The 72,089-nt window shown below is 33.4% G+C and overlaps 4 protein-coding genes and 1 pseudogene across 6 annotated transcripts; 2 read left to right on the top strand and 3 right to left on the bottom strand.

Moving 5' to 3' along the window:
• The first annotated feature begins 27,303 nt into the window (after positions 1–27,303).
• On the top strand, positions 27,304–29,177 carry LOC107914471 (cytochrome P450 84A1). Its single transcript, XM_016843395.2, has one exon. The coding sequence runs from the start codon at positions 27,448–27,450 to the stop codon at positions 28,993–28,995; it is 1,548 nt and encodes a 515-aa protein (XP_016698884.1). The 5' UTR covers positions 27,304–27,447; the 3' UTR covers positions 28,996–29,177.
• An 11,708-nt stretch (positions 29,178–40,885) lies between these two features.
• LOC107914288 (zinc finger CCCH domain-containing protein 44) lies at positions 40,886–45,602 on the bottom strand. 2 transcript variants are annotated; one of them, XM_016843162.2, is made up of 4 exons: positions 45,019–45,602; positions 44,506–44,585; positions 43,819–44,006; positions 40,886–43,664 (listed from the first exon to the last, which is right to left on the bottom strand). In XM_016843162.2, the coding sequence occupies exons 1-4, from the start codon at positions 45,348–45,350 to the stop codon at positions 41,604–41,606; spliced, it is 2,661 nt and encodes an 886-aa protein (XP_016698651.1). In that variant the 5' UTR covers positions 45,351–45,602; the 3' UTR covers positions 40,886–41,603. The 2 variants fall into 2 exon arrangements, with proteins under 2 accessions (XP_016698651.1, XP_016698650.1); XM_016843161.2 differs by lacking the exon at positions 44,506–44,585 and having other exon boundaries at positions 45,019–45,564.
• Positions 45,603–62,771: 17,169 nt separating this feature from the next.
• On the top strand, positions 62,772–66,253 carry LOC107914290 (UPF0183 protein At3g51130-like; annotated as a pseudogene).
• A 1,335-nt stretch (positions 66,254–67,588) lies between these two features.
• LOC107915960 (B-box zinc finger protein 19) lies at positions 67,589–69,021 on the bottom strand. Of its 2 annotated transcripts, none has more exons than XM_041103118.1 (4): positions 68,694–69,021; positions 68,370–68,466; positions 68,175–68,290; positions 67,589–68,078 (listed from the first exon to the last, which is right to left on the bottom strand). In XM_041103118.1, the coding sequence occupies exons 1-4, from the start codon at positions 68,778–68,780 to the stop codon at positions 67,884–67,886; spliced, it is 495 nt and encodes a 164-aa protein (XP_040959052.1). In that variant the 5' UTR covers positions 68,781–69,021; the 3' UTR covers positions 67,589–67,883. The 2 variants fall into 2 exon arrangements, with proteins under 2 accessions (XP_040959052.1, XP_016700625.1); XM_016845136.2 differs by having other exon boundaries at positions 68,688–69,020.
• A 523-nt stretch (positions 69,022–69,544) lies between these two features.
• On the bottom strand, positions 69,545–70,923 carry LOC107914266 (metallothiol transferase FosB). The gene is made up of 3 exons (XM_016843131.2): positions 70,444–70,923; positions 70,249–70,363; positions 69,545–70,144 (listed from the first exon to the last, which is right to left on the bottom strand). Exons 1-3 carry the CDS (start codon positions 70,608–70,610, stop codon positions 69,854–69,856), a joined length of 573 nt encoding a protein of 190 aa, XP_016698620.1. The 5' UTR covers positions 70,611–70,923; the 3' UTR covers positions 69,545–69,853.
• Positions 70,924–72,089: the final 1,166 nt, after the last annotated feature.

Below are 72,089 nucleotides of genomic sequence, written 5' to 3'. Positions count from 1 at the left end.
GAGAAGCCGTCATCTCTTGTTGGTGTTTGTTCCACTCTTTTATTTTTTCCATACGAAGCTTCGTGTATTGTGTACACAATGTGTCTCCTATTATGCTTATGGATGGCTTTATAAATTGCTCAATGGACACCATTAAGACGTTTGATTTTTTGCACAAAGTCATCATTAAGTAGGGAAAGAAGATCCCGACTTTCTGGCTGCTAACGCATCGTTTCATATAGTGATATATCCATGTTCTAATGCATTCTTGTTTTTTCTACAAAATAGTATAAAGCAAGACTACTTGAAAATTATTGACATTAGAGACATTTAAAGCAGGAACAACTGTGTACATAAGAATTGTATCCTCATTTTGGCTACAGGAAACAGGATTGCCTGATTAAAGGACATATGGATATCAATACTTGGGCGACTTCCATTCACCCTTATCCTCTGTTAAGTAATTTATAACGTTATCCATATTTATGTTTTTAACGTGTTCCAAATCAGTTTCTTCCACAAAATCTTTTTCATAATATGGAGTGTTATAAAATTCACAAATAACTCAAGGGATGACTCACATTTCTTTCCCTCACATGGGTACTGTTTCCTACGTGGCACCCTCTATCTTTATAGACTCCTGGTTTCTTAAAAATGCATAAAATTTCTATACTACTGGAACCACGATTGACTCTTTAGGGATTACACAAAACTATCTAATCTATGATATTAGACCAGAGGTTATATTTCCTAACATAGAACCATCGATGGCTCAAGTCTCCATTCTTGAATAAACGTCTTTCCTTAAAGTTCTAAAAAGAATTTTTCAACGTTTGGGTTTGGAAAATTTGAAGGATTTGCAGCCACCGATGGTTCGGGTTCACTTATTCTTTTAGATTTTTTAGGAGGTACTTTCAATAATCTTTTAACTAGAAGACTAATCAAAATTTAAACAATATATTTCAAATTAATCAATGAATAATGCAATAGAACAGTAAAATTAGGAACCCTTAACCTCAGTTCAGAAATTCGTGATTCCTTATGAATGCTTGTTTGCAAATTCCTCATTAATGCGGAATATTTAACCTGCACTAAATAAAACACAAGGAAAAAAATTGCAACAAAATAGGAAGAAAAGAAGAATAGGGGTTTTGGGGATTCAGGAGATTTTTTAGAGAGTTTAAAGTTAGAGAAAGTTTAAAAACAACTTAAAAGTGTTTTAGGTTTAAAATTTTTGGTACTTTTAAGTTAAAAATCAGGTTAAACAAGGTTAAGAATCGACGGATCGCGTGATAGGTCGAGTCGACCCTACAGAAAATTGCAGCAATGTCGCGACATAATGGTTCCATGTCGCGACATCCCTGATAGGATACCGATGTTGTGACATCGGGGTTCGATGTCATGAATAGTTTTCTCAATTTCTTCGATTCTGAACGTGGTGTTACGACACAGAGATGTCATGTTGTGACACCGACTCTGTTTTAACCCAACTTTGTAATTTCCAAAGTGCCTCAAGTTCTGTTTAATAAAAAATTTAATAATATTTGAAGTCTAAACTAATCAGTTAGTTAAATATAAAATAATATACATAAAGTTAAAGTTTAAATAAAAGTATGCTAGGTCTTGCTGCCGGATTCATTCGTCAGCTCAATTAGCGTGCTCGTGGATGCTTTTCCTGTTTCGTTTCTATCAGTATTCGTCCAACATCCATCTTGCCATTCCACTTTCTTGCGCTTGTCCCGTTCTCGAAACTTGTTCTTCCAATCTGTACTAATCACAGAGAACACTTTTCTTGGCTCAAGGTAGTTAGACTTTTGGATAAATATTTCATAACACTGCTTTCCTACTTTTCCCTATCTCCCATACTCTGTTGGGGACCATATTTAAAAGTTTCTATTTCATCATTGATCTTCATTGTTAATTCATTTTTCTTTAGGTCAGACCTTAATGTAGCTAGAAAGGGTCTACCCAATAGAATGAGTATTTCACGGTCTTTTTCAAAATCTAATATTACAAAGTCTACCAGGATTATAAAGTTTCTTACTTTAACCAATACATCTTCAAGTACTTCATTAGGTTGTACTGAAGACCTAATGACTAATTGTAGTGTGATTTGTGTATTTTTGAGATCCCCTAACCCACGTTTTCCATAAATAGATAGGGGTATTAAATTAATGTTTGCTCCTAAATCATATAGAGCCTTACTAAAATGGATGTCCCCTATCTCTATAGGTATCGTAAAAATTCTCGGGTCTTTTAGTTTTGGGGGAATGTTTTTTAAAATAATCTTAGTACATGAGGCCATTATGTTAACTTGCTCTCATGTTTTTACTTTCCTATACCTAAACATAATTTCTTTTAAGTATTTGGCGTACTAAAGGACTTTTTCAATTAAGTCAATTAAAGGCAAGTTAACATTTAGGTATTTAAATAAGTTTAGAAAAGTTAGAAATTCCACCTCATCCTATCTTTGTGTTTCTTTCAGTCGTGAAGGGAATGGTAACCTTGTCAATGTAGATTCCTTTATGGATTTATCTTTTGGCTCAACTGCCGGCTTGGTTACCTCTTCAGGTTCTGGTTCAACATTAGCTCTTTGATAGTTTTCTTGAAGATCTTCGAAATCCTTTTCATTTTACTCTTGAGTGAGATTTTTTGGGCTTCTTAGTACTTTACTTGAACGGTGGGTTATTGCCTTCACATGCTCCTTCGCCTCTCTCTGATGATTATTTTCTGTGTTACTCAGGATTCCTGTGCCAATTTGCATTTTGATATCTCCATCATGCTCATTAATTGGCTCATCTGATCTTCGAGCTAAGTTAATTTTTTTATCGTACTGGTACACTCAGATTATACTTCTTTCACTTCTGTCCTCATTGACTGCATCTCACTCTCAATCCGATCCCGACATTGACCACATACAATATGATCGTTCGGGTTGGCCCTCCACTGAGACTTTTGTAAATAAGGAGGTTGCTAATTAGCATTTTTAACTTGGTTCGAATTATTACCTTCTCTCTAATTTTCGCCCCATCTCAGGTTTGGGTGATTTCTCCATTCAGGATTATAAGTATTTGAATAAGGGTTTCCACCCCTATTCTCAATGTAGTTCACGTCCTCGGTAGGACTATTGATGTAATGGAAGAGAGGAAACGATCCCAAGCTTTGTGAAAACTTTTTCCTTCTAATTATTTAAAAGTTATGATCTCCCTCCTTAGTTGGACTATTTTACTGATAGGGAAGAACTTTTGTAAGAATTTTCCTGCGAGTTCATCCCATGTTGAGATAGATCTTAGTGCCTGCGAATCTAACCAAGAGAAAGTGTTATCTATTTAGGAGAAGGGGAACAACCATAGACAAATAGCGTCATCAGTGAACCTGTTATATTTAAATGTGTCACAAAGTTGAAGAAATGGCTTTAGATGCTAATTCGGGTCCTTCATCATTATGCTTCTGAACTGTAAATTTTTTTGGATCATCGCTGGTTTGATTTCAAAATTATTAGTCGTGATTGCTGACCTTGTTATACTTCTTTTAACCATCTAAAGACTTGGTAGTGCGTAGTCCCTTAGAGCTCTTTCATTGCGCGCCATAGATTCATTTACGGGTAATTGTGGTGGTGGTAAGTCTTGTGGGATATTGTTGTTAATTTCATTAAACAACGGGTTATCTCGCGGTGCTAAATTGCCTATAGCAAGTGGTTGGTTCTACATCTGCTATTGTTGTCGATGATTCCTACGGATTATTCTTTCTGGATCAGTGGTTGGCTCTATAGGCCTTCCACTACTAGGAGTCATTCATTGAAACCGAAAAGCAAAAATAAAAACATTAGTAAAAATAAAGTAGAAATCGTATCTATATTTTAAAATTTTCTTAATTATTCTAATAAAAGTGAAAATTAAAATTAATCTAGTAACGTTGTCTCCCCGGCATACCAACGTCCAAAGTAAGAATACTACACAGAGAAATAGAATAAAATAGTGTCCGCAAGTATACGAGTTAGGTTGTAATATAGTTACAACGAAGTAGGTAAGTACTCCGAGGATCGTACTCAAGGGTGACTAGCCTTAAGTTAACTCTAACCTAAGCACAAATTGATCTAATTAGTAATTTACATACATTATAGTATGACAAAACAAAAAAAAAGGTTTTTTTTAGATTTTTATAAATAATAAAATAGAAATAACAAAAACCTATAAAAAACTTCGAAAAACTTAATTTATAAACTTAAATTAATTCTAGGCATGAGTGATTAGCTTGCTTTGGTAATCATAACTAATTCCTATGTTGGGTTTTTACTTAATCAACTAGTCATTACCCTAACAAGATCTCTCGATCTTCCATTAAACTAATGAGTTGGTAAGAACTACTTATCTCTCGACCTCACAGTCCAGACCAATTTGGGGATAAGTTGTTGATGAATAGGTCATACTAATTTTAGGTTAATTCCCACCTAAATGACTTTATAGGGTCGTCAAACTTAGGGTTTAAGTTCTTCCTCTCCCAAATAGTTAATCCGTTAAGAAAACCCTACATAAGAATCAATTAATCACACCACTACTTGCTAATCCCCCATAAGAGGATTGGTTCCTTATAGATCTCATGAACATAATAATCTTGAATATAAAAATAAACATAGATAACAAATCAAGAATAGAGTTTAGAGAATCTTATTTGTATTTAATAGATGAAGCATAGAAAATCCACTAGCGTTTGATCGTGTTCACGAACCACGTTCTCCGAAAAACACAAAAAGAACTAAAAATAAACCTAAAGTTTAAGAGTTGAAAACTGAAATTACAAAGAAATTCTTAAGTTTGAAAAACTGTCCATAACAAGTGCTAAATGAGACAATTTATAGAGTTAGGGTTGTCGTCTTCCTCAACCCTAGATCAACTGACGCTCTCATGTTAAATATTTGATTATGCAGACTAAAATGCCCTGGCTTGTAGATATCTCTCATATAGGACCAAAGTCGCAACACCCTAGTGCCTGTGTCGTGGCATCAAAAATAATATGCTCAGGTTCAAGGTTACTTTAGGGTTGGGTCGCGACACCGAAGGCAGTCTTGATATTCTTATATCTACTCTCTATGTTGTGACATCAAACTTCCCGTGTTGCAACACAACGACCAGTATTGAGTTTATACCCTCTTTGATGGTCTCTTGCATACTCACTAAGTATATTAGCTCACCATCCGGCCCCTAAGGTCAATAAAAGACTTATAATACACTTTTTATTGCATTTAAACTAAACTATGAAAACTTAATTAAAACATAATGAAAATGCTCGTATTCAAGCTCTTTAAGTGCGAAAACTAGTTTAATCTCTTACACCGAATTATGACAAATTAGTCGTCTTTGTTTTCTCGATAAAACAATTAAACACTAAACAAGCATAATATGCCTACTTCTATCTATAACCTCTCTCAACATTTAAATTAGAGAAAAATGTGTTTAAACGCATTCAAACTCATGTAATCTTGAATGTATAATAACTTTTTTTGTCTTTAAAAATTAATGATGTTATATTATTTAATTTATACTTAAAAACTAACTTTTTTTATAATCATTTTAAAAAATTATGTAAAATATATAATTTAAGTGGATAATTTTTTTTAAAAGGATAATACTTTTTTACAAAAGAGTAACCTATAAAGAGTTTTTTTTAAAAAAACCAAATTACATGACAAATATAAAAATACATAAATAACTGATCACATTAACTAGAAATTTATATTAAAAATGATTTTTTTCTATAAGTCTTTTAGTAAAAAAAATTATCTTCAATTGATTGTGGATGTTCCCTTTGGATCTCATTAGTAAGTAAATTTAACCATCATATTTCAGTATTTTCACAGGTTTTGTTCAAAAAAATTAATTATGAAAATGGTATTTGTGAAAATAGAATGTCGGTAATGACTATATCACAAAGAAAAGATAAATAAAAAAATAAAGAACACACAGCTTTTTACGTGGAAACCCTTTTGGGAAAAAAAAACCACGGGTAGAGGAGAAGAAAATTCACTATGTCGAATTTAAATAATTACAAGAAGAGTGGACTATGTCTATTTATAAGCTTGTAAAACCATATTCTAATAAGAGTGTAGTAAGATTGAAACACCTTATTCTAATCAATATCAAATAGATGGAGTTTAATAAGGTTTAAAAAACCTTATTCTAAAATAAAATAAAAGAAGTATAATTCTATAAGGATTTTACTTTTATTTTATTTTACCACTGTATTTGATTTAAATAAGGATTCGAGTCACTTAATTCTAACAATCTCCACCTTGACACGAATTCTTAATGAACAAATTCTTCAGTGCGAACTCTCAACGAACAAGTTCTCCTCCTCTTCCATAAAACCTCTCAAGGGTTTAACTTTAAAAATGAACACCAACCAAGTCTAAGCAATGCTCAAACTTGGTTATAGGAAGTGACTTAATCATCATATCTACAGGATTTTCATGAGTACTAATTTTGCTCACAACAATATCACCACGAGCAATAATATCTCGAACGAAATGATACCGAACATCAATGTGTTTTGTTCTCTCATGAAACATTTGATCTTTTACAAGGAAAATGACACTCTGATTGTCACAAAATACTATATTGATTTGACGGTCTTCATTGAGTTCACTAAAGAGTCTCTTCAATCAAATAGCTTCTTTACAAGCCTCAGTAATTTCTATGTACTCAGTTTCAGTGGTAGGCAAAACAACTGTAGTTTGCAAAGTGGCTTTCCTTCTGATTGCACAACCCCCGATTGTAAAGACATAACCTATGAGAGATCTTCTTCTAGCAAGGTCTCCAGCAAAATTAGCATCAACATACCCAATGACTCCATCTCTAGTTCTTCCAAACTGTAAGCAAACATCAGTAGTACCTCGTAAGTATCCTAAAATCCACTGAACTGCTTTCCAATGTTTTTTACCGGGATTCATCATGTATCTGCTAACTGCACTGACTGCATATAATAAATCTGGATATGAACAAACCATAGCATACATGAAAGATCCCACTGCATTAGAGTATGGAACATGTGACATGTATTCAATCTCATCATTTGATTGTGGAGACAAAGTCGATGAATGTCTGAAATGGGCTGCTAAAGGAGTACTAACAGGCTTAGCATTCTGCATATTGGATCTGCAAAAAACTTTCTCAATGTACCCTTTCTTACTTAGTTACGATTTACTTGCTTTTCTATCTCTGAGAATCTCCATACCAAGTATCTTCTTTGCTGGTCCCAAATCTTTCATCTCAAATTCCTCACTTAGTTGGGCTTTAACCTTTCTTATCTCTCATTTATCCTTCGCATCTATCAACACGTCATCAACATAAAGGAGTAGATACACAAAAGAACCATCACTGTTTTTCTTAAAGTAAACACCACTGTCAAAACTACTTTTTTTAAAATTATGAGAAGTCATAAAGGAATCAAACCTCTTATACCATTATCTTGGTGACTGTTTCAAACCGTATAGGGACTTTTTCAACAAGCAAACATAGTCCTCTTTTTCTGAGACTGTAAAGCCCTCTGGTTGTTGCGTGTAAATATCCTCCTTAAGTTCTCTATGCAAAAATATAATTTTTACATCTAACTGCTCAAGCTCCAAATCATGCATGACCATAATACCAAGCAAAGCTCGAATCGAACTATGCTTCACAACTGGGGAGAACACATCTGTGAAGCCCACTCTTGGAATTTGTCCCTTCTTTCTTTTTAAACACCCATTTACAACGAACAACTTTTTTACCTTTAGGAAGTTTCACAAGATCCCATGTTTTATTTTTGTGGAGTGATTTCATCTCCTTTTGCATAGCACACATCCACTTTTCTGAGTCTCCACAGCTAACAGCATCAGAATGATTAGATGGCTCTTGGTTTGCATCTATATCTTCAGCCACATTTCAAGCATAAGCAACTAGATCAACCTCAGCATACTTCTTTGGAGGTTCAATTTCTCTTCTAGTTCTGCTTTTAGTGATAGAGTATTATGGTGAAGAAGCAACTCTATTTTGAATTTTTGTACTGGCTTGAGGAGTCGACTCTGTTGTCGATTCTGGATTAATCTGATGCTCCACCTGCTTTTGATTTTCTTTATTGGAAGAGTCTTTAAGAGAAAAGTTAGGTAGCATAGCAGTTTCATCAAAAACAACATCTCTCCTAACCACAACTTTTCTATTTTCAGGAAACCATAACTTATACCCTTTTATAGCAACTTTCTAACCAAGAAAAACACATTTAATGGATTTAGGTTCAAATTTTCCATTATCAACATGAGCATACGTAGGACACCCAAAAATCTTTAAATCAGAATAGTCAGTAGGATTACTAGACCATACCTCTTGTGGAATCTTTTTCTCAATGGCAACGGATGGAGATCAATTGATCAAAAAACATGCAGTAGAAGTTGCTTTGGCCCAAAATGACTTTGGTAAGTTGGCATTTGACAACTTACATCGAACCTTCTCCATGATCATTATGTTCATTCGTTCTGCAACGCCGTTTTACTGTGGAGTATGACGAACTGTCAAGTGTCTCACGATCCCTTCTGACTTGCACAGTTTATTAAACTCATCAGAACAGAACTCTAAGCCATTATCTGTGCGAAGATATTTTATTTGTTTTCCCGTCTGTTTTTCAATCATAGTTTTCCAATACTTAAATGTGGAAAACACATTGCTTTTCTGATTCAGGAAGAACGCCCAAAATTTTCTGAAAAAATCATCAATAAAAGTTAGTATATAATTAGCTCCACCTCTCGAAGGCACTCTGGATGGCCACCATAGATCAGAATGAATACACTTTAACATTCACTTCATGTTATGGATTCCTCTAGTGAATCGAACTCTCTTTTGCTTCCCAAAAACGCAGTGCTCACAGAATTTCAGTTTGCAAATTCCTTACCTGTCAATAAGTCATTTTTTGCTCAATTTTATCATGCCATTCTCACTCATATGCCCTAAGCGCATATGCCAAAGTTTAGTAATATCATCATCTGACAAGTAAGAGGATGCGACAGCTGCATCACCAGTAACAGTAGAACCCTACAAAACATATAACTTGGCAGTCTTTCTCTGCCCTTTCATCACAACGAGAGGATATTTGGAAATCTTCAAAAACCCACTTTTAGCTGTGTATTTGTACCCTTTTGAATTAAGAGTACTCAACGAAATTAAATTTCTCTTTCATTCTGGAACATGTCGTACGTCACTAAGTGTTCTAACAACTCCATCAAGCATCTTAACTTTAATTGTTCCAATACCTGCGATTCTACATGAAGTATTATTTCCCATCAAAACAACACCTTCAGACACTATTTTGTAAGTTGTAAACTAATCCCGATTGGGACTCATGTGGAAGGTGCAACCCGAATCAAGGATCCACTCCTCGCTCACTTTAGAATTGTTGACAGAAGCAACTAGAAGTTCACCATCGCTATAGTCTTCTACAACATCAGCTTTACCGAAATTTTTTGGTTGTTTTCCATTTTAATTCGCAGCCTCCTTTTTGATCTTGTTCTATAGCTTATAACACTCATATTTAATGTGCCCTTTTTTCTTGCAGAAGTTACAAGTCTTACATCTGTTTGAAGACTTTGATCTATTCTTAGATTTACTGTGAGCATTCCGTTCCTGTGTCCTTCCACGATCATCATTAGCATTCTGTTCTTGTCTCTCACGAACAATGAGACCCTCTCCTTGAGAGTCAGTTTTAACCACAATATACTTCATCTTACCATACGAGGTTAAAAAATCATAAACCTCATCAAATGTGAGAGACTCGCGGTTATATAAAATCGTATCTCTAAAGGTTGAATAAGACGGCGGCAACGAACAAAGTAGAATCAACCCTAGATCTTCCTTATCATACTGAACCTCCATGGCCTCCAAGTTTGAGAGAATTTCTTTAAACACTGTTAAGGTTTTGTGCACAGATGCACCTTCCTCCAAATGATGAGTATAAAGACGTTGCTTCATATGTAACTTACTAGTTAGAGTTTTCGACATACATATTTGTTGCAACCTCTTCCATAATCCAGCGACGGTATTCTCCTTCATTACATCCTGTAAAATTTCGTTAGACAAATGCAGATGTAACTGTGTTAACGCCTTTCGATCCTTGCGCTTCTTCTCTTCCTCTGTCAATGTTGAAGGCATCTTATCTACCCCTAACAGGGCTTCCTCTAACTCCATCTGTGCAAGAACTGATTGCATCTTTATCTGCCACAACGCGAATCTGGTGTTGCGATCCAACAGCGAAATTTCATACTTTAAAGACGTCATTACCGTGATTGAGATGAACAACCCGGAAGCTCTGATACCAATTTGTAAAAATAAAATGTCAGTAATGACAATATATCACAAAGAAAAGAGAAATAAAAAATAAAAAACACACAAATTTTTACGTGGAAACCCTTTTGAGAAAAAAACCGCGGGCAGAGGAGAAGAAAACTCACTATGTCGAATTTGAATAATTACAAGAGGAGTAGACTATGTCTATTTATAGGCTTGTAAAACAATATTCTAATAGGAGTGTAGAAAGATTGAAACACCTTATTCTAATCAATATCAAATAGATGAAGTTTAATAAGGTTTAAAAAACCTTATTTAAAATAAAATAAAAGAAGTATAATTCTATAAGGATTTTACTTTTATTTTATTTTACCACTGTATTTGATTTAAATAAGGATTCGGGTCACTAAATTCTAACAGTATTGAATCTAGATTATTTACAAAAATGAGGTGCTTTCTATAGTAACATTGGCAATTGTTGCTACTTGACACATTAGTGGCACTACTCTAAATTCTTCCTCGTCATCAACCAATCATACCATCTGAAAAGAATATGAATTTTTTAAATGGCTACCTGACATATTGGTGGCACTGACATTTATTTCTAAAAAATACTCATATTTCCTCCTAAAAATAATATAGAAAATATACAAGTAAAAGAAATTTTTATGGTGCTGCCTAAGACATTGGAGCCACTGGTTTTATTTTTATTTAAAAAAAAGCTGATAGAAAAAAAGAGTTGAAAAAGTAGAAAAATATTTTTTATGGTATCACCTGACACATTGGCGGCACTGATGTGGTTTTTTTTTTATAAAAAAAGAAGGGTTGATAGGAAAAATGAAAAACTGAAACAAAAAACAACCAATAAGAACATACCTTAATATTTTCACAATTTCTCCCTAAAACTCTAGCACAAAACAACCAACTACAAAAAAAAATTTCACTCTACTTCACTCAAATCCCAAGTTGTGTGTGTATTGAAGAGGGGGACCAATATCATAAATAAGGGTATCGAACTGATGCCTATCGTCGACAAAACCAATCGGTCACGACTCCCAACCCTATAATGTACATCAACTTTTTTTACCACTATTTTTTCTATTTCAGGTTTTTTTCTCGGTTAACTTATATATATAAGATGAAAAAAATCATTTGAGAAATTGGGTTAAAATTCTAAAAATTTATCGATCTACGTTAATTTTAGAGAGAGAAAGGAAAACACATTATACAGAGTGCATTTTCACAGCCAAATCAGTGAAAATGTACCATGTAGGAAACGTTTTTAAGAGAGAGAATTTCCTTTCAACGGTCACTATTCCAACGGTAACTTTTCTAACGGCTACTAGGGCTCCAACAACTATAAAAATTCCTATATAAACCCCTCCAAACTTCATTCTTTTCAACCAAATACTCCACACTCATTCTTCCTTCCTAAATTCTCAATCCTCAATCTTCAATCCCCAATTTTGAATTTTATATTTTCAATCTTCAAATTTTCAATTTCAAATTTTTAATCCTTAATCCTCAATTTTTTTAAATTCTTTTATTTTTTAATTTTATTCTGTTCGATTTTATTCTCTTTTTATAATTTTTAAATAACAAATCAACTTATTCGTTTAGATGACAAGCATATCTCTAGCATTCAATTACAAATGGTAAGAAAATTTATTAAATTATTTATTTTTAAATATTTAATTATTACGCTATTTAGATTATTAATTTTTTATATTTATATACTCAGCCCAAAGATCAAATTTTGGAGACGTGCATAAATAATTTAACCAATGGTGCACCGTAGGTCATTCGTGGACACTTGCAAGATGCAGACCTTTTATACGAAGCTCGTATGCTACTACTATTTGCCGACTTGAAAAAATCGAGACAATTTAGTTTGGGATTAGCGACGTTGACGACATTGTACCGAGAAATGTGTTAAGCGGCGATACTAGATAAAGCTAAGATCAACGGTTGCATGCTCCTTCTTCAATCGTAGGCATGGTATTGACTACCATTTTTATGCCCACTAGTGGAACTCCCTTACGAATTCTCGCTCATCATATGGTAAAATTCATTTGACAATATCATTACTTTTATATTTTTCATTGTTGTAATTTTGAAATAACATATTGTTTAGATAGGTGGAACAACCCCGCAAGACACAGTGGTATACTGACCGAGCTCGAGGTTGTGGCACACATTCAGGACGCTGATGATTACGTTATTTTTTAATTTTGTAATTATTTATATACTTTTTTTACATCCGAAATGTATACTTATTTACAATGTATGAAACAAATTTATTAAATTGATTTGATTTTTACACAATCAAGTTGTGAGTTTAAAATTTACAATTATTTATGTTATTTTTTCATTTAATTTTTTCTCCGTTCATTTGTTAATTTTAAAAAGTCTCAAAATAAATTTCAAAAATTTAAAATAATTTTTAAATTCAAAATATTTATAAAATTGTCAAAAAAAACTCTAAAAAATATATAAAGAAAGTTGAAAAATTTAAAACTTTCTAGAATAATAATTTTGGTAACCTAACTAAATTAATTAACGATTCAAGTTTATCATACTAAAGTATTTTTTTATTTTGCTTTAAAAAAAATTCAAATATATATGGCATCAAATTTATATGCTCTAATATGGAATTAGTTATACTATAACAATATTTTAATTTGACATGTTTAATTTTTTAATTTAACTCAAACAATTTCACTCGATTCGACTCGACTCGAATTTCATTTCACTCGACTCGATTTGAAAATTTTCAAGTCAAGTTAGGATTATAAAATATGACTTGTCAACTCGATTAACTCAAATTTTTTTCACTCGATTCGATTTGATCGAATGCTCACCCCTACTTTACAGGAAAAATTAATGAATAAACGAATAAATTAGTATTTTCACTGCATGAGTTAGTGGTTTAATTAGTTCTTCTACACTTCAATAATTAATATTAACTTTGGTGTGCGAGTTCTACAGGTGTGAGTTTTACATTTTCCTCAATCAAGTTTATCCCGAGAACCCCGAGTTGCAAAGATTAGAAGCAATCAAGCTGGGGTAATTGAAATGGCCAGAGAGAAAATGCTCCTTACAGGGAGCATTTTCATCTGACATGGCAGTGAAAACGCTTCCTGCAGTACGCGTTTCCAAGCCACATGTCTAATATGCTAGTGGAAAACGCCTCAAGCAGAAGGTGTTTTCACTGCCATGTTAGATGAAAACGTTCCCTACAGGAAGCGTTTTCTCTCTGGTCATTTCAATCACTCCAGCTTGATTTCTTATAAGCCCTGCAACCCAAGATTCCCGACCAAAACTTTTTTCCCCTTTATACCCCACCCCATCCCCTATATAAATGCTCATTCTTCATCCCCTATTCACCAAACCTCAATCTCCTCTAAATTGTTTTTTTTCTTCTTACTTTTTGAAATTTTCAGGTTTAAAGATTTATTTCTCTCTAGCTTTGAGGGAGACATAGTCGTAGTTTTAATTTGTGTTTGGGTTCAAGGTGATGTCATGGAGCTCGGTAACCTACAAATTTCACCTGTCGTATGAGTATTGCGCCATCACTTGAGAAGGCAGGATCTCTTTGCAACTTGAGGTCTAAGTTAATGGTGATTATAATGTCTCGGATTGAAGTGTAACTGAGGCTTCAAGTTTACAAAGGTTATGTTGTCAAGGGATGAAGCATAAATATGATTGTAGTGACGGTGCTAATGCAGGCACGACAGTGAGTCTTCTCATCAGAAGAACATGTTTCATAAAACTCAAACATAGGTGCGAGGAAGGAAAACGCAAGGGGCCTTCCAATGTAATCAAGTTATTTGTGTTATTCATCTCTACCGAAGGCAGTGACCTTCTTAGTATAACCTATTACACTCCAATGTTGTCACAGGTTATAATAACGGGGTCACCACCTTCAGTGGTGGTGGATAAGGCGCATTACTTGATTATACAACAATGCCACTACATTTTTCTTCTTCATATTTATGTTTGAGTTTTATAAAGCATCCTCTTCGAATAAGAAACTCATTTTTGTTTCTGCACAACCATCGTCAACTACGACTCCATTTATGCTCCATCCCCTAACAGCATAAGCTTTGTAAACTTGAAGCCCTAGTTACACTTCAACCCTAGACCGTATAATCACCGCCAACTGGGACCTTGAGTTGCAATCGATCCAGCTTTCCGGGTGATGGGTCCATACTCACGTGACAAATGAAATTTGTAGGTTACCCAGCTCCACAACACCACCGTAAATTCAAAAATTCCTTAGAACTATAACGACATCTATCTCAAACACGGATAAAAATAACTCTACAAATTTCTAATTCCCAACCGCAAGAAAAAAAAAAGAAAAATAATAATTTTTAGCTAAGTGAAAACACGTCCCGTAAGACGCGTTTTCATGAGAGAGAATAAAAATGCATCCTATAGACGTATTTTCACTGATGTGGCAATGAAAATACACATTGCAGGACACGTTTTCCTTTTTCTCTCCAAAAATAGCGTAGGTCAGTAAATTTTTAGAATTTCAAGTTAGTTTCTCAAATGATTTTTTTCAGCGTATATATAAATTAACCCTTTTTCTTTGTTAAGCCTTTAAAAAAAACTAAATAATTTTTTTTGTATTCATATAGTTTATGTTTTGTATTTACAAAATACTTGTATTTTTTGGGTGTCGCCTAGCCACTTGGCGGCATCAGTTAAAAACTTATTTTTTTACTTCACCAAGATTGATGGTAGTAAGGAGAGAAAATCTAGAGTGGTGTCGCCTAACAGTATGGCAGCACTCAAGTTTATTGTAAAAAAGCATCCCATTTTCGTAAATAATCTAGGTGCAATACCATTTTCGTAATACAACTATTATTTTTATGGGTTAATGTTTACTGATTCAAGGTTCCGACAATCAAATTCATGCCCAATGGAGGATCTACTTCCACTTTACCCTTCTATGTTTTTTTTAATACAACTATTATTTTTATGGGTCAATGTTTAACGCACCAAAAATATATAAATTAATTAGATGATGACACATCATCACAAAATTTTAAAATTAAATTCATTTAACTTCATTTTTAGTGACATGTCATAGAGTTATACACCGTCAATGCATTAAATATTAATAATATTTTATTATATTATTTTATAACATAAATATAGTTTTAATAAATTTTATTTTAATAATAATATAATTTCATTTACTTTTATCTATTATTTAACATGAATATAATTCTATTTTATTTTTTGCTTAATATAGATATTGTTTTAATATTTTTTATATTTATTATATATATACATATTTTAATATTATGTCTCTAATGATAATTTTTTTACTTTCACCTCATCGTTACTATTGCGTTTAAATCAAATACATGCCTCATCTATGATTTTAATCTCATTTCTACAATACGACATATTATCACTACAATAATTAATTTCATCAGCATTATTTTTAATCTCATTACAACAATTTCATTGTCCATCCAAAGAGAACATTGTCAACATCTTATTGAGTTGGTATCACATACGTTATTACACCAAGCTACTAAGGAATTAAAATACCATATGAAATATAACAAAGCACATTATACAAATATATGTATATACAAAATCTATATAGCACATATTGTTAATTTGTCAAAAAATATAAATATAAAATATTTTATAGATAAAAAGAAATGTCTGTCTATTGACACGAAGTTTTGTCCATCTTTTGACACGGGGTTTTCTCTTCTTTCTTCCTTTTTATTCTTCAAAGTTTTGTTTCTTAGTTTTTGAGTGATGGAGGAGGAACTGGCTAATCTGAATTTAATAAATGACGAAGAGGATGCGTTTCATGAGGAGGCTACAGTGGTGGATCAGAATTACCAATTCAGTTTGGTAGGACAATGCTTGACTAATAGTGTTGTTCATTTTCCATCTTTGTGCAATACCATGGCTGATCTTTGGCATCCCATTGGGGGGATATGTATTTTGGATTTAAGAGAAAAAAGGTTTCTTTGTCAATTTTTCCATGATGTTGATGTTCAGGGAGTGCTTTTTGAAATTCCATGGTCTTTCAATAATCATTTACTAATCCTTCACAAAATTCAAATGGGGGAAGAGCCATTATTAGTTTCGTTATATTTATCAGAGTTTTGGGTCCAGATACATGATTTGCCTCCAGGTTTGATGACGAAAACTATGGCCAAACAATTTGGGGATTTTTTGGGTCAGTTTCTTAAATATGATACATCTTTTTGACAATGAGAATCAAAAAATTCATGCACATTCGGATTCGTTTGAATATGAAAATTCTATTGAAAAGAAAGAAGAATATTCAAATTGGCAAGGATCGGACTGTCTATGCTCGTTTTCAGCATGAGAAACTAAGTTTATTTTGCTTTATTTGTGGTAAACTCAGTCATGAGGAGAGTTTTTTCTCGTTTCGGACCCGAATTGAGCCTTCAAAAATAGTCTTTGGGTGGGATATTTCATTACGTGTAGTGGTACGACAACAAAATGTAACTGTGAGCAAATGGCTCAGTAGACGGTTCAGAATGCAGACTGTTGGATATAGAAAGAGACACTAAATGTTAGATTTCAGGAGAAGAGAGGGATATTGCGCGTAATAATAGGGGTGATATGGAGAAATCGTATCTAAATCTTAATTTTATTCCTTTAGGATTTAGACAAAAGATATTAACTAAGGGGATTGACAATTGGCGAAACATGGACAGTAGGGAGTTAAATGGGGCTGATAGTGATAATGGGCCTATGGATCTGGTGTTAACTGAGGAAAATGATCCACTACTTTCTATGGAAGGCAAGAAACGATAATTTGTAGTGAATGATACGAAAATTTCTTCGGGGAATAATATTAAAAGAGGTTTTCACGATATAACGTCTAGCTCTACAGGTCAAAGCAACCGAGTGCAATGAAACTTTTAAGCTAAAATGTCCATGGGTTGGGGAGACCACGAACTGTTAATACGCTCAAAAATAAGTTGAGGGCCATTAATCCCCGGATTTTATTTCTTATGGAAACGAAATTAAATTCAAAAAAGATAGAAATGGTTGGGTTGAAATGTGGTTTTGAAAACGATATTGGTATAGGGGCGATTAGATCAAAAGGAGGTTTATCTTTGGGTTGGAAATGTAACTCTTTGGTTATGCTTAAGAGTTATTCTCATTACCATATTGATGTTGATATTCATGATAATGAATGTGGAGAATCTTGGAGGTTAATGGGTTCTTATGGGAATCCTAATGAACGAAGTAGGTAGAGGTCATGGGAGCTGCTTAGGCAATTGGGACATGATCAAATGGTCCTTTGGCTTGTGATTGGGAATTTCAACGAGATCATAAGTTCCTTTGAAAAGAAGGGTGAACGTCTTAGATCAGAACGACAGATGGCTGAGTTTCGAAGCGTTTTGGATTATTGCGGGCTTAATGATTTGGGTTTCATTGGTAGGTGGTTTACATGGGAGAGAAAAAGATTCTTGTCAACTAATATAAGGGAAAAACTTGATAGGGGAGTCGTGACCTTGGAATAGATGAATCTTTTTTCAGGCTATCAAGTGGAGCATTTGAGTCATACTTTTTCGGACCACTATCTGGTTCTTTTGGACACAATAGGAAAGCAAAGGGATGATAAGAGATATGGGGCCAAACATTTTTGTTTTGAGGCCAGATAGTGTTTAGAACAATCTTTCGAGGAGGAAGTAAAAAGGAATTGGGCTAATTCATCTGTTAGTATCCGGTTAAGCTAGCAAAAGTTGGATAGCAGTTCCAACAATGGAATCACTTAAGGAGCCGGGAGCAAAGGAAAACCTGAATAGATTTAGAGGAACAGTTGCTTAAACTTTATGCCAGGGATCCATCTAATGAGGATTTGGCCGAAATTACAGATGTTTAGGTAGGCCTTAATTTGGAGGCTGATAAAGAGAAGATCTTTTGGGAACAACGACTCGAGTCAACAGGTTGAAAAATGGGGATTAAAATACAAGTTTCTTTCACAAAGTAGCTGTTACTTGCCAAAATCGTAGTCGGATGACTGGATTGGAAGGGGAGGATGGACGTTGGGTTTCAAAGGATTAGGAGATGTTACAGATTGCTCTGAAGTATTTTGAAAACTTATTCTCGGCCTCAGAGACAGGTAATGATGAAAGGTTGCTTGGGTTAGTAGAGAAACGGATCACAAAGAGCATGAATGACGATCTACTCAAACCTTTCACTAATGAATAAATTGGGCATGCAGTTAAGACGATAGCACCCCTAAAGGCCTCCAGAATCGATGGTTTTCCAGTAATATTTTATCAAAGGTTTTGGTATATTGTTGGGCATGAGATTTTTAGTTATTGATTGTTTGTTTTGAAAGGTGAGATTGAAATGGGTAAGATTAATAAAACCATATCGTTTTAATTCCTAAAGTTGAGAAACTGAAAAATCTTTCACAATTTAAACCTATAAGTTTATGTAATGTGGTTTACAAAATTATTGTGAAAGTCTTAGTGGAGTGTATGAGTACAATGTTGGAATGTTGTATTAATGGAGCCCAAGGGGCTTTTACCCCAGGAAGACATATTTTAGATAATGTTTTAATCGCTTATGAGGTCTTATATTCCCTTAAAATGAAAAAAGAAAGTAGAAAAACAAATTTTGCGTTTAAGCTTAATATGAATAAAGCGTATGATCGTGTTGGGTGGGATTTTTTGGTTGGAATGATGTTTAGGTTAGGTTTTCATACTGATTGGGTTGTTCTCATTATGAGGTGCGTCTGTTCTGTTTCTTATACTATGGGTATCAATGGGGATACTAGCGATTGGTTTTCACCTTCGAGAGGGTTGAGACAAGATCCACTTAGTCCTTATCTATTCTTAATCTGTGTAGAGGGTTTTTCTACACTACTACATGAGGCAAAACAGAAAAATTTGATGCGGAGTGCTCCAATTAGAAGGGAAAGGCTTTTGATTAATCATCTATTTTTTGCGAATGACTGTATTCTTTTTGGTGATGCCTCGTGCGAGGGAGTAAATACAGTTCGAAACATTATTCTAGAGTACGAGTAGGTTTTTGAGCAACACGTTAACTTTGATAAATCACTTATTTATTTTGGTACAAGTGTGGAGTCTAATGTAAGAGAGTCAGTTACCAATATTTTGGGTGTTCATGTAGCTACAAACCCCGAGAAGTATTTGGGTCTACCAATGATGGTTGGAAGAAAGAAGAGGTGGGCTTTTTCAAATTTTGTTGATCGGCTCAGAAGAAGAATTGATGGGTGGAGTTTGTGTTATCTCTCAATGGGGGGTAAGAAAGTATTCATTAAGTCAGTTTTACAAGCAATTCTCGTATATGTTATGCAGTGTTTTGTTTTACCGAAGATTTTATGTCGTAAGCTAGAGGGTATATTGAATAGATTTTGGTGGCCTAATAACAAATCAACTAAAGGCATTCATTGGAGTAATTGGAGTGCGTTGTGTAAACCCAAAGTTGTTGATGGGTTGGGATTTCGAGATTTTTTATTCAATAAAGCTTTATTAGCAAAACAAGTTTGGCTTTTATTTTCTCAGCCCAGTTGCCTTTTAACGAAAGTTTTAAAAGCCCGTTATTATCCATTCTCAGATATTTTGTCAGCAAAAGTTGGTTTTTACCCTTCATTTACCTGGAAGAATATTTGTAGTGCTCAGGGTCTGATTGCAAAAGGGTTAATTTGGCGTATTTGTAGCGATGAAGGTTTTGGAATAATCCATTACTGTCTGGTCCTGGAAGTAGTAGATTATCAGTTTAGAGTATAAATCCTTATTGGATTACTGTGAACCAGTTAATTGATGTTGAGTCAAATACCTGGAATAAAGAGGTGATCTGCAGACTTGTTGACGGAGACCAAGTGAAATACATTTTTAACATTCCTCTTGCTAGCTCCAGATCTCATGATATGCTGGTTTGGAGACATGAAGCCACTGTGGAGTATTCCATGAAGAGTGGGTATAAGGATTTAGTTACAGAAAAATTACAGAATACTGATTACAACCCTTCTACAACAGACAAGGACAAGGATTTTTACAAATTACTTTGGGCTTTGCACCTACCAATTAAAGTGAAAATACATATGTGGAGGTTATTCAATAATTATGTGCCTCATTTTAGCAAGCGAATGCTATATGTTGATGAAGCTTGTCCACTGTGTAAGGAGGCTCCGGAGGATTTTGACCATTTGATGTGGTCCTGTGGAATATTACAACAACTTTGGGCTTCTCTAAATATCACGGTTGCTCCAGCAGGGATTACCTCGAATTGCAAAGACCGATTAGTAAATATTTTTAATGCAGCAGATGAAAGTATCAGACAACTTTTAATTATTTCCTTTTGGGCTTTGTGTCATAGAAGAAATAAAATGATACATGAAGGTCTTAAGATCTCCATGCAGGAACTTTTGTGTTTTATTCGAGGTTATATACATGAGATAATTTTAAGTCGAGTCTCTTTTTCCCCATCTAGAACTATGGTGAAAGAGTTGTGGCAACCCCCTAATCCTGGCATTATTAAATTAAATTTTGATGCTTCTTTTCAAAGTGATTCTAAAACCTCTATTGCAGCAGTTTTAGCTCGAAATAACGAAGGAAAAATCATGGAGGTGTGTACTTACCTATATGAGGAAGTCGTAGATGCCTTTGTCACAGAAGCTAGGGCCTATGAAAGGGCCATGTTGTTTGCGATTGACATGGGTTTTAAGAGCATACTTCTGGAAAGGGATTCTCTGTCGATCATTAAAAAACTAACAGGGCGGCACAGATCCATTCTCAGACCGATTTCTCCAAGCATTTGACTCTTAGAAAGTCACTTTGTGGAAGTTACTTACCATTTTGTTCCAAGAGAAGCTAACAGGGCGGCACATAATCTGGCACTGGAAGGACGTCGACGCCAAACATCCTGCTTCTGGGTTGATGAGGCTTCAGATTTGGTTGAAAAGATGGTGGATAAGGACTGGACTGTTTAGTTTCAACACCGCTGAGAAATCTTTGTTAAGTTTTGAAGATGGAGAAGGTTCAGAGGAATCTCCATGGTTGGTTTTCAAGGCAATATCTTTCTTCCGATTTGGCTATACATAGTTGTTGTTGTAGAAGATGAGGATAATGGCTAGTATTCTCTGATGAGTTTTTTTAGTGTTTGGTTTTGGGGTGTTTTTCTAGAGTTAATGGTTTTCTGTTTTCTGTGTGCTTTATTTTGCTTCAATGGTTGGTCTTTTGATTTTGCGTCTTTTCATTTCCCTGTAGTGTGTTAATATGTCAGACTTTCTTGAGCCAAACACCTATTAAATGAATATCAGTTTTCAATGCAAAAAAAATTTATGGATAGTTATGAGCAGAGGGGAAGGTAAGAGGTAAGTGGCGGCTTTGGCTCTCAAAAATAAAAATTTCAATTTAGTCCTCTTATAAATAAATAATCTATAAATTAATATATAGTGAAATTGTACTTTGGCCCGCTTAAAATGAAATTTTTTTGATTCAATCCTCTAATAAACAAATAATAAATTAATATATGGAAAAATTACACTCTAGCCCCTTAAAATGGAAAAAATTTATATTTAGTCCATTCAAAAATGATGAAATTTTAAATTAATAGATAATAAACTTATATTTTGACCTATGAAAAATTATAATTAAATTTCAGCCCCTACAAAAAAAAATTTTGGATTCACCTCTAATTATGAGATGTAGTGTAATGATTACTCACCTTATCCCTTAAGAATGAAACACATTTTATATTCACTTATTTACCAATCAAAGAGAGATTCAACAACTAAAAGAAAGATCGATTCTTTGGGATCCTTCCTTTCTTCAAACAGAACGAATGGAGATAGAATCAGATCGATTCCCTAAGTGCCTTTCTGGATATTCCTCAATGTCCTGGCTATTCACGGAACGTGAGAAGCGGATGAATAATCATCTACTTCCGGAAGAAATCGAAAAATTTCTTGGGAATCCTACAATATCCTATCGTTCTTTTTTCTCTAATAGATGGTCAGAACTTCATCTGGGTTCAAACCCTTCTAAAAGGTCCACTCGAGATCAGAAATTGTTGAAGAAAGAACAAGATGTTTCCTTTATCCCTTCCAAGCAATCGAAAAATAAAGAAATAGTTAATATATTCAAGATAATTATGTATTTACAAAATACCGTCTCAATTCATCCTATTTCATCAGATCCGGGATGTGATATGGTTTCGAAAGATGAACTGGGCAGTTCCAATAAGATTTCATTCTTGAACAAAAATCCATTTTTTGATTTATTTCATCTATTCCATGACCAGAACAGGAGGGGATACACGTTACACCACGATTTTGAATCAAAAGAGAGATTTCAAAAAATGGTAGATCTATTCACTCTATCAATAACCGAGCCGGATCAGGTATATTATAAGGGATTTGCCTTTTCTATTGATTCCTACGGATTGGATCAAAAATAATTCTTGAATGAGGTATTCAACTCCAGGGATGAATCGAAAAAGAAATCTTTATCGGCTCTACCTCCTATTTGTTATGAAGAAAATGAATCTTTTTATCGAAGGATAAAAAAATGGGTCCGGATCTCCTGCGGGAATGATTTGGAAGATCCAAAACCAAAAATAGTAGTATTTGCTAGCAACAACATAATAGAGGCAGTCAATCAAGATAGATTGATCCGAAATCTGATTCAAATCCAATATAACACCTATGGGTACATAAGAAATGTATTGAATCGATTCATTAAAAAGAATTGATCCGATCGCAACTTCGAATATGGAATTCAAAGGGATCAAATAGGAAATGATACTCTGAATCATAGAACTATAATGAAATATACGATCAACCAACATTTATCGAATTTGATAAAGAGTCAGAAGAAATGGTTCGATCCTCTTATTTTGATTTCTCGGACCAAGAGATCCATGAATCGGGATCCTAATGCATATAGATACAAATGGTCCAATGAGAGTAAGAATTTCCAAGAGCATTTGGAACATTTCGTTTTTGAGCAAAAGAACCGTTTTTAAGTAGTGTTCGATCGATTACGTATTAATCAATATTCGATTGATTGGTCCGAGGTTATCAACAAAAAAATTTGTTAATCATTATTGATTGAGCGATGGATTACTAAAATATATTTTATAGAGAGTAACGATGAAAGTACATAGAATATAATTTGTTTATTGTTGCAGAATGCATTGAAATAGACGACAGAGCTGGTATATATAATTATTTGAAATGAATTAATTCATTTTACGTACCAACCCAGTTTAAATATATAAAAAATCAGTAAAAAGGTGCCCCATAAACAAGGGAATTGTTGGAAAAATAAATCCCAAAGCTAAGCTTATCTGAAAATTTGACATGTTCTCCACCTTATTGCAAAGTTCTTGTACATGCCCTATGTCTTTCAAACACCTCGATTACTGTAATAATAATCCACATTTTTATATGTCATCAGTGATGGAAGCATTATGCAACTACTATAAATAATAAATATTCAATCTTTCTACCATCGTAGAAATACAAATGTGAACCCTAATACAAGTAAGTCTCTATAATATATTTGACATTGTTGCAACCTCAGTATGGTTAGCGTACAAAATTAATGTTAGCTTTGTATATTCAATGACATGATCAAAACAGCAACACGTGTTGCTGTTTCCTTCACATATGATAATGATATGTGTACTTATTGAGAAAGTTAGCAGGTAGCAATCCTGTCACAGCTGATTAGATGAAGAAACCAAGTAGGTCCCATTAGATTTACTTTGAAACCTACTTAATTTTATTAAGTTCCTTAAAGATGGGAACTTTTTATTGTATAAGCTTTTGCCCTATTGTTTGAGAAAATGAAGTTGCCGACTTTCATAAATTGAATCCAATTCAATGCTGAATGCAGCCATGCATTAATTAGCCGGTAACGTCTTTTAAGATAGGGAAAAGCGACATATAATAATTGGAAAACATCCACACGATGTAATTAATTTCAAGAAAATTTCCAATAAAAATGTAATTTATTAAACTTTATTTTTTTTGCTATTATTAGTGATGATTTAAAAAGGTAATTATAATAGAGAAAAAATAAATTTAAAAAAAAAGCCACGGATTTGAAAATTAAGCTAGATTATACATATGGATAAGATCACAAAAAAATTATTTACATTATGTTACGTACCACCAATTATGATATATAAATATAAAAAAATGTTTTTTTTTTAAATTTATTCATGACTTAAAAAATAATAATTCGTTATTTTAATAAAAAAATTTGGTGATAAAAAAACTAGATGTATTAAGTATAATTATCTAGTATTGTCTAACGGATTTTCTGTGAATAACCATAACCCTTCATTTCTTTCAAAGGTCATCTTAGTGATGGAGTCAACTTCTGTGTTTTCTTCCCTGGGAATATACTCAAAATTTCATAGACTTACTTCTTGCAATAGTTGGTGAATGCGTCTGCTAAGAGCTAAAAACGATGTTGATGTGAATTTATCTTAAAGAACCTCCATGTTGTCCATTCTAATCAACACTTTATCACAATGCCTATTTTGTAATAGAAGCGGACCATCTAGAATACCCCATAGTTCAGCATTGAAAACAGAGCATTGACATAACCTTCTGTTAAATCTAAGTATCCACCTCCCTTGATTGTCTCTAATCACTCCCCCAGTAGCAGCATCTCTTGAGACAACCTTAACTGCACCATTTGAGTAAAGGTGAATCCAATTTTCTATTCTGTTTGAAGACCTCTGTGAGCTCTGGTTATTAGAAAAAGCTATCTACTCTTTTTTTTTCTTAAAATGTTATTATTTCGCAAACGTAAAATTTATATAAAAAATATTTTTATTTTAAAATGTACAATTATATATAATACGTAAAAACTTTAATCTTATAATTTTTTTATAGATATTAGAGTTTATAAGTAAAGATGCGTATAGATATGAAAGAACTTTAATTTTAACTAAAAAAATTTAAAATTTTATTTTAATTAACATTTAAACCCTCTATTCCATATAATAAATATATATTTTAAAATCAAATAAAATTATTTTTGTCATTCCCAATTAAGTTAGTGTCTAATTAACTCAATTCCAATTCCAAGTACTCTATCTAAATTTTTCCCTTTTTTAGTTAATTTATATTTTTGTTAAATTACTCTAAAATAGATGAAAAAATTAATGTTTGTGAATTGTCATTGTAGATGATACGTGAGCATTTTTTTAAAAAAAATTTCAAAATATTTTTTATAATTTTTAAATAATGTTAATGATTTTTAAAAATATTTTTTAAAATTTTTTTGAAATTTTAAATTTAAAAAAAATATAATTAAATGTTGACATGTCATTCAAGTAACAATCCATGTGTATGAAAATTTAAAAAAATTTAAAAAAAAACATTAATTTTTCATTTATTTTAATATGATTTGAAAAAAAATAAAAAGATAAAATAATATTTTCAATCATTATTTGATGCAGAATAATGAATAAAAGGGTTGGTCCTCTTTTCCTCAGAAGATGTCCACAATAGAAAGAAAGGATTTGAATGTAAGATTGTAATAAGATCATGTCACAATCGATATTTTAATTCTTTTACCCCTAGTAGTAGTTGAAGAAGAAATGAATCTGATCTAGCTTTTCACACTACTATAATTAAAATTGAATTTTAATACATGATAACAGTATCGTATTAAAAATTTTTTAAAAAAAATTATTCAAAAGAATAGGTAAATTCGTCATCATACATTAAATTAAAAAAATTATTTATTTGTATTATTAAAAGCTAGTGTGACGAATAAATAACCATACAATGCTACGTGGTGTTCTACTACATGGACTTATTTTTAACAGTTAAAATAGATAAAAATTTTAACAAAAATATTAATTTGTACTTTAATTTAATGTACAATGATTAATTTACTCATTTTTTTTGAATAGATGAGATAAAATGCAATCAAACTCCTACTTTTACCATTAATTGATTCATGCATACACTTCTTTTTTTTAAACTAAGATATTAATATACTGGCAAAAGTTAAATCCTTGACTGATGTTTGAGTTTTATCCAAAATTATATCTAACCTAAATCCATGATATGTTTAAATATGATAATTGGTGTTTATGTTTAAATATGATAATTGGTGTTGTTTTATAATCGTGTTTATGTTTAAAGGAAAATATATATATATATAAATGGATTTGTATTTTCCTCAACACATTTTCGGCCTTTGGGTATAAATTAAACATGCTTAGATTCCAAGCATGTTATTTATGAAGATTGAGGTTTCCATTTTTCAATTGAAGTGAAAGGTTGTGGTTGGGGGATTTTGACTGCAATCATAAGGTGGATCAATCATCAATGTTCAATTAAACTGCAATTTTACATATTAATTTGAAATTTCCAAAGATCAAACTTTGATAAAAATTCAAAATAAAATTCTATATCTTAAATTCGTTTGCGAATTTTTTTATTCTCTTTTTATGTATAAATATAATTATTCTAGAATTAATTAAAATACGCCTTCAAATTTAACCAAAACAAAAAAAAAACAAATAATAGTTGAAATTTACATGTTTACTTTCATGTATAATTAAAATAAATAATAATTCAAATTAGAGCAATAAAATAATTATTCAAAACTGATTTATTTGAACCATAACTTAGTGTTTACTAAATTGATTCGAAAATTAAGAGTTAAAAGAAATGGAAAATGGTATAAAATTTTTGGGTGTGTTATGAATTTTAATTTGGTATTGGGGATGTCTAAGGACAGAGAGCGACCCATAATACAAGTGTATGGTATTGCATCCTATTCTTAGGCCTAAGCTTTATTAACATACAACTCTATATGACTATAGTGACTGACACCAAGATTTAGGAGCAAAACTTTATGATTTGATTTCAAAATTTTTGGCTTACTGGGAAAGAAACCATGTTAACTTACAAATCTTAAGCTATGACCTTAATAGATATGAAAAGGTTTTTGATAAATTTTGAATAACTCAAACCCCATTTCGGCAATTAAGTTGTTTTGCTTTATAAAATAACGTACAAATTTGATTGGCCTGTAAGACAAATTATCTCTCCAGCTTAAGGGACTTGGGCAAAAACCTCTATAAAAACCCCATAATTCATGACATAAAACTAGCAACTTTATAACATTTCATGTCCCTAAAACTACAAACCATGGAACCATTGCCAATGGCACTTCTTTTCGTCATCCCTTTCCTTCTCCTTCTGCGTATCATTTCTCGGTTTCCAAAAAAAACATTTCCTCCAGGACCCAAAGGGTTGCCGATCATCGGCAACATGATGATGATGGAACAGTTAACTCATCGTGGACTCGCCAAACTCGCTCAAAAATATGGTGGCATATTTCACCTCAAGATGGGGTATTTGCATATGGTGGCTATTTCCAATCCCGAAATGGCTCGCCAAGTGCTTCAGGTTCAAGACAATATATTCTCCAACAGGCCAGCCACCATCGCCATCAGCTATTTAACTTACAACAGGGCTGACATGGCCTTTGCCCATTACGGACCCTTCTGGAGACAGATGAGGAAGCTTTGTGTAATGAAGCTTTTTAGTAGGAAAAGAGCTGAATCATGGGAGTCTGTAAGGGATGAAGTGGAGAAGCTTGTCAAAGCTGTATCGGCTAATACGGGGAAGACTGTGAATGTGGGTGAGTTGATCTTTAACCTTACGAAGAATATTACTTACAGGGCAGCTTTTGGGTCCAGTTCCCAAGAAGGGCAAGACGAATTTATCAAGATCTTGCAGGAGTTTTCCAAGCTTTTTGGTGCTTTTAATATTGCTGATTGCATCCCTTGGCTCGGTTGGGTTGATCCTCAGGGACTCAACTCTAGGCTCGAGAAGGCTCGTCATGCGTTAGACAAGTTCATTGATACCATTATCGATGATCATATCCAGAAGAGGAAGACAAACGTTAATGGCGGCGCCGGTGGATATTATGACCCTGACATGGTTGACGAATTGCTTGCGTTTTACAGTGAAGAAGCTCAAGTCAACGAATCGGAGGATCTTAATTCCATCAGAGTCACCAGGGATAACATTAAAGCTATTATTATGGATGTGATGTTCGGTGGGACGGAGACGGTGGCATCGGCGATTGAGTGGGCATTGACGGAGCTGATGAGAAGTCCCGAGGATATGAAGAGAGTCCAACGGGAACTGGAGGAGGTGGTGGGCCTCGACCGCCGTGTGGAAGAATCCGATCTCGATAAACTACCTTTCCTAAAGTGCTGCCTCAAGGAAACGCTGAGGCTTCACCCGCCGATTCCTCTCTTGCTCCACGAGACGGCAGAGGAGGCAGTAGTGGCGGGGTATCGAATTCCGGCGAAGTCGAGCGTGATGATCAACGCCTGGGCAATTGGGAGGGATAAGAAATCATGGGAAGATGCTGAGAGTTTTAAGCCAAGGAGGTTCATGAAAGAAGGTATGCCGGACTTCAAAGGAAGCAACTTCGAGTTCATTCCGTTCGGGTCGGGTCGGAGGTCGTGCCCGGGCATGCAACTAGGGTTATATACGCTTGATTTGGCAGTGGCTCACTTGCTGCACTGTTTTACGTGGGAGTTGCCTAATGGGATGAAGCGGAGTGAGTTGGACATGAGTGATGTGTTTGGACTCACTGCACCTCGGGCAACTCGACTCTATGCAGTGCCAAAAAACCGCCTCGTTTGTTCACTCTTTTAAAGGAAATCCCAAACTGAAACAATATCCACTCTAGTCCTTTAATGGCAGCTGGTACACAATGAAAAGAGGGCAACACTGACGAAGAAAAAGCAGGAGGTGAGGTGACAAGGTTGTTTTTTTCTTTTTTTCTTTTTTTGAATAAAGATTTTATTTTCGGAATAAAAAAGACTCATTTGGTTGAAGATTTCTTAAATATTTGTTTTGTTGTGTAAGTAGAGCATTTTTATTTGGATAAAAATAAATGAAAATAACGCTTCTAAATTAGCAGTAGCAGGCAAAGCCGAATACCATGCAGGCTTTGTCCAATGTAATTAAAATTGTACTTTATCCTTAAAAACCAACAAAATAAATTTATTTACTTTTTTTTCAAAATTATCTTTTAATCTCTAAAAAAATTGTAGGCATTTTATTTTCACAAACCCATTAATAATCATGATTCGAATTACGTTTTGCTTTCTTCATTGAACAAAAAAACTCTCATATCTAGGGGTGAGCATTCGATCGAATCGAGTCGAAAATTTTCGAGTTAATCAAGTTTTCGAATATCATTTTATCATCCTAACTTTATTTGAAGTTTTCTCAAATCGAGTCGAGTGAGATGGAATTCGAATCGAATCGAATATATTTGTTCGAGTTAAATTTTAAAAAATAATTTTGTGTCATTGTAACCATTGTCACCCATCGTAATAAAATTTGTCCACCTTAATCAAATTTTTTATTAACTTTCATCACTTCATAATTTATTTATTAATTTTTTATATATTGGTTAGCTTCTTTGCTTGCTTAGTTATTTCAATTATCTTCAGATTCTTGTCACCATGTATTTTAGAATTAAAAAATATATTAAATGTAAAAATATAATTTTTTAATAAAAGTTATTTTAAAAATAAAATGTGAAATTGATACCAATATAAAATTTTAACACGAATATTTTATGGCATAATTAATAATTCAATTTTAATATAAATATTCAATATGACTAAACAATTCAATAATATAAATAATATAAAATGTGAAATTTAATTTAATAATATAAATAGTAGATATAAATAAAACTATTACTATTTATGTTTAGTGATTTTTTTTGGATAATTTTGATTTTTTATTTGAGAGTAAAGGGTGAGAAGTAAAAGTTTAGGGAAAAAATAAAAAAAGTTTTGGGAATAAAAGTTTGAGGGAAAGTAAATAGGGGAGTAAAATTTTGGAGGGAAAATATTTAAAAAAAATTGGAGGGGGGAGGGTTTGGTATAGATGAGAGGTGAGATGGGAAGGGAATAAAAGTTTTAGGGGAAAAGTGGGAGGGAGTAAAAATTTTGGAGGAAAGTAAAAAGTTTTGAGGGTTTTGGGGAGTAAAATTTTGAGAAAAAATAAATGGGAGAGTAAAATTTTGGTGGGAAATGGATTTTGGGTAGATTGGGGGGTTGGGAGGGGAGTAAAAGTTTTGGGGGGAAAGTGGGAAGGAGTAAAAGTTTTGAGGGAAAAGTAAAAAGGTTTGGGAGTTTGGGGTAAAAATGTAAAATATTATAGTTTGATATTCGAATTATTCGAATTATTCGAGTTATTCGAATTCGAAAACTCAACTCAATTCGAACTCGAAATTCGAAAAAAAATTCGAGTTGATTCGAATAACTCGATTCGTTTAACTCAAAATTCGAATTTTTTTTCGATTTTTTTGAGTCGAATCGAGTTTTGCTCACCTCTACTCATATCAATGCATTGGTGCTTTTGTACTTACAGTGAATGATGCCAATTATGACAACATTTTTAATCTAAAACTATGGGGAAGTATTAGGGCAATTTGCCAAAAAAAGTTAATTTTTTTTAAAGTTATCGAAACGGGTCCGGTATTTTATTATTTACCGGAATGGGCCCCTTTCCCCTAAATCATGTCCACGTCAACGCGATGTCAGGGAATGTGTCAGCAAAAAGCGCGGCCACGTCAGAGCACTTTAATGACGTGGCAACGGCCTTGAGAGCGTGATTTGTTGCCACGTCAGCAAAGCACTCTGACGTGGCCGCGCTTTGATGACGTGGCGCGTCCTTGGGGATGCGATTTAGACCGCGCGTGAACAGTGCAACGGTCAAAAATTTGACCGTTGCCCCCCTAACAGTAAAAAAAAAACCTATAAGTACCCCCACCCCTTTTTTTTCACAAACAAATCCTCTCTCAAATTTCCTCTCAATATCCTCTCAATTTCCTTCCAAATTTCTCTTAAATTTATATTTAATCTCAATTAGCTCTCAATTTCCTTTTAAATTTCTCTTAAATCCCTATTTTTAAATAATTTTAAAAAATTTTGATTTTTTTTAAATCTAAAAAAATTACTCTTAAATCCCTAATTTTTAAACCGAAAAAATTTGTACGATTTCAGTAATGGATGGAGGATTGACTCGTCTTGATAAGCACCACATATCCGTGGAACAAATGAAGATGGTAAGTGTTAAATTTAATTTTTAAATATTATTTAAGATTTTTTATTTATGCATTTTTAGATAATTATTAATTTATTATTTGTTATAAAAGTCTGTAGATCGGGTATTGGAATGCAATATCCGGAATATACATGCTCCTCCATCATCGCTGGTAGAGAACTACATGCGGGAAGCGGGTTTTTGGCACGTGGCGACAGTAGGCCGGGGATGCAAGGTGGCCCGGAACTAATCAGTGCATTGATCGAGAGGTGGAGACCCGAGATGCACACATTCCATCTTCCATGTAGAGAGTGCACTGTCACTTTGGAAGACGTCAGCCTGCAATTGGGATTACCGGTGGACGGGTACCCAGTCTCGGGGTCTGTCCAATCTAGCGATTGGTCAGCGGTGTGCTACAAGCTTCTGGGCGCTATTCCGGAGAAAATGGACGGAGGTAAGATCGAGATGGGCTGATTGCGAGACATATTCTCGGATCCGGATTAAGATTCAACCGAAATAAAAAGAATCTAATATGCTCGGGCATACATTCTTCAGTTAATTGGAGATTATCTAATGTCGGACTTGTCACGGAGCCGCGTACATCTAATATGGTTGCTAAAACTCGTTGATTTTAGAGCAGCCGGTGAATTGAGTTGGGGGTCTGCCCTCTTGGCCACATTATATCGGGAGATGTGCGAGGCGACGCGACCGAGGAGAGCAAAAATCGGAGGTTGCCTATCACTACTGCAGTCATGGGCACAGTTTTGCTTTCCATTTCTACGTCCTCGAGTGGACCACCCATATACATTCCCACTCATAACGAGGTAAATTTTATATTAGATTTTACAATTATTATGTAGATATTTAAAAATAAAACTATGCTAAAAGTTTAATTAATTAGGTGGAACCATCCGGCAAGTCATGCTTGATTACCTACTGAACTTAAAGATATACGGCTTCTATTAGACCAACAGTCAGAAGCACATGTAAGTATTAAATAAAATTGATATTTCCATCATTCGCTAGTCGATTGGTATTTAGTATTTAGTATTTAGTATTTAGTATTATGTATATAACTAATATTTCTATAATGTTCATATAGTCTCAATGGACACCATACGAGGATCCGACAATTCGGGCAGTAATTCCGGATAAGTTCTTACAAAATCGAAATGCTTGGTACGTGAAAGTCGGGTTGACCAACTACACCATCGTGGAGTCGTACCAGTCAGACAGAGTGCTACGACAGTTTGGATGTAGACAACCGATTCCCGTAGAACCTGAGGTGTTTGACAATCAACACAAAGTCGACCTTCGGCAATTGAATACGGATTGGCCGAGATACTGGTCCGAGTACATTGAAATGTGGGAAGATCGGTACGAATATATACCTACTCGGAAACCAATCATCGTTCCGGAGTTAGCGTGTGTGCCAGAATACATGCCATGGTTTAGGATCCATGGCAAGCCGTATTTACTGACGCCAGAGGAGAGGCAGTGGCAAATATATGTCCAAAGGGAAAGGTGCGGGCCTCTAAATCCAAGACGAGGAGACGACGATGCTGGCCCCTCAACGAAGCCCAGACATTCACCCGGCCCATTATCAGCGGCCATGCAATCACCAGGCCCAACGAGAGCATTGACACAGTCACCCGACCCAGCAGTTCAACCGATCATACCCACGCAACCGCCTTTTCAAATGATGTCAGGTGCGTTTCCTAGCCCTTTTATGTATCATAACCCTTATATGTATCATTTTTCCGAGTCCTATGGTAGGTTGGAGCCAATAGCCCGGTTCAGCTCTATTTCCTGTTACGCCGAGTGGACTGCCGATGTATAGGCTAGCGGCGCACGAGGAATCGCAAGAGAGGTCGTCGGGGAGCTTTTATTTTTACCAATACCTACCACCGTATGAGTTTCAAACACCGTCGCCGTTGGTGATGCAAACACCTCCACATTCACTATTCTTTCAAGGTGGATCATCGTCCCAACTCTGACAACCAGATGCCCTACCGGAAGAACTAGAATCCCAGCCGAAAAAACCACAACCACCGCCGAAAGCTGGACAAAGGAGGAATCCAGCGCATAACCGACAACGGCCGCCATGTGGCACTGAATCCGGTGGGAACAGAGATTGATTTTTATATTTAAATTTATTTGTACAAATATTTTGAATATTTTGATATTATTTGACGTAATAAAATAGAAATTTTTTTGAATTATTACTTAAAAACTCTAAACCCTAACCCTTAACTTAAAAACCTCAAATCTTAAACCTAAAAACCATAAACCTTAAACTTAAAAACCCTAAACCCCAAAACCTTAACTTTAAAACCATAACCCTAATCCTAACCCTAAACTTAAAAACCCCTAACCTTAAACCTAAACCCTAACTCTTAACCTAAAAACCTTAAACCTTAAACTTAAAAACCCTAATACTTAACTTAAAACCCCAAACCCTAAACCTTAAAACCTTAAATCATAAACTTAAAAATTGTAAACCCTAAAACTTTAACTTTAAAACCCTAACCTTAATCTTAACCCTTAACTTAAAAACCCTAATTAAAAACACTAACCCTTAACTTAAAAACCCTAAACCTAAAAATCCTAAACCTTAAACTTTAAAACCCTAAACCATAAACCTAAAACCTAAAACCCTAAACTTAAAAACCCATAACCCTAAACCTAAAACCCTAACCCTTAACTTAAAAACCATAAACCCTAACCCTTAACTTCTAAACCCTAAAACCTTAAATTTAAAACCTTAACCCTTAAGTTAAATATAATTTGATAATTCTACTAATCATTAATACAATTATCAGTTAATATTTTTACATTCACATAATGTTAGATTTGAAAAAATATTTTGACTGGTACTAATAATTAATAATTTGATATAATTTGATAATTTTACTAACAATTAATACAATTATCAATAAATAATTGAAAAAATATAATATATTTACAATTACATTCAACATTTCCGATTAGGGCATAATCGACTTGTATGGCCTGGATTCCTACACCATCCACACAACTTGTGTTGACTGGCTGTTTCTCGGATATCCATATTGTTACGTATTCTAGTCGAGCAAGGTCAACCCTTTGGTTTACGACGCAATTCTCTATCCAGTAATAGCTTAAAAGGAGCAAGAGATACGGGTGGCCACTTACGTTCATCTGGGACCAGTGGGAAAACGTGTCTCCAGACGCTGTACATGTTTTCTAATTTGTAAACTTCGTCCACTTAGCTCATCGGATCTAGACGGAGATTCTGACAAGCTGCAATAACATGAGCGCATGGGTAACGAAGTGCATCAAACATCCCACAGTCACAAGTCCTATTTCACAAGTGTACACGATATTGCCCGCCAACAACACCTTGATGCGGTTTGTCAAACTCTGCCAGGCGAAACCATAAATTGTCTCAATCGTGACACACTGTGTGCATGGTGTTTGCCCTCGTCTTGGCCTTGTTAATTTCTTGAACTACCTTATTGCACCATACATGGCCTCCCTGCATCTGGCCTACATAACTTGCTGCTCGCTTTGGAAATAGCACCGCCAAATGAAAATATGTCTCTCGCACAACTGATGTTATCGGTAGATGGCGCGTTCCTTTAAGAACAGAATTTATGCATTCAGCCAGGTTCGACGTCATATGGCCATATTGTAGGCCGTCGTCGTATGTTTGTGCCCACTGTTCGAAACGTATGTTACAGAGGTAGTCCGCCCTTTCTCCGTTAGTTAAACGTAAAATTACCAACATCTCGTGAAAACGGTCTTTATTTATTTCATACCGTGCCAATATAAGTTCATAACGAATATTACTTACCACTTATACCAATAAAACTAATTTAAATTGAAAAACGAAATAACACAGATATAGACTAAATACCTATATTGGTCACTTGTCGTTGTTCGCTCTTAGATGGATATTGCCTGTAGTAGTTCGAAGCAACGTGTCTTACGCAATATCTATGGTGTGTGCGCTGTCATAAGCTTTCCTGTCGATCAAATGCAGCTAGTATACCGGTGCCCCGATCTGAAATAACACAGATATTAGGTTAGGGGCATACATGCCTCCTTAACCTAGAGAGAAAGAAATCCCAGTCATCAGACGACTCCCCCGGTATTATTGCAAATGCAATTGGAAGAATTCTCTCACCGCCATCCTGTGCCACTGTAAGTAATAGTCGATGAGCATACCTACCGAACATAAAGGTACCGTCAATTTGTACCAACGACTTGCAGTATGGAAATGCGTATCGGCATTGCTTAAAGGTCCAAAATAGGCGTTTGAACACTTGGAATCCATGTAACAATCGGCCGTTGTAGTGCGCATGTTCCGTTTCAAGGTCTGTGATGGCACTTGGGACGTATCTCTCTAGCACCTGACACCACTACCATATTTCATTATATGAGGCGTCCACTCACTATGCATATTCTCCAACACCTTTTGGTAAGAGGGCGTGTACCCCATTTGGCTACGAATATTGGCAATTAACACTGGCACTGAAGTCCTAGGATTTGCTTTTACCGTGGGCAGTATCAAGCTAGCTAACATAGCTGAATCCATCTTGGGATGATATTGTGAAACACCTATAAACGGAGTACGTTAAATAATGCAACATTACATAATAAAAGTATTATTCAGAAACTGTCAATACTGTACCTGCAGCACATGTGGACCTTTGTACTTTTTAATCTCCCATAACCCTGTCCTTTTCCTTAACGAGGCGTAGATTTTCCATTAACATGTGCCATCTTGCACTGCACACTCCGCCTCAAACTTGTCAGATTTGGATTTAATGACGTGGTAGTTAACGCCATTTTTGATGCTATTTTGTTTCAAAGCACCAATAAAACTATCATTGTTGGTAAACTGATTACCAACTTCAAATTCACCCGAATCTACCCCCGAACTTGTACGATCACGCAACCGGTGTGGTAGATCTGGAAACTTTAACGTATCATCTGCAGACAGATCGACATTATGCATGTGGGCGGGAGGTGAGTATACTCTGAATCGTGGATTTTCTTCTTCATCTGTACTCCTTTCAGCATCTTCAGGTTCTGTTGGAATAGGCTCCGATTCAAAAAATAAGCCAACTTCTGCACCATTGGGCCCGGGCTCTCGAGGTGGATCCATATCTGAGTCATTTTCTAACCCACAATCATTTGCAGCGTACGAGGTCCCCTCACTGGTTGACATCGTAGGGAGTACATCATCCCTTCTTCTGGGCATTTCATAACATCCCCAATTAGATGTAGATTGCCACCCACTAGAACTTGATGTCATTCCGCAGTACGTATTTCCAGCATCAAACATCGAGCCACCGACGTACATGTCCCATCCACTGACAGAGTGTCTTGCAGGGGATGTGCACTCAACACCGCTACCAAATATAGGCTGTTCCATATTTTGTAACCCGCTAACCGAGTGTCGGCCAAGGGTCATGTATACATCTTGAACACCGGTCGCAAGTACATCATTTGGTGATGTAAATTATACATATAACTCAATATAAGGTGCTCCACTAACAAGATGAGTCTGCACTATTGCCTCCAAGCTACGAGCACCTTTTATGTCGAATGAGTCATATGTCACCGGATCAACAGAAGAACAAAATCGATACGTGATAGACAGAACTTTCATTGGCGTCGTTCTGAAAATTTTACGCCTAATTCTTTTACGAAGTTCTGTCAAATCTATGTTCAGGTTAAAAACCAGTCGCACCATATTCTCCGACAAAAAAACAACATCATTCTCGGTGTGGCAAACCTCACCATCGTAGTAAATAACAGCACTAATACGTTCACTCATATTTGAAGCTCTAAGCTTCTTAGCCTCTCTAAATTGTTTTTGCTGTGACTTATGCATTCTGAGAACATTTTTTTGCCTCATTTATAGCCTCAGCCCAAACATGCTACTGTAGCAAAAGCGCGTCCACGTGGGCGCGATTTCACAAATTCTTCTCATAAAGCATCCTGGTAGAAGCGATTTTATACTATTTGCTCAGAAACGTTAACTCGAAATAATTTCTTCCAGGACCAACTGTAGCAAAAGCGCGTCCACGAGGGCGCGATTTCACAAATTCTTCTCATAAAGCATCCTAGTAGAAGCGATTTTATACTATTTGCTCAGAAACGTCAACTCGAAATTATTTCTTTCAGGACCAACTGTAGCAAAAGCGCGTCCAGGAGGGCGCAATTTCACAAATTCTTCGCATATAGCATCCTGCTTGAAGCGTTTTTTATACTATTTGCTCAGAAACGTCAACTCGAAATTATTTTTCCAAGACCTACTGTAGCAAAAGCGCGTACACATGGGCGCGACTGCAAAAATCCTTCTGATAAATCATCCTGCTTTGATTTTATCTTTAAAACCCAGAAACACGAAACGTAATCTAATTTTGAATAAATTTTAATTAATTTAATTACAAAACCCTAAACCCTAAAATTTAATAAATTTTAATTACAAAACGTAATTTAATTTTAATTAATTAATTAATTTCTCTCCAAAACTCTGAAAATCCAAAAAACCCTAAAAATCCTAACGTGGGAAACACGACGAAATCGCGTCCCCAAGGGCGCGCAACGTGGCAGCAAATCGCCTCCATGTCAACGCGCTTTAATGATGTGGACACAAATCGCGCTTTCAAGGACGCGCTTTGTTGCCACGTCAGCATAGCGCGCTGACGTGGACACGATTTGCTGACATATCCCCTGACTTCGCGCTTAAGTGGACGCGATTTAGGGGGAAAAGGCCCATTCCGGTAAATAATAAAATATCGGGTCTATTTGGCTAAATTTAAAAAAAATTTGGCTTTTTTTAGTATTTTGCCCCCAAGTATTAATATTTTTATACATTAATATTGATTATGTAAAATTACATCAAGTTTTAATATTTAAATAGATTATTTTTAAATATTTGCTTATTCAAATTTATTTTTTATATAATATTATTTAAGATAATATAAAATTATAAAATTATTTTAAATTAATCATAAAATATAAATTAAGTAATTTAAAAAAATATTTCTTTTAAATATATGATATTTAATATTTAGAAATTTTATGTTTAATTCAAAATTTAAAATAAATAATAATATAGATAATATAGAAATAATTTAATTTAATTTAAATGGATAAATTATCTAATTAAATATTTATCCAAATTTTAAAAATTCTAATAATTTAATTAAATATTTAATATAATATAAATAGGATAATTATTTTTTAAATATTTTAAAATAATGATACATTTTAATGAATAGATAATTTTACGTAATTTTAAGATACTTTTTTTTCAAAATGTGATAATTAATTTTAAAAATTTTACGTGATAATTAAAATTTAAAATAGATAATAATATAAATATAAATAAATATTTAAATTAAATAAAATGAATAAATTATCTGATTAATTTAGTCTTTAATTAAATGAAAAAAATATAGATACGTCACTTGACACAACTTTAATATTTGTGTATCTAGTTTATATATATATATGATTACACTAATCTTTCATGCAATCAGATTAGGTATGCTCTCCAATTGGTGCGTGACTGGTGTTACTATTCCAGCCCCTAAGTAATTTTGGTGACTATTTGATTCCATAAAGTAACAATATTTTTTAATAATTATTTAATTTACTAATTTTTTTATAATAAAACCTATAGTAATTTTTTTTTATTCTTTCATGGGATGATTTATATTTTGTAGACCAAACATAATATTAAATAAATGAATTTAGAATTAAAAATATTGAATTTTAATTCATATTATTCATTCAAATATACAAAAATAATTTATTAAGTTGAAGTTTGAAGAATTAAATGTTTTTTTTAAGTAAGACTTAATTTTTTTTAAATAAAATGAAAAACAGAAAAAAAAAGAAAAAAAGAAAGAAACATAGATGTGTCACTTATAGCATATATAGCTTATATAACTCGCTATATTATATTATAATATAGGATAAGATAGGATAGGATAGATAAATTGCTGATATATTATTTTTATTATCAATCTTGAATATAAAACTAGTTGATAGTTTTTTACATAGCTTTTCGATAATTAAATGTTAGTATAAAATATAAATAATTATAATTATAATTATTTTAGGTTATAATGTGCCATAGGTCCTTGTACTCTTCACAAATTTGGAATTTAATCTATGTACTTTTATTTTTAAGAAGTACTCCATCTACTTTTTAGATTTCAAAATTCAAATTCTATAACTAACATTGTTAAAATTTTGTTTTTAATTTGTATGTATGACATTTTGAAATAAAAAAAAATACTCACTTGGTAGCACTGTAACTAAAAAAATGACGTTGTAATGAACTTGAATTTAATAAAATAATTTTAATGGTATTAACAGTTGAACTTGAATTTTGAAATCTGAAAAGTAGAGGGACTAAATTCCTAGAAATAAAAGTACAGGAACTAAATTTCAAATTTACGAAGAGTACATGAACTTATGGCATATCTTAATCATTATTTTATTACTAATCTTTTATTATTAGTGTTAGAGTTATTATAACATCATTGGATTTCAAGTCCATACTAAATTATACTTATTATTTTAGATTAATTATAACTTAATTAGTATTATAGTTATATAATAATTAAAATTATGATTTAGGACTATAAATAGATGTATTGAGATTTAGCTCAGTTGGGATCGTTGCTATTGTATCTAAGAGTAAGACGTAGGTTTGAGCGCGCTTAAGCGCATTTTTCCTCCAATTTAAGGCTTTGAAAAAAGTTATGAGTAGAAATAAATGCTTGATACTTTTATTATTTAATTTTTTGATAGATTATTATTTGATTTTAATTTACTTGCGAATGTTTTTTTACCTGATTGTTTTGAGATATTATATCTATCATCTAATAATTACTTATATTGATTTAGATTAAATCAACATTGTTAACATTGATAAGCTAGAAGTATCTCAAAAATAATTAAAGTAATTTTTTTTATCTTTTGTTAGATATTATTGGTTAGTATTTAATACCAAACAAACTGCTTGTTTTTAAAAAATAAAAAAATAAAACCGTATGTAATTAATTATTTTATTTTATGTGTTTAAACTATTCATTTATTTTAATCTTATAAATTAATTTTATGCTTTATTTATTTTAACTAATCATTTAATATTTCACTTTTTTTTATTTTCATTACTTTTAAAACATTATTTTTTATTTTCAATTATTTCTTCCAAAATTAAGAAATTTGGTATAAATTAAATTAATAATAGTGGAATGTTTTTTGAAATTGTAAAAGTATATTTAATGAATTAAAAAAACAGATAAAATCACATGTAAATGTCTGTTAAGAAACACGTGGAAGTCTAAGATCTAAAAAATAACTCTTATTCATAATTTTCAGTGTCATATTTTGCAATGATATAAACAAGTTGAAAATTAACATGGTGATAAGTAAGGAGCAGAGGTTGGAATGGTTAAGGAAATGAAGAAGAAGCAACTTGATGGCATGAAGCAGAATTTCAAAGGGTACATAGACACCAAATATTCTACCAATCCACTCACCTTTGGCATAAGAATCAATTCCTTGTACCCATAAATGTCAAAACTTATATAATACAATAAAATACACAAAATTAGAAAATCTAACGCTTAGGCTACCTACTTTGCCACAGGTAAGGTATTGTTTTATTTGTTTATAAGCGTAGAATCTTATGGTATTGTTATCGTGCCCGACTTGAATAATGAATGATACACTACTGTTACAGCTCACGGTTCAAATTTTGAGAATAAACTAACAGTCAATGCACAGAATTGCTGTGCTTTACCTTATCAAGGGTGCCAACAACTACATGATGCTCCCTTCTTGCAGTCTCCCCGTTCATAAAATTTACAAATCCGTAGCCCTTTGGGTGGAGCTCTGAAGGTATCGACTCCATTCAGAGGAGGGCCACCGTAGTTTGAGTGCCTATGCATTAAGATCCTATCCCTACTATAACTTGAATCTTTGGCCTGAAAATCAGGGCCTCTTGAACTGACATACCTCTGTTGGCTTCCCCAATAAGTGCCTGAGTTGATGCTTTCATTGTCCTGGAATGTTCCCCGACTGTTTCCCCAACCGATACTCCTCGTTCCTTGACCTAAACCTCCAGAATGAAAAATTGGAGTTCCCTGAATGGCTTCCCAGTTGGTTCCTGTAGTTTCTCAACCTGCTCTCCAAGTGGTGTTTACAGCAGCCATGCACCATGTTGCCAGTGGGGCAGGAACCTGCATGTCTGAACCAGCTTCATATCGGTTAACAGAGGCATCGCTGGGCCATTTATCTTCATCCATTTCAGCACTCGTGGAAGAATGCCAACCAGAACTCTTCTGAGCATCAAGAACTTCAGACCAAGAGACCCCAATTGGCTCATTGGTCAAAGTAGACGCAGATGGCATTCCTAGATCATTTGTTGAGCTCAAAGCATCATTTTTTCCTGGATCAGGTGCAGGGCTAAATCCTCCTACAGGACAAAAACAACCAGGTTCAGCACCGTGAACCAACTCTCTGTCATAGCGTAAACTTGATGTAGGTGACGCCAATCCATTAAGAGACTCCATCGCTTCAACTTCAGCCAAGAGATCAGAAACTGACTCATCACCAAAAGAATACTCGTTAGGTTCAGGAACAATTGAATCCCAACCAGATGCATTTTCTGCAGGATCTGTGGGAGAAGAATGTGCCATTTGGCCAGTTCCAGAAGTTGGAGTAGCAGCATGATCACTTCCCAGGTTAGTTTGCTTCAGTGAAGAGTTGGGCACAAGATCAGAGTCCCATTCCTCTACAGAAGGTTTCGCTGGGGTGGAGGAATACCCACCCAATTCACCAGCTGCTTCAGAAAGCTGTGGTCCATTACCCACTAGACTAGAAGCTGTGCTCCAACTAGGACCTGAATCCTGATGATGAGCACTTGAAGAAAGAGACTGTTTGCTTTTAGTAGCCTGGGGTTCTGAGTCTTTGTGGTTCAACTTTGATGTGGAGGTAGGAAAGTCTGGGAAATCAATATCATGATTGTGCTTTGCTGCTTCAAGAACCCTAGCCAGAGAAATGAGACCACAATTGGAATCCCATCCATTTGAAGCATCATTTAAAGGTGACCTCCAGCTTTGCCCACAAGATTTGCCAGATTTTCCCTCACTATCTTCTTGCTTCACATTTCCAGCAATAATTTGAACTTCAGAGGTCTCGTTCAAATTTTCGTTAATGTTAATGGAACCATGGTCCCATTTTTCAACCCCATGACCTCTGATAACTTGAAGAGACTGCGTTTCACATAGTTTTGCAGATAATGTAGATGAGGGACGTGAACTACTCACTCGAGGCAGGCCAGGGAAGTAATTATCACCCTTCAGAGGCTCCCAATGTGGCACGGGACTTCCTGTTTGTACCGTACTGGAAGTGACCGTATGTACGGGAGTGGTGCAAGAAGAAGATTGAGAGCCCAATTCTTTGCTCTTTGCAGATTCATTGTTACCACAACAATGACCATTTGCATTATTCTGCATTGAGTTCGAGCACCCTTCTACTTGTTTACTTTCCACCTGATCCACATTCAGATCCCAACTCTCCCTAATATCTCCATCCCTTTCGTCCTCAGTTGGTACACAGCTGTTATGAAACAGTTGTTGCACTTGGCTGTACCGCCCATCCAAAGCATCAGTTAAGAGGGTGGAGTCCTCTTGCCTTTCACTTGCTCTCCATATTCTCAAACCAGGTGGGAAATGACCACTCATGCTCCATCTACGTAACATTGCCATAGTAAATGGCCCTTGAATTTTCCCAAGTGGATCTTGATAGTGCCATATTTTATCTGTCTCAATCTTATTTACAGATAACTCCATTTCTGTAGAATGAACTGCTATGCTAGTTTCTCTGCTTCCAATATCACTCAAGACATCACCTCCCTTTAGTGGAGAGGCCAGCTCCTTTTCCTTCCTATCAAGCAACGAAGGATATTCTTTTGTGTGTCCCTTCTCACCAGCCCCAATTGTGCCGTCAGGAGATTCAACTTTGTTCAAAAGCTTCTGTTGTTTCATCGTTTTTCTTCTCTTCGAATAACTAGCTCCTAGGTCTTCAAAAGGCCTTTCCATGGTAGCAATTTCTTTCCAGGGATTTTTAGCTTTAATAATCTCATCTAAACTTAATGATAGCTTCTCTTTCAACAAAGTCCAATACACCTTGAAAAGATACTCCCAACTAGTTTGATCATCAAAATCCACTTGAACCTGCACATCATAAATTAAAAGGCTTTTAAGGTAGACAAAATCTCTTCAGTCTTCAGCAATCTGAACATGCCAATTACAATACTTACAAATTAATTGAAAAAGACGAAGACACATTCAAAAAGAAATTGAATGTATAAGGCATAGTTAATCATACCATTTCCTTAGTTCCTAAGGCAGTGTTTTCAATCAGCATTATAGTTCTCATGCACAATCCACAAAATCCTTTATTTCCTCTTACGTTCACATAATCAGCATCTTTAGTGCAATCCTTGCACAAGGAATATGTACACATATAGCACATATAATATGAAGCCTTCTGACAAGTGCTACATATGTGCCACCCTGAAATACACAAGTAGAACACCAGAAAAATAATGGAATAAATAACTTAATCATTCCTAAGAATTGAAATAAAAATGTTAGCATAATAACCATTCAATATGCACATGGAGACAGTAAGATATCATGACTAAGATGAAAAACGTAAGGTATCTACTCCGGAAGAGGGAATCTAAGTCAATGGCAGACATGAGAAGCCACCATTCAATATGCAAGTGTTAACTGTATCATATCATATCATACCATAACTAAGATAAATATAATAGATCCAATAACTACACGAGAACAAAGAATCTAAACCAACATCAAACAGGTAAGCTACCATATGACATGCACATGTCAACAGTAAAACAAAATAGCAGATAAATATCTGCAAAGGAAGCAAAGTGTAATATTAATCTAGATAATGCTAACACAAGCAATGGCACTTTCCAGTGGTTATATTAATTAAACTTAAATGAAAATGACAATATTTACAAGAAGTAACTAAAATGCAACTTACCACAGTACCATTTCGCCTTTGAATTAAAGAACGCCTCATCCCTTTTGATACAGGTTGGATGGTATGCCTTAGGACAGCCTCTGACCGTAAAATCCAATATAATCAACAATAGTATTCAACACAAATGAAAAAAGAAAAAGGACAAAAAGAATATATGAGCCAGAATAAACAGATGAAGATTAAAACTACACCAAATTTTAGTTTCCAAAAGAAGAAGATCATGAATTTCAATATATGAATTACCAGTATCAACAAATAAACTGAAAATTAAAGGCATCGGCATACAACTTCCATATTTCGCTGAAATTAACTCCAGTTTAAATTCGCCTAAATAAAAACTATGATAAGCAAGACTGAACAAAAGGTTAATAAATTTTCAGCCCAAGCTCTAGATTTTACCTTAATCTCGGCCACCTAACTAAAATTCTCTTCCATTTTCCTACATTTTCTGATCAATCAAACAAAAAAAGAGAGACAAAAACAAGATAAAAGCAGCAAAATCTCCAAACTCACCGGCGATCACAAAGCACGAGACTCCCGCCATCGAAGCATATAAAACAAACATCTTCTTCATCGTTATTGTTCCTTTGAGGCGGAGGCGCCGATGATGAAACGGCCGTCGCCTGATTCCTAGGCGGCCTTCCCCGCCGGCGCTTCCCCACGCTCATCTCAACAACTTTGACTCCATTAACCGCCACGTCAGATTTTCCAACGAGCTTTTGCGAATCGTCCAAATCCGGAACCTCCTGGCATTGATCGCGATTCAAACTATTACCTTTATCCCTAACATCACCACAAGGTTTCAACATAGCCATGGCGGATTCTACTTGTTGACAATTTTCCATATTAAAAATTGGGGAAAAAAGTTTTTCGTTCTTTAATTATTTTCCTAAGACGTACAGAAAATAAATTAATTAAATACAAATTGAAAACCCTAGTGATTGAAATGGGGGTTTGGCAGTGGTGGTGGAGCTATGAGTAGTAGTAGGCACATGGAAATGGAATGGGAAGGGACGTGACTAGGCATTGTTTGGAAGGAACCAAAAAAAAAAAAAAGTTTAATTACCTTTTTATAAAGTTTTGCTTTTCAAAGATATAGAAGGAAGGAAGGAAGGTAGGGGAAGCGCGGACACAAATAAATTATAGTTTAAGGTTAATTTCATCAAACATCCCAAACTATTATCTATATTTTAATTTGGTCCTTAAATTTTAAATTATTTTAATTGAATCCTCAAAGTATTGGTATTGTATTAATCAAGTAATTCTATCAACCTTGTCATTAGTTTGTACATTAAATTCCAACTCAAATATAAAGTAAAGCATATTTAAAACTCATGGGTCAAATTGCTATTGCATGTGTACTTATTGCACGAATGGCTTGGATTTGACATGTAAAGAAAAAAAAGAGAGAGGAGAAATAGCCTTACTGAATTTCAATTACATTGTTTGGTTTTTTAATATGTCATACCCAAGTTGTTTATATGATATGTACATGATTGTTTATGATTATATTGAATTTCAATTACATTGTTTGGTTTTTTAATATGTCATACCCAAGTTGTTTATATGATATGTACATGATTGTTTATGATTTAATTCACGTGTTTTAAAAATGCTTATGCTGTACCTCCAACATGTGTCCCTTAGCAATGCTCGACAAACCTAATTGAGCCCATGAACCATACACCTAATGAACCTTCCACTTTTTACCATTGACAGAATTAAGCCTAGTAAACCTCATACCAAACCATATCTTCGCTACAAATACATGAAATGCACATGGAGATTCAGAATCATTTATTATCTAGTTGTTTTTAAGACGTCACATCATCGTCATTGCAGAAGAACAAAGTATGATTTCACTATCAATAGTCTGTAAGCACATAATCAACCCTATCTTCTAATATAAAAGCCCCCGAGCTAAAATGACCAAGTCCCATTCTAGACCCCATATCTATCTCCCCCAAAACCAAAAATACTACAATCTTCATTAGTGGCTCTCCACTTTATTTGAAGGTGAAATACCATCCAAATCATCACTCTATGCTCTTGTTAATTTCACTGATTAACAACTCCACAATAGATCTAAATTGACATTTAATGCATAAACTAATGATCACATTAATGGAATAACTTAATTGATATGATACTTATTACATAGAGGATTTGATTAGAAGTATTGAAGCTTAAGGACCAATTTAAAAGGTGTTGATGATTTGGGGATGTTGAGGGGAATTAACCCTTAAAGGAGTTGGTTAGAATGGTGTAGACGTCAAACGCGGTTCAATGGTTGTGTTGGGAGTGGTCTACGGAGAAATGGAGATTGAGTGTTTGATTCTCTAATCCAAGGCAGCAACACGTGGTCAGTGGGCGGCAGTAGTTAGTATGAATTGTAGCAAAGGCAAATGCAAAAAGGCGGAGAAATGGGGCCCATACTTTTGGAAAATTCTGTTCAAAATTCAAATGGTGGTGGTGCTGGCTAATGTGAATGAACTTACAGAACGTGAAATACGTGAAATGACAGATCAGCAGAACTCGGTCATATTTTGACTTTTTTATTAGTGTTCTGGTCTTCACTTTTTTCTATGAATCAAATGTTCGGGTCACGGGCTAAGGCCTGGTCTACAGTTTTAATTTGGTTTTCAATCAACTAGGATTCTATAAACAAAAATTTTACTTTCATCATCAAGTCGACGGCTAAATTATTCATATATACCCAAAAATATATATTGATCAAATAAATCGTTTTTTATTTAATAAAATAGATCAATTTAGAGAGAAAATATGTTGGATGTATTTTTTTTTGTACGTGTGGCAATAAAACGCGTCCAGTTTAAATTGCATGTTTTATTTTTTAATATAATTATTTTTTTGGTTATATAGTTAAATGTTAGTCATTTTGTCTTTGAGTCTCAGGTTCAATTTCTCTTTCACTCACATATTTATTTTTTATTTCATGTTTTTTTAAGTTTTTTATTATTTTTAATTAATATTTTTAACATATTAGCTCTTTTTGATTAAATGGTTAAATAATAATGATTTTATCTTTTAAGTCTTAGTTTCAATTCCTCCTCTTCTAAACACATTTGTAATTTTTATTTAATGTGGTTTTAAATTTTTTTTAATTAATAAATATATTATTTTCAATTTTTAATTAATATCTCTTTTATTCATAAAATTAAATAATAAATATGTAATTATATAATAAAAATATATTTTATATATATCATTATGTTAAAAATATTTAAAATTAATAGCTCCTTTATATATAATATAAACATTAACTAAATTATATATATATATTTCTTTATAATATTTATATGTCAAATATTTATTTTTTCCACGTATATCGTGGGTATGGTGATTTCTAATATTATAAGATGAAATAATTATTTCAAATATAATAATTATTTTTATATGTAAAATATTTCAAATATCATTGTTTTTCATCTACATTGTGGGTTTGATATTTCAAATATTTTTATATATGAAATAATTTAATTAATCATTTCAAATATCATTATGTTTATATGTGAAATATTTTAAATACACATACAAAAATATATAATACTAAAATTTACTACACTCATTATATGGATTGAAAAATAAATATTACACATATAAAAATTATATTTGCTAAAAATAATGATATTTGTAGTAATTAATTGATTTTATGAATAAAATATATATTAATTAAAAATATAAATTAAAAAATATAATATTTTTTGAAAATAATATATTTATTAATTTAAAAAGAAGCTTGAAATAACATGAAATAAAATTACAAATGTGTTTAGAAGAGAAGGAATTGAACATGGGACTCTAAGACAAATTTATTATTATTAATACAAACATGAGTAGGGGAGAAATTGAACCCAAGACTTAAAAGAGAAAAACACTAATATTTAACCATCTAACCAAATATATTAATTATATTAGAAAAGTCAAAAGAAATACGATTTAAAGGGAAAGTGCATTCAATTGAACACGTTTTTACACACTCTCTCCAAAATTGGTCTGTTTCATTATATTAAAAAAAGTCAAAAAAATGCTTATAGCTACACATGCTTTCCTGCCACATGTACATAAATCGCATCCAGCACACTCTCTCCAACCTATTTCCTTAAATTAAAAACAAAATTACCTATTTGACCAATAAAGATTTCTTTTTTGGCATATGACTAGTTTAGCCCAAGTCTACTTTATATTATGTTGTTTTTTTATATAAATATTAATTTGGTCGGTTAATTTAAATAAGAGAGTTTATTTTATGTTAATTTTTACAAATACTAAATATTTAAATAGGTCTAATGATTTATTTAGCCTTCTACTTTTATAAAAAAAAATAGTCCTCCATTAAAATTTTCATTTCTTTTAACTCTTCAACTTGTATTGTTTGTCACATCATTCCAAAATAGACGGAGAAATTAATGTCTACTAAATTTGTTGAAATGGCATACACGTGGGATCAACAATTAATTAATTTTTTAAAAATTAAAATATATATTGTATATTTTTTATAATGTTAATAATTTATTTAATAAAATTTATAATTTTTAAAATATTAAAAATTTTAATTAATTGTTGATATGACATCTATATGGCAATATATGTGTGAATGCCATGTCAGTAAAATTAACAAATGTTAATTTTTTTAAAAGTTAAAAAAAGTTAAAATAATATTTTTTAAAATTAAATACAGAAAAACATAAATTAGAAAAATTAATTTAAAAACATAAAATCAAAGACCTTGCAAAACCTTTGACAATAAACAAAATTAATTTAAAATATAGAAAAATGAAGAAATGGTATGGTATGGTATTTTAAATAAGTATCTGAAGCAGAAATAGATTTTGGATCATTTTTGTATGATTTGGTGAAGCTTATTAAATAGATTAGATTGAGAAGGAAGGTTATATATATGGAGCCTGTGATCACTGAAGTTGCACCAATCCGTCACGAAATCAAATGTGGACTTACTTTTGATTCAGAAAATTGACAGCTCACAATGGTGTTTGAAATTTAATGCAAATGTTGGACCGTCATGAAATGGTTGTTGCTTTGCCTTCCCCATAAATGAAACTATATTCAATTATCCACTATTACTACTAAAACTATTTATTATTTAAGCTTGTTATTTGATGCACGTGCAAATAAATAATTTGTTAATTTACTTATTAAGATGTGATTTTTTTTTTACTTATGTTTGAATCTTTTAATAATGTTTACTTTTTTTTTTCATTTACAGTTCAACTTTTAAAAATTTGTTAAATTATTGTTTTAAATTAAAAAGTTAATTGCATCATTAAAATTTTAATGACATTGAGATAATAATTCGCATAATAATACACACACAACCCATAATTTTTTTTAAAAAAAATTAAAGAATTCAAGAACTTTAAAAAATTAATATTTTTAAAAAAAAGTCATTCATGTTAGTAATGAAGTATGCGTAAACTGCACATATGCCGCCATATCAATGTCATTGAAATTTAAATTGTTCAATCAATTTTTCAGTCTAAAACAAAAGCAATTTGATTAAAATTTAAAAATTAAAGACCAAAGTGACAAAATGGATAAAGATTAGAGCCTAAATTTATCTTTATGCCTTTTGAGTTATTTACATTTTCCTTTTAATTTTTATTAATAAATAATTTTTATATAAAATTACTAGATAAAACTAACACCATGTTTGGTTAAGTGTAATGGATTAGCCATTACACCCCGATTCGGTGGCCCCACTCAATACGTCGTTTGGTTCGCTGTATTGCCCTAATACGGGCCTATTACGTTGCGGACGGATTCGACATTTTCTCTGCTTCAGCACTGATTTTTAATCCATTGCAAAAGCAAAGATTAGGTAATCGGTGTCTGTTTTACCCTCCCCTTGGCGAAATCGAGCTCCACCCGACCCTCTCCCTCCCAACATCACCAGAAGGTGCCAGCGAACCAAACCTCCAGCCGCTCCCGATTTCATCTTTGCATCTTTCTCCGACTCGACGGTCACAGATCTCCGGACGCTTTGAATCGGTAAGTGAGTAATCTCTGCCTGTGAGTAACCTCTATTTCTTTCCTCTCTGCATGCAATTTTAATGGGTGTTATTGCAATTTTTTTTTTATAAATACGAGTTTTTGGTGCGATTGTTTCAGTTCTTGGTAAATCGTCATTTCGTTTCTTGCTGGTTATGATTTTTTTTTCATTATTTGTTTGGTTGTTGATCATTACAGGTTCTTTGTTCCAGCACTTCTTCATCGCTCTCTTCCCCGATTTGCTCATTATAGGTTAGTTTCCCCCGATTGCATATTTGTATTGCTGTAGCAGCTTTTGTTAGTGCAATAGGGTTGCAATCTCCTCATTTAAAAATAGTTTTCCATAGGTATTTTCAATCTCCACCTATAATGTTTGCTTATTACAGCTTTTGCTAAAATCAAGTTTAGCATACACTGTTAGGATTCATTACCCTCCTGATTTAAAAATGCCAACTAGTTAGCATCAATCCATTTACACAAAATAGTTTCAACAGGTGATTACTAGATCTATTTGAAGCTTGAGATCATTTGCTTGAGATATATTTGAAGCTGTTCTATTTCATGAAGATTATGATAAAATAAGGCTGTAGTATTTCCAATTTGGCCTTTGAACTTTTTTGTCCACATTAGTCTTGAAACTTAGCAATTTTTCCTAATTTGATCCTTGAACTTGGAATTTGTTAAGGTGAGATGACATGGCACCATGAGATTGTTGTTGGGTCTAATGCCCTTAATGTAGTTATTTTGTCACATATTGTAATACATACACGGATTGAGTGAAATTTATTAAAGTCAATTCAACCAAGCTGTCGATTTTCAAGTTTGGAAGATCAGTCGATTTGTGACAAATTTTTGGATGGGATCTAGACATTTTTGGGTTGCATTGTCTGTATAGCGTTCAAAGAGCTATCTCTTAGCTTTGAATCACTTGATTTCGAGTCCAGTAACTCAAGTTATGACCATTTTATTGAAGACTAGGCAAATAGAATTTTTAGACAAGATTGTTATAGGAAATTAAGAGTTTCAAGGTTTAATTTGAGTTTAAATCATATTGGATTCGAGTTTAATGCCTAATTTTGATTATATATGAGCCAAATATTGTATCTCTTAGATTTTATTATTTATTTATTTTAAATTTTAAGATATTTTTAAGTATTTAAAGTTGTTTAGACATTCTTACACTCATAGAAGAAAAATAATCAAACGATACAAGAATATCATGCTAATGTCAAGTTTATTTGTAAGACTCTAAATGCTTCTGGAAATATTGTGTTTGAGCAAGAGCAAATAAGTGTTATCCTAGTTGGCTTGTTTTATGAATTTGAGTCTGTTTTAGTTGTTGTTTTTACTAGCCGAGAGTCGTTGTCATTAGGATTTATTACCGAGATGTTGATAGAATATGAGTCAAGACAAATGAATTTTGTTTCTGAATTTTTAGCTCATGTGAATTTGGTAAAAGGACAAGAATCAAGTGTTGTTGCTCAACATGATAAATTTCATTCAAGTCAGAGCCAAACTCACTATGACAATTATAAGTCAATAAGAGGTAGAGGAAGTTTTCAAAGTAGAGCTTGGAGGGATTTAATGCTTTTAATCATCCTCAATGTCAACTATATAGGAAAGTTGGACATCTTGTTCAAAAATGCTTTGATGGATTTGATTATTCTTTTTTAGGTTTTCCAGGTGAATTAAATCAAAGTTTTGAGGTTTCTATTATGATGCTTCTCAAGGAAACTTTAATCTTCATAGAGGTAATAGAGGTATGTTTGGTTACTCACGGTGTAGAGGTCATCCCATTATGAGTGCTAACCATGTCTATATGGGAGATACACGAGATTCATCAGAAACTACTTAACCAGGATATCATATTATGAGGGTTTCTAAATATTAGTTCAAGGGTCCTACTAGCTCTTACTTCCTAAATCCTCATTCATGTGATTCTCTAATGGCCCCTCTCAACGAGCTAAATTATTTTCAACAGGCTGCTGTAATGTCTATAGGTCATGTGGTTCAAATAACACCACATTTAATATTTGTCTTCCACCCCTAGCATCATTGATAGTTTAAAAGCCTTCATCGTTAGTACAACCATTGTCTAATATAGTCACAAATTTAACAAACATAACTGATACAACAGGGTATCTTGATTTTGAAAGTTTTCAAGAGAGCATTTAATAGAATTGTTCTGTCTTTTATTAACTAAACAACTGAATTTAAATAGAGAAAAGAGTCATAACCTAATTGAGAAATAATTCCCTTATTTTAATAAACTACTAAAAGATAAGGAAAATAATTCCCTTATTCTAATAAACTACTAAAAGATAAAATAACATATTTCTAGAATATCTCAAATGATTTATTCTAAGATTTATATACCTAAATAAGATTTATCTACCTAAATAACTTTAAAATATATCCCAAAATATATGGGTTTCACCCTCCCTCAAGTTGGTGCATATATATCAATCATGCCTAACTTGCTTACAAGAAAATCAAAGCTTGTCTTAGAGAGCCCTTTGGTGAGTATGTCAGCAATCTGTTGTTTTGAAGAAACAAGTGGCATGCACACTTGGCCTTCTTCAATCTTCTCATTGATAAAGTGTCTATCAATCTCAACATGTTTAGTTCTGTCATTCTGGACTGGGTTGTGAGCAATACTAATGGCAGTTTTGCTATCACAGTACAACTTCATTGGTGAAGTTATTGCTTTCCTCAACTCTTCCATAATTATTTTTAACCACATCATTTCACAAATTCCTTGAGCCATTAATCTAAACTCAGTCTCTGCACTACTGCTTGCTACAACATTTTGTTTTTTGCTTCGCCAAGTCACAAGGTTTCCCCATACAAATATACAGTATCCTGATGTAGATCTTCTATCTATTATTGAGCCTGCCCAGTCTGCATCTATATAAGCTTCAATTTCTCTTTGTTTGGATTTCTTGAAGAATAAGCCATTTCCAGGTGAACTCTTCAAGTATCTTAGAATCCGAAACACTGCTTCTTCATGTTCCTCTATTGGGGAGTGCATAAATTGACTCACTAAGCTCACTGCAAAAGTTATGTCTGGAATTGTATGTGATAAGTAAATTAACTTACCGACTAATCTTTAGTACTACCCTTTATCAACTAATCGACCTTCTTTATTTTCGAATTTGACAATTAGATTAATTGATGTGTCAGCTGGGCAGCAACCACTCTTCCCAGCCTCTTTTAAAAGATCAATCACATATTTTTCCTGAGAGACCACAAGACCCTTTGATCGAACAACTTTCATTCCAAGAAAATATTTCAAGGGACCCAAGTCTTTGACCTCAAACTCTAATGCTAGATGCTCATTGAGACACCTTATTTCATCCACATCATCTCTTGTAAGAATGATATCATCGACATAAACTATAATAATTGTTATTCTACCTCTTTGTGAGTGTCGATAGAATATTGTGTGATCAGCTTGCCCTTGTGAGTAACCTTGTTTTTTAACAACTTGAGTGAACCGTTCAAACTAAGCTCGAGGAGACTACTTTAGACTATACAAAGATTTCTTGAGCTTACATACTCGAGTTCTAAATTTTTTTTCAAAACTTGAAGAAGATCCATGTAAACTTCTTCTTCAAGTTTCCTATTTATGAAAGCATTCTTCACATCTAGCTACTGTAAGGACCAATCAATATTAATAGCAATTGATAAAAGAACTGTAACAGAATTTAATTTGGCTACTGGAGCAAATGTTTCAAGATAATCTATCTCATATGTTTGAGTGTACCCTTTAGCCACCAGCTAAGCTTTGTATCTATCTAAAGATCCATCAGGTTTGAATTTTGTTGTGAACACCCATTTACAACCCACAGTTTTTTTCCTACAGGTAATTCCACTGTTTTCCATGTACCTGTTTTTTCAAGAGCGCGCATTTCCTCTAAAATAACTTCATTCTACTTAGGAACTTGTAGAGCATCTTTCATATTTTTGGGTATTTTCACAGTATCGAGACATGAAAAAAGGTTGAGAATGTCGAAGACAAGGCTTTATAGGACACAAAGTTAGACATGGGATATTTGACAACATTTCTAACACATTTTCTTTTAGCAATTGGAATATCTAAATCAGAAAATTCATTGGTTGGATTATGAGCTTTCTTGATCAGATTCTTAGTGATGAATTTGGTGAATTCCACTTTCTTGATTTTGATTTTTTTCTTGAGTAAACAATTAACTCATTGTTTGTTCTTTATTTTCATGATCAGACTTTACACCTTCAAACACTTTTTCATTAACAAAATTAACATAATTAATTTCTGTGTTAATCATAAATTCAACTTCCCCATTATTAGAATCCCTATGTTGTATATTCCTAGTGTTTTCTTGATCAATTATAAAATTTTCCTTACTATAATTCCCTCATTGAAGATTAGAATCAAAGTAAGATTGCGTTTCAACAAATGTGACATCCATAGTAACAATAATCTTCCTATCAATTGGATCGTAACATTTGTAACCATTTTTATTAGAAGCATAGCCAACAAAGACGTATTTTTTTTGCTTTAGGATCTAGTTTACCTTGGCTGTGAAGATGAAAAAAAACACTACACCCAAAAACTCAGAGGGATAAATCTGTGATCAATTTGGAGTTAGGAAAGTTATCTTTAAAGAGACTGAAATGAGTTCTATAGTTTAGAGTTTTACTAGGCATTCTATTATTAAGATATGTAGTTGTTAACAAGGCTTTGCCCCAAAGATAATGTGGTACCTGACTAGTAAACATCAAGCTCTAGTTACTTCCAAAAGATGTTGGTTTTTTCTTTCTGCAACCTCATTTTGTTGTGGTGTATTTGTACAAGAGCTTTGATGGACTATACCATGTTTGGTTAAGAAAACACCTAATTGGTCACTAAAAATTTCCCCACCATTGTCACTCCGAAGTACTTCTATTCTCACACCAAATTGTGTTTTCACCATAGCATAAAAAGACTGAAACACATTTTTAACTTTAGACTTATCTTTTAATAAAAACACCCAACAAATATGAGTATGATCATCAATAAATGTGACAAACCAACATTTTTCTGAAAAAGTTGAGACTCTCGAAGGTCCCCAAACATCACTATGAATTAATGAAAAAAGTTTAGAAGCTTTATATTTTTGAGGTGAGAAAAATGACCGATAATGTTTAGCCAATTCACAAAATTCACAGTGATATGAAGAAGGACTTTTATTTTTAAACAAATCAGGTAACAGAAAAAGTTGAGACTCTCGAAGGTCCCCAAACATCACTATGAATTAATGAAAAAAAGTTTAGAAGCTTTATATTTTTGAGGTGAGAAGAATAACCGATGATGTTTAGCCAATTCACAAAATTCACAGTGATATGAAGAAGGACTTTTATTTTTAAATAGATCGGGTAACAAATATCTTAAATAGTAAAAATTAGGATGTCCAAGCCTATAATGCCAAATCATAACCTTATCAAAATTAGAAGTAGAATTTAAACATAAAATAGTTGTTGGTTGACTTAGATGGTCGTCGTCAAGAAAGTAAATTCCACCAGATTCTTTAGCATTGCCAATCATCCTCTCGGAGACTATGTCCTGAAATTTACACATAGAGGAGTCAAATATAACATGACAATTCGAGGACTGGGATAATTTATTGACCGATATGAGATTACAAGCTAGATTTGACACATGTAAAACATCATGTAAAACTAAGGAAGGCGAAATTTTAACAGCGTCTTTCCCGGCTATTGCCGAGAACGACCCATCTACTACTTTGATTTTTTGTTTCTTGCACAAGGTGAGTAAGTTGAAAAAAATAACTACTAGTTATGTGATAAGTTGAAAAAAATAACTACTAGTTATGTGATCACTAGCTCTAGAATCAACGATCCACGTATTTGTTTTACAAAGCTTGGCACTGAAAAAATAGAAAAATCAGTACCTGATAGGGCAAAGGAGGAAGAAGGATTATTGGATGAGTTAGGAAGATAAGAATTCATCCGAAATTGTGGTGGTTGAAAAAGCTTGTGTAGATACTCTAGTTGTTCCTTAGTGAATAGAGACCTTTTTAGAGAACTTTGGCCTTCATAATTTTCATTAGTTGTTTCAACGGTAAAACTTTTTTCCTCTGTTTGATTGCTGGATCTCTTATCTCCAATGAAGGCTATTTTAACCATAATGCTACTAGAGATAACCTAGCTCAAATGCCATGAAAGTTTTCAAGAGAGCATTTAATAAAATTATTATGTCTTTTATTAACTAAACAACTGAATTTAAATAGAGAAAACAGTCATAATCTAATTGGGAAAATAATTCCCTTATTCTAATAAACTACTAAAAGATAAGGAAAATAATTCCCTTATTCTAATAAACTACTAAAAGATAAAATAAAATATTCCTAGAATATCTCAAATGATTTCTTCTAAGATTTATCTACCTAAATAAGATTTATCTACCTAAATAACTTTAAAATATATCCCAAAATATACGGGTTTCACATATTTCAACAGATTTTGGGGCAATAAATCACATTACAAATGAATCGAATAGCATGGTGTCTAGTTTAGAATATACAATTATGGGCACTCTTTGAATGGGAAGTGGTTTCAATGCTAATATTGCTCATGCTAGACAAGCTAGCTTATTATCTAAGACACTGAAATTGAAAAATATGTTGCATGTACCTTTTATACGAAAAATACTACTCGTATCTCATTTTGTAAATTTATTCTTTGAGTTTCATCCTTTTCATCGTCTTGTTAAGGATATTTTGACTCAGAAGGTGTTGCTGGAAGGGGACACTTGTGATGGTCTATATCAACTTGATCTAGCTTCAGTTGTTTGTTGTAGAATTTACACTAGTGATTGTGGTAGAGATTAGTATGTAGTTGTTCAAATAATGTCGAAGTCAACCCAGATAATATGGAGTCTAATTCTAGTTCTTTAATAGTTTGGCATAAACATTTGGGGCATTTATACTTACATTTAAAGTTGCTTTACACTATTGTAATATTCCTTTTGAAAATAATAAAATGATGTATTTTTGTTCTGCTTGCTAAAGTGGGAAAGGTCATAAACTTTATTTTCCTCAATAAACTATTGTTTATACCTTGTGAAAAATAGAACGTCGATAATGACAATGTATCTCAAAGAAAAGAGAAAGAAAAATAAAGAACACACAGATTTTTACGTGGAAAACTTTTTGGGAAAAAACCACGAGTAGAGGAGAAGATAATTCACTATGTTGAATTCGAATTAATACAATAGGAGTAGACTATGTCTATTTATAGACTTGTAAAACCATATTATAATAGAATGAGTGTAGTAATATTGAAACACCTTATTCTAATCAATGTCAAATAGATGAAGTTTAATAAAGTTTAAAAACCTTATTCTAAAATAAAATAAAAGAAGTGTAGTTCTATATGAATTTTACTTTTATTTTATTTTATCACTGTATTTTATTTTAATAAGGATTCGAGTCACTCAATTCTAACAATCTCCACCTTGACACAAATTCTCAAAGAACAAGTTCTTCAGCGCAAGCTCTCAACAAACAAGTTCTCCACATCTTCTATAAAACCCTTTAAGGGTTTAACTTCAACAATGAACACCAACCAAGTCTAAGTAATGCTCAAACTTGGTTATAGGAAGTGACTTAGTCATCATATCTGCAGGATTTTCATGAGTACTAATTTTGCTCACAACAATATCACCATGAGAAATAATATCACGAAGAAAATGATACCGAACATCAATGTGCTTTGTTCTCTCATAAAATATTTGATCTTTTGTAAGGAAGATGACACTTTGACTGTTACAAAATACTGTACTGATTTGAAGGTCTTCATTAAGTTCATTTAAGAGTCCCTTCAACCAAATGACTTCTTTAAAAGCCTCAGTAATCGCCATATCACCATGTACTTAGCTTCAGTGGTAGACAAAGCGACTGTAGTTTGCAAAGTGGCTTTCCAACTGATTGCACAAACTTCAACAATCAAGAAGTCCTCTTTTGCTCAATTCTGCCATGCCATTCTCACTCAGATGCACTAGGCGCATATGCCAAAATTCTAGTAACATCATCACCTGACAAGGAAGAGGAAAAAACAATTGCATCACTGATAACAGTAGAACCCTGCAACACATATAACTTGGCAGTCTTTCTCTGCCTTTTCATCACAACGAGGGAACCTTTAGAAATATTCAAAATCCCACTTTCAGCTGTGTATTTGTACCCTTTTGAATCAAGAGTACTCAACGGAATTAAATTTCCCTTCAATTCTGGAACATGTCGCACGTCACTATGTGTTTTGAAAACTCTGTCAAACATCTTAACTTTAATTGTTCCAACACTCGCGATTTTACACGAAGCATTATTTCCCATCAAACCAACACTTTCAGACATTGTTCATAAGTTGTAAACCAATCCTGATTGGGACTCATATGGAAGGTGCAGTCCAAATCAAAGATTCACTCATCCCTCACTTTAAAATTTTTGACAGAAGTGACTAGAAGTTTACCATCGCTGTAGTCTTCTACAACATCAGCTTCACTAGATTTTTCTGGTTGTTTTTCCTTTTGACTCGCAGCCTTCCTTTTGATATTGTTTTGCAGCTTATAGCACTCAGATTTAATGTGCCCTTTTTTCTTGCAGAAGTTACAAGTTTTACCTCTGTTTGAAGACCTCAATCTACCTTTAGTTTTATCGCGAGGATTCCATTCCTATGTCCTTCCATGATCATCATCAGCATTCTGATATTGTCTCCCATGAACAATGAGACCCTTTCCTTGAGAGTTGGGTTTAACCATACGATGTTTCATCTTATCATACGAGGTCAAAAAATCATAAACCTTATCAACTTTGAGAGACTCGCGACTATATGAAATCGTGTCTCTAAAGGTTAAATAAGACGGGGGCAACGAACAAAGTAGAACCAACCCTAGATCTTCCTTATCATACTGAACCTCCATGACCTCCAAGTTTGAGAGAATTTCTTTAAACACTGTTAAGTGTTCGTGCATAGACACACCTTCCTCCAAACGATGAGCATAAAGTCGCTGCTTCATATGCAACTTGCTGGTTAGATTTTTCGACATACATATTTGTTCTAGCCTCTTCCATAATGCAACAGCGGTCTTCTCTTTCATCACATCCTGTAAAATTTTGTTAGACAAATGCAAATGTAACTGTGTTAACGCCTTTCAATCCTTACACTTTTTCTCTTTCTCTGTCAATTTTGAAGGCACATTATCTATCCCTAGGAGGGCGTCCTCTAAGTCCATCTGTGCAAGAACTGCCTGCATCTTTATCTGCCACAACACGAATCTGGTACTGTGATCTAATAGTGGAATTTCATACTTCAAAGACGCCATTACCATGATTGAAATGAACAATCCAAAAGCTCTGATACTGATTTGCGAAAAATAGAACGTCGATAATGACAATGTATCGCAAAGAAAAAAAAGAACACACAGATTTTTACGTAGAAACCCTTTCGGGAAAAAACCACAGGTAGATGAGAAGATAATTCACTATGTCGAATTCGAATTAATACAAGAGGAGTAGATTATGTCTATTTATAAGCTTGTAAAACCATATTATAATAGAATGAGTATAGTAAGATTGAAACACCTTATTCTATCAATATCAAATAGATGAAGTTTAATAAGGTTTAAAAACCTTATTCTAAAATAAAATAAAAGACGTGTAGTTCTATATGGATTTTACTTTTATTTTATTTTATTACTGTTTTTTATTTTAATAAGAATTCGGGTCACTCAATTCTAACATACCTCTCATTTCTAATTGGTTATGTCAGATATGTGGGGTCCAACACCTATTGCTTTAGAAGGTTATCGGTATTATGTATGCTTTGTTGACATGTTTAGTTGAAACACATAAGTCTATTTGTTGAAGAAAATGTCAAAGTTCGTGAGTTATTTTATCATCTTTATGAAAAATGATTGAGGTTTTGTTTAATTGTAAAATTAAAGAGTTTCAATTTGACTAGGGTGGTGAGTTTAGGCATTTCACCAAGTTTCTTTAAGAACATGGCATTAAGTAACGAGTTACATATTTGCATATCTCTGAGTAAAACGATGTTGCGAAAAGAAAGCATCGACATATATAACTGTATCCAACACACATATGTGATTTTTATATTCAAAATATTGTTATTTTGTCTCCTATTGTCCAAGTAGAACTCTTATGATTTTTCCTATATATATAGGCTTTGGGCTAGGTCAAAACACATCATCATTAAGCATAGTTATTTTACCGAAATATAGAGAGATTAATTTCCTAAATAAATTCTATTTTGTGAGGACTTGAGTTAGGTTTATAACTTAGAGAATTAATTTTTCTCATTGAAAAACTAAAAAGTTTTCATTATTTGATTGGTTCATGTAATTAGAGTTCATTCTCTAAGCAAACAAGGGTTTGAGAATAGAGAAGAAAATCGTGTTGGTTAAAAGTCAAGAAAGGACTAGACCACTCAGTTGAAAACACAAGTACTAAGTTTGGTAAAGTTTATTTTATAAATAACACAAAAGCTTGATTTTATAAAATTTTTAAACTTCCCTTGCGCAACAAACTCGTTTTCTAAACCAAAATTTTCCAACAATTGTGTAATGTCATCACTTAAAAATACAAAAAAAAGGCAAAAACAATAAAAAAGTTAAAAAAACATTTAGTCATGAAATTTTAAAGTGCTCTATCATCTCACTTTAATTAAATCTAAATTTAGGAATAAATTGAGAAAAAAACTACTAAATTTGAGACTAACATATCAAAGTTACCAAATTTAAGATGTTATTTTGTCATAAAATTAATAACACACAAACTAGGAGCGGGGTTCTAAAAGGTATGTCTTAAATAAGGGTGTATTATTCGTTACTGTGGAAAAGTCAAAAGTACTTTTCCATTGCAAAAGCAATGAAAAACATTATACGGAAAAAAGTAGGATTTAGATGCTTTTAGTTTTTAGGGCAAATTACTAAAAAAAAGCTCTATTTTTTTTAAAATTTATCGAAATGGGCCCGGTATTTTATTATTTACTGGAATGTGCCATTTTCTCCGAAATCGCATCTACGTCAGTGCGATGTCAGGGGACATGTCAGAATATCGTGTCCATGTCAGCGCGCTTTGCTTACGTGGACACAAATCGCGCCTACGAGGACGCGATTTGCTGACGTGGATGAACAGTTTATGTTTTTTAGCTTGGAAAACTTTGAAAGGCCATAACTTTTGGCTCGGTTATCCGATTGAGACGATTTTTTTATTTCGAATAACTTTTCGAGATCTACCCGCTGACAAACTGTCAAGGCAGTTTGCCGAATTTTTCGTCGAAAAAGATCCTTTTTTGCCCTTAAATTTTGATTTTTTCGGTTTAAAATTGAATTTTGAAACATTCAAATCATTATTTTCCTTATTTATTTGAAGTAAACACCGGATTGTTTTTACAGAATTGTTGTATTATTTTTTTTTATTTGACACGTGTATGGAATAGGTCCGATAAATCGTTAGAACGTAAGTAATATAATTAAGATAATAACAGTATTTCTATAATATGTCTATTTATTAGTTTAGCTTAGTTGTTTAAGATGTCTTTTCCCTTAGTACCTTGGTTCAAATCTTGTTGGTAACAATTTTGAATTTTTTTTGTACTTGTTGCTATTGATGTAATATTGAGGAGTTAATTGATTAAAAAAATAATACTAAGTACAAAAAGATTCAAAATTTATTTTTTCAAAATACCGAAAAAGCCCTATATTTTTAAAATTTATCGAAATGGGCCTGGTATTTTTATTTTTTTGACCATTGGGTACTGTTCACGCGCGGGCCGAAATCGCCTCCACGTCAGCGCGAGATGCTGACGTGGACGCGATTTCTTGATGCGTACCCTGACATCGCGCTGACGTGGACGCGATTTCCCGAAAAAAGGATCATTTCGGTAAATAATTAAAAAATGGGCCCATTTCGGTAATTTTTGAAAAAAAAGAATTTTATTGGTAAATTACCCTAGTTTTTACATTTGAAAATGAGATTATCAAAATATCTTTATTTATATCAATGGAGTCTCCTTGAATTTTTTACACCCAATTAAACCTTTAAATTAACAAAATTTATGTTAATTATTAGTATTTACCGATGAAGCTGATGTGATGCAGCCACATGAGCATGCCATGTCAGAAAAAAAAACTTCTTTTCGTTCTTTCTTTCTTTCTCGCTCTCCTATTATTATTATTATTATTATTATTATTTCTTTCTCCTCCTTCCGTTTTTTTCTTCCTCTCCCCTCTTTTTTTCTTCTTTTCCTTCCACAAACCTTATGCGCAACCATCCAGGTTCTCCATCGCCGGTCACATCCTCTCTAGCTACTAGCTCTCTAACCGTTCCTCGCCAATCAATGTGCACCACTAAACCCCTCACTGCAAAAGAAACAACTATCGTGAAAAATTAAATTTTTTGCCTCTTTAATTTTCAAATTGTTCTCTTTAATTTAATCTTGGAACGGATCTTGATTGGTTTATTAATTGCATTTTATTTTAATCAAAATTTTAGGCAATATTTTATCTCAGATGATTATCGTTACTAAATTTCAAAAAAGTTTGCTGAAAGCTTGCAGCTGATGAGAATAAATTGATTATTATTTTTTGGCGTGTTTACTGATTTTATCTTGTTGTCTGTGTTTTTGTTTACTTGAGAAGTTGAAATTACGATTATAAGATTGCTTTTTTTTTCATTTTTGTACTGTTTATTTCAGGGATGCCGATATGTGAAGCATTTGCTCAAATAGAGCAACAGCTTAACATTTGCGATGTTGTTATGTGAAGTATTATGATGAGGTTTGGCCTGTACTATTAAATGTACTGTTTCCTTAGTTTTTCGCGATTCAGTAGTTTGTTGAACTTTTCAGTACAAGGTGAATCTCTTTCACGTGGAATTCAGATATACAAAATTCTGCAGTCGGAGATGTTCGCAATGTATTACATGTATATATGTATTGGCTGGTAAAGTTGGCGTTTGGCGTTTGGCGTCTGCTTCTCTGCTTTTTTTACTATGTGGTCAGGATAAGTTTATATTCATACCAACCTTCAACATTATGTTTTTGTTGCGCAGGAGCCTCTTAAGCTTGATATTCTTATAAGCTTCCGGATCATGGTTTTCATCTGGGTTTGGACTCTTCGTCTCAGGTCTTCTTTTTTTCAGTTCACATACATGTTTCGTTTTAATACTTTCTTATAGTTTCCTCCACATTATCTGTTTATGGTATTTTTTAAATTTATTTATTTTCTATATTTTAGATTCTCTATTAGAGACTATGCATTATCGAAATTTCAGTGTTAAACGTCTTCATTAAGCCCTAAGTTTTATTTTCCTACGATATTTCATACATGCTTAGGTGATCAACCTTGTTCCTGCATTCAGGGGACCATCCACTCCAGCTATTTTTGTAGCTGTCTACTCTCTTTTGGCCCAACCTATCCCGAAACTTATGATAAAGGTATAGGTGTTAGTACCCAATTCTACCTGGTATGTACCTTGATTATATTTACATACTGGTGTGCTTTCTATTTCAGTGGTTCTAACTTTGTCTCCAATTGTGCAGTTTTTTTTTTTGTGTTATTTTGCAGGGTCTTTCATTTGCTTTTCCTATTCCGATTTCCAAGTCAGCATACAGATTTCTGCCATGATGGAGAAGGTTTTTTAGTTTTTTTAATTTTTTCTCCTTACATGGTCACTACTCATGCCTACTCTTAACTCTCAATAAGTTGATTTTTGCTCGTTTACTTGACAGCAGAATTGTCTTTGGAGTTTCCAGATGGTACCATTCCTGTTACTTGCGTGTATCAATATATGATGGTTCTGCAGGTGAAAAGGTTGGTGTTGGGTCCTAAATGGACAAGGCTTCTGCTCCTCCGTTACCTGCTGGCAGCCTGTACATGGAATAAGTGCATGCCATGGTTTTGACTTCTATCTTCCTTGGTTCTGTTGTTAATACGAGTCAGTTGGTCATCTCATTTCTGCAGCTGAATGCTTCTTTACTTTTCTTCCTTTCTTTTTCGATTGTCTATTGAAATCCAGTGGTCTTTTTAGAAAAGGGATGAGTCATTTTGCTCTAGGTATATTCATTGGCCTGTTTGCTTCAGTGGGTTTTAGAGTACCACTGGTCTCTTGTTATAGAGACAAATATTTGAATCTAACAAATTCCTATGTCCATGTTGCCAGCTTGGGGAAGAATTGTTCTTCACTGTTGGAGGCCAGCACATTCCTTTTGGTGCATCGCCTCAGGTAAATCTCAAATTGATTTGAAGAGATTTAACTTTATATTCTTTTCTCTTCTCTGCCGTTAACTGTTCTCTCTAGTCTCGTGGGGGGATATTACTAAGTTCATGCTATTCCCTTTCATGCAGGATGTCTGGAGTGAATTAGGGCGTCCTTGTGGAATCTACCACATGCAGGTAGCAATGTTGCAAGGGGTTTTTATGCTCGTTATACACATTAGCTTTTACCTATGGTGTTTGTTGCATAGGATGATAAACCAAGTAGTTTGGCATGATACTTTATTTTTTTATTTGCAGTTGTTGTGGGGTGAAAAGGATTTCTCTAGCAGCTTATGCCTTAATTTTTTGCATATTTCCCTCCCTCATGGCAAATTGATTTTGTCTACACATAGACCAAATGGTTATTCATTCTGCTTATGATCCTTGTCCTCGGACCACTCTTTGTGCTGATTATTTCTGCTATTATTGTACTCGTGGTTTTGACATCTTATTTGATGGCCAGGTATTGAAAATAAATACTAATCCCAACACCCAAAATTAAAGACAAGGCAGCGTTATAACATATATTAATTTCTTTCAGCTATCTATATGGTTAAGAAGGCATTTAGATATATCTTTGTACCTATTATTTCTGTTTTTTTCTAAAGTCATTTTACTATTAGAATTAGGATCTGTGGCCATAAATTCTTAGTCTGCTTTTGTAGTTCGCAGACTCATAAAGTCAAAAAGTTTGTTCTACACACGAACTATCCTTGTCATGTTGATTTCAGTTTGCAGATAAGTGCGATTACATCCTAGCTCCTTACACGATGTGAATTAACAATTAAAACAGAGTTACGCCAAGAACTAAATGCTTTTATGTGTTCAATATTTAGTTATTTTGCTAATATATTATAATTCAGGTATGATAGCGAGAGAGGATTGCTACTGAAGATATTTGCTATTAACAGGTTTTGAAGAATGGCTATATCGCAGCAGTAACACTTTTCCTATCTTGGTGAACCATCGCTGGATATGCACAAGTTGTTGGTGCCAGGTATTGTTCGTAGATGATTGTACAGTTGTATTGATCTGTATAATTAATTTATTATATTCTTTATTTCACTTTCGCTCAATTTCCTTTTCATTTAGCCATCAAGGGACTGACGGGTCTGGAATCACGAAATGCAAAATGCTATGTTTCAATGAACGAAGGTGATGTTTTCTAGTAGTAACATGTTTCGGACATGTATGGTCGCTAAAATTGACCAATGGGCCTACTGAAAACAAGAGATAACAAGATTGAATAGTAAAACACAGAGGTGCTGAAAGCAGCTGATGAAGAATAATAGTTTTTTTTTCCTGACCAAAGAAGTATTGTTTTTTTTTCAACTAAAGTCTTAAGCAAAATGTTTCCTCAACCTTTGTCATCTCAATAGTGGCACCTAACAGTTTTTCCTTCCTTTTGCGAAACACAACAAGCAGCAATTAAAAGAGGTAAACAGCAAAAATATTTCGTTGCTGGGACTTCAACCCAGGTAAAAGTCAAATTGACAGAAAGTTATAAGTTAGGTTGAGTAGGGGTGAGTATTCGATCGAATCGAATCGAAAATTTTCGAGTTAATCGAGTTTTCGAATCTCATTTTATCATCCTAATTTTATTTGAAGTTTTCTCAAATCGAGTCGAGTGAGATGGAATTCGAATCGAATCGAATCGAATGTATTTGTTCGAGTTAAATTTTAAAAAATAATTTTGGGTCCTTATAACCACTGTCACTTATTATAATAAAATTTGTCCACCTTAATCAAAATTTTTATTAACTTTTATTACCTCATAATTTATTTATTAATTTTTTATATATTGGTTAGCTTCTTTGCTTGCTTATTTGTTTCAATTATCTTCAGATTCTTGTCACTGTATATTTTGGAATTAAAAAATATATTAAATGTAAAAATATGATTTTTTTAATAAAAGTTATTTTAAAAATAAAATGTAAAATTGATACTAATATAAAATTTTAACACGAATATTTTATGGCATAATTAATAATTCAATTTTAATATAAATATTCAATATGACTAAACAATTCAATAATATAAATAATATAAAATGTGAAATTTAATTTAATAATATAAATAGTAGATATAAATAAAATTATTACTATTTATGTTTAGTGAATTTTTTTTGGATAATTTTGATTTTTTATTTGAGGGTAAAGGGTGAGAAGTAAAAGTTTAGGGAAAAAATAAAAAGTTTGGGAGACTAAAAGTTTGAGAGAAAGTAAATAGGGGAGTAAGATTTTGGAGGAAAAATATTAAAAAAAAATTGGAGGGGGGAGGGTTTGGGGTAGATGGGAGGTGGGATGTGAATGGAATAAAAGTTTTAGGGGAAAAGTGGGAGAGAGTAAAAATTTTGGGAGAAAATAAAAGGTTTTAAGGGTTTTTGGGAGTAAAATTTTGAGAAAAATAAATGGTAGAGTAAAATTTTGGTGGGAAATGGATTTTGGGTAGATTGGGGGGTTGGGAGGGGAGGGGAGTAAAAGTTTTGGGGGAAGTGGGAAGGAGTAAAAGTTTTGAAGGAAAAGTAAAAAAGGTTTAGGAGTTTAGGGTAAAAATGTAAAATATTATAGTTTGATATTCGAATTATTCGAGTTACTCGAATCATTTTAGGTTCAAGGCTGATGGGCTTCACAGTTTACTTTAACAGGGAATGTCGTGGCAAATAATGGGTAGTTGATTTTACCACCTCCAATTCACCGACATAAGTAGAATTCAAAATTTCAGGAACAAACCTAATGAAAGAATTGTCTTACTCCATTCCGCAAGGTAGTATTACAGTAGCATTTGGCGTACAGTGTAAACTAACACAATTTTGGTACACTGATGATTGAAGGTAAAGGATCTTGGTGAACATTAACTATATGGACTTGTTTTACTGCCGTTGCAGGATCAGCCATCTTTCTTAGAATTAATATTCGGGATCCATACGAACAACAAGAGTGTCCATTTTGGCATCATAAACAAAACACATTAATGGCTTCCAGTGGGTAGATTATAAGATTTTTGAGGCTTCACCAATGAGGCTTCATATTCAATTCATTTCAGATCCCATATTATGATGGCCATCAGCTTTAGCATCCTTCTCTTCAACAGGAAAATCCTTGTGATTTTTTTGCTTCTCTCCTGCTGTTGTTTTAGCTATCTGATTTTGGCCTCTTTTGGTGTCATTGGGACCCACCTGTTGTGAAGCTGGGTCCTCTACATTACCAGATTTTTCCCCTGGAAACTGCATAAAGGAAAAAAAAAGAAAAAAAAAGCAATAAAATTCCAAGAGCAACATTTTAACTCAAATTATCTTCAAAAGATATTAAAAGTGACAAACCTCAACTCTCTGCCTTAATAAAAGAGATCTTCCATGGGTTCTTTTACCTCCAACATGTACAGCCATATCACATTGCAAACAAAGGGAGCTTCCATCTATCTCACAGTAAAAGAAGCCTACATACACATTCCAATAAAACAATAGCTCTGTAATGAAAGAAGAAATAAAACACAAAAAGACACCTGAAATGCATACCAGGTGCGTTTTCACATATGTCACAGCGAGGACCATCACTTGAATTTTCCAGACCCACCCGGACATGTCGGCTGGCAAGCTTGTTGCACATGTGGACCTGCCATATCCATCAATAGTTCAAAGCAAGGTTTCAATTTTTCAGGACAATCTAGACCAATGAAACAATTCTAATTCTAAAAAAGGAAAAACAAGCCATTTGAAAAGCAAGCAACTACGGGGAAAATCGTGTCTCCCACAATGAACTACATGGGATCCAGTTAACAACTAAAGCACACCCCCAAAGTGCATAGTTTCATGACGAAAAAGAAAAGGACCAACTTTTACATCACAGGCAGAGCAAAGAGCAGCCTCATCAGCCGCACAGAAGACAACAGCAGCAGCACTTTCACAACCATCACAAAGGGTTCGCATAATACAATAATATATACGTCCTAGAAACGAATGAAAAACAAGCTGTTTCTATAATCAAATGAAACTATAAGCAGACGTGATTTTGATGATGACAAGGACTATGAGACTGGACTGGAGTAGAGTGGGGGAAAATGTGGGCACTTGAATAATCAGACAACAAAGACATGACAACTTTTGGTTTGGTTCATTTGGTATTTGCTCACTTGATGGAATGGACGTTACAAGCTTTTCACAGTACTGGGTTTTTTGAGTTGTGCGGTTGAGAACCTTTCTTGCTTTAACCTTTGTTCACCAGTCACATATCTGCCATGGGAGTTGGGACCCAGAGTTTTTAATTTTTTTTATAACTATTATTGTTATTTTGGGTCTGGTTTTCTTAATTCCTTTTTGCTGCTTTTGGAAATCTAGCTAGCATCCACATAAACATCTTCTCACCTTCATTGGTTCTGTAATCTCCTCCCTTAGTGACACAACTGGCTGAAAATATCTGACACAGGTTATATATATTTCTTTAGAATTTGTTAGCAACTTCAACTTTTTATTTGATTCAAACTATTCACTTACTGCAAGAACTAAATTTGGATTTAATAAAATATCATCTCTTTGATAGTAAACTTTTTCACATATGATTCTTTTGAGTATATGCCACCCACAACCTAATGAAACATTTAAGAAAAAAATATATTGAAACTCCATATAAGAGGTAACAATATGTAAATGTATATAAACCAAATTATTGAAAATCCATATAAGAGGCAGACATCTTCACATAATGAAAATTGTTTTATAAAAAAATTTGACATTTCACAAATAACACTGGCAGGCAACTCTCTTAGTCTTTTACAGATCATTTCTTTTATCCTTTTGGTCTATAACAGAGGCCATATTTCAACTTTAACACAATCAGAAACCTTATCTATTCTTAAAAAGTATAGATATATATAATTATAAATAAATTCAGATTATAACTTCTTCATGAAATCATGGCACCAGACCATTACAAGAACTCTTAAACAAATACAGCAAACAATGGCATCAAAAGGAAGTGAAAGTTGTTCACTCTTTTGGAAAATTTAAAATGAAATGTTCAATATATCCATGCTCAAGCTCTCCATCATCATATTTTCCATGAATCCACATTTAGTTGGTGCAGCCCTGTTGAAGCTGCTTAGCCTTGGTTTGAATGAACAAGAAGAGAGTGGAAGGATTGGGATGTTCTCACAGTTGCAGAGCTCAATCATGTATCCATCTGGGTCATGGAAGAACACCTGGTCAACCCTATTCCCTTCATCTTCAACCACTGCTGTCACATACTTCATCCCCATGTCTTCAAGCCTCCTCGTCACAAGCCCCACATCCCTACACTGTCATCACCAGCCAACAGTTTCAACACCAAACATTTTTCATAGTCAGTGATGTAAAAAATTGAAGTTGCAGGCTTGCAGCCTGAGTTTTCTGAAAATTATACCTGGAATGATATGTGATTATCCTTGGGATTGATTGGCCGTGGTTCGACAATGGTGTCGAAATCATCAATGGATGGGTTCTCGATTAAGTGTATCCCAATGCCATAGTTATACAACCTGCATGAGATTTACGGCAGATGATGATGGAGTCATTTATTGTTGCTTCATTGAAAACTAAACATGGTAAGTAAGCTTACCAAGCTCCATTGAATTTGAAAGAAGAGGGGCGTTTGATGAGAACAAAGCCCAAGATTTCTTCATAGAACCTCATAGAATCCAAAACTGATCTACACAACAATGATACATGATTCAATGAGAGCAATGGCAATGCCTCATAATTGCTTACTTCCTCAATTTCCATCATCTTTCTTCTTCTTCTTCTTCTTCCTTTCTCACTTGTTTGCACACATAGGTTACTGCCTTGTGGTCCTTTTTATAAAGTAAATTCAAGTAATTATCAGGAACTTTCCTAGCAAATGGTCTATACATTAGAGAAATTGCCTTGAAGAAACATTAAACAGTTGTTACATTTACTATTATTGAATATTACATTTTTTTGGCCCCAAATTTAGGTTTAGATATATCAAAACATCCAGAAAAATGTCTAATATTAACTTGAAGATATCAAACAAGGTACAAACTTCTTACCAAAAGTTGTATTTAAATAAAAAAGGATTGTAGAGGATTCTGACTTTTATCAGCTATATATTCCAGTCTATTCAATTATAAATTCTCATTGGATATGTTACTCAAACTCTAGTGTCCGTGTCGGACATCCAATACGAGTATATTTTCACCATACAAATATTTAATATATATTTTGTTTTCTTTACCAAAAATTAAAAATTTACATTTTAGTTTGGAGGAAGAAGATATTTCATAATTCACATAAATTTGTGGATTTCAATTCAAGCTAGTTACTGCTTCAGCACGCGTTTTCAGTACAGATCATCTCTACGAACTTGACTACGAATTTTTTCTTTCCATCAAGTTGCAAGAAATAAACAAAGGTGTGTGGTTTTTTGGCTTGTCGGCTAATGTTGATTATGGTTGATTTGTTTCCAAAAATGGTGATTTTGAAAGTTATAACCAAACAAACACGAGGAAAGAGCAAAGCCGTCTCCTAAACACTGACATGTACAAGGTTCCAAAAAGAGTGAGAAATTTCTTTGATGTTTCCCTATTACAATATCACATTTATCAAGTTCGTTTCTATTGACCATTGGCTGCATTTTGGTTAGGTAATAATTTCACCATGTCTCATAAATTACTGCTGAAAGTTGCTAGTATCTGTTCCCCATTCCAACCGGATTTCACTGTGGATTCAACATTACATCATTTGTGTGGCAGGCAGGCATGCCAGTTCTCGGACCATGATTGTTGGGTAATACAACTGCTGGCTGCCACTAGATGCAATCCCTGTTTCAACTACCAAATCAAAGAGGCCGATATCAAGTATAGTAATAAAAGATTGTTGGAATATTTTTAACTATTTATCGTGTTCTAATAATTATAAATGAAATTGTGTAAATAATCTTTTGATTATTAATAAAGAGTTATGATTATGTCTCTTAAATATAAAAAGTTATATCACTTGATTTTTTAATAAAGAATTATAACTATTCAAGGAATATTACTTGAATAGTTGTGTCTCTTACTTTAATAGTTATATTTATTTAAGAGATATTAGCTGAATAATTATGTTTATTTAAAAAATATGATATTAAAAGTTGTGTTTATGAAGAGATATAATGTTTCTTATTTTTATCAATACAATACCCAAATAATCACTGAGCTTCATTATATTCTCAAAATTCATTTGCATATCTAACATAAATACAGA

Source organism: Gossypium hirsutum, chromosome D10 (assembly GCF_007990345.1).
Source record: "Gossypium hirsutum isolate 1008001.06 chromosome D10, Gossypium_hirsutum_v2.1, whole genome shotgun sequence".
Classification (NCBI taxonomy): domain Eukaryota; kingdom Viridiplantae; phylum Streptophyta; class Magnoliopsida; order Malvales; family Malvaceae; genus Gossypium; species Gossypium hirsutum.
This window is presented reverse-complemented; position numbering and strand designations above follow the sequence as displayed.

Bases quoted from the DNA above. Each gene is read 5' to 3' on its own strand.
- LOC107914471 (XM_016843395.2), top strand. From the start codon at position 27,448: ATGTCCCTAAAACTACAAACCATGGAACCATTGCCAATGGCACTTCTT.
- LOC107914288 (XM_016843162.2), bottom strand. From the start codon at position 45,350: ATGGAAAATTGTCAACAAGTAGAATCCGCCATGGCTATGTTGAAACCT. The intron at 44,586-45,018 runs GTGAGTTTGGAG...TTTTACGGTCAG, and splicing joins CTCGTGCTTTGTGATCGCCG to AGGCTGTCCTAAGGCATACC. The intron at 44,007-44,505 runs GTAAGTTGCATT...TGTGTATTTCAG, and splicing joins AAAGGCGAAATGGTACTGTG to GGTGGCACATATGTAGCACT.
- LOC107915960 (XM_016845136.2), bottom strand. From the start codon at position 68,780: ATGCGAACCCTTTGTGATGGTTGTGAAAGTGCTGCTGCTGTTGTCTTC. The intron at 68,467-68,687 runs GTTGGTCCTTTT...TGGATATGGCAG, and splicing joins GCTCTGCCTGTGATGTAAAA to GTCCACATGTGCAACAAGCT. The intron at 68,079-68,174 runs GTTTGTCACTTT...TCCTTTATGCAG, and splicing joins TATTAAGGCAGAGAGTTGAG to TTTCCAGGGGAAAAATCTGG.
- LOC107914266 (XM_016843131.2), bottom strand. From the start codon at position 70,610: ATGATGGAAATTGAGGAAGTAAGCAATTATGAGGCATTGCCATTGCTC. The intron at 70,364-70,443 runs GTAAGCTTACTT...AATCTCATGCAG, and splicing joins TTCAAATTCAATGGAGCTTG to GTTGTATAACTATGGCATTG. The intron at 70,145-70,248 runs GTATAATTTTCA...TGGTGATGACAG, and splicing joins ATAATCACATATCATTCCAG to TGTAGGGATGTGGGGCTTGT.